At 37.8% G+C, this 72,089-nt stretch overlaps 2 protein-coding genes and 1 pseudogene across 3 annotated transcripts; all 3 read right to left on the bottom strand.

Moving 5' to 3' along the window:
• Positions 1-18,524: 18,524 nt before the first annotated feature.
• Positions 18,525-21,259, bottom strand: LOC110541209 (olfactory receptor 4P4-like; annotated as a pseudogene).
• A 16,589-nt stretch (positions 21,260-37,848) lies between these two features.
• Positions 37,849-45,991, bottom strand: LOC110541211 (olfactory receptor 4C16-like). Of its 2 annotated transcripts, XM_021627999.1 has the most exons (2): positions 45,984-45,991; positions 37,849-38,764 (listed from the first exon to the last, which is right to left on the bottom strand). In XM_021627999.1, exons 1-2 carry the CDS (start codon positions 45,989-45,991, stop codon positions 37,849-37,851), a joined length of 924 nt encoding a protein of 307 aa, XP_021483674.1. The 2 variants fall into 2 exon arrangements, with proteins under 2 accessions (XP_021483674.1, XP_021483673.1); XM_021627998.1 differs by lacking the exon at positions 45,984-45,991 and having other exon boundaries at positions 37,849-38,775.
• Positions 45,992-54,266: 8,275 nt separating this feature from the next.
• LOC110541210 (olfactory receptor 4C15-like) lies at positions 54,267-55,205 on the bottom strand. The gene has a single exon (XM_060372241.1). The coding sequence runs from the start codon at positions 55,200-55,202 to the stop codon at positions 54,267-54,269; it is 936 nt and encodes a 311-aa protein (XP_060228224.1). The 5' UTR covers positions 55,203-55,205.
• Between the last annotated feature and the right edge of the window lie 16,884 nt (positions 55,206-72,089).

Raw genomic sequence — 72,089 nt, 5'->3', positions numbered from 1 at the left:
ATGAGCTACTACACTTCTGTGATTCAGCTTTCTTTCATGTGAAATAGCATTGATAATGCAGTATTAACAGAATAATTAAATAAATTAAAAATTATACTTACATACCCAATGATAGCCCATTGGGGAAACGTAAATTTTTGTTTGTGAGTACATAAAATTGCTGATAGCTTCTTGGTTTGTGTGAGAGGCGGTGTGTACTTTCCCATCTCAGCAATGAGTCCCATCTGGCTTGAACCTGTGCAGGACCTGTTCATAAGGACCCAGTCTCCATGAGTCCATTTGTGTAACCTATATACATATGTGTATACATTCATATTATATATTATGCATTTAAAATACACTAGTATATAGTATAAATATATATGTAGTGAAAAAGTTATTTCATTAAAATATGTTCCTCCAGACTGAGACTAAGATGCAATAAAGAGCTTGTTTCACAAATATGAAGACCTTAATTCAAGCCCTCAATATCATATGTTAAAGAGGGTTGACACAGTGGGCCATATCTGTAATCCAAGAACTGCAAAAATGGAGGACGGAGCCTCCCTGGTGTTGTAGGCATTATGTAAGACTTTTCTTACATAATGATTCTTCCTCCTTCCTCCTGGAGGAAATGCTTCCATTCAGATAATTGCTATACTACAGCTGGCCAGCCAGTCTAGTAGGAAAGGCATATTGGCTAAAATAAGTGAGCAAATTGAGTATTGCTGCTTTGTTATATCTTAATTGATCATGAACGAGAGAGAGACAGAGACAGAGACAAACAGAGGGAGAGGATACTAGGTCTGAATATTGGCCAAGGTGTAATAATCCATAATCCCTGTCCTATGGCCATAAGTACGCCAATTAAGCCAGTCTGAAGAGTTTTCCACAATCTTCCAAAATAACATCTCCAAGTGGGGACTAACTTTTCAAAAACAAGAGCCTATGCAAAACATTGTATACTCAAACTATAGTAAATTATTAACTTTCCTTTTAGAAACCTGAGCCCACACCTGTTTGTTTATATCCCCCATTTTTATTCATTATTAGCCAGATAGAGCCAAGTAATTGTGATAATGATACTTGCTTTTTTGCCCAATGCTGGAATGCTAGTGAATTTAGGTATGCCCTGCTTACTTGCATGCCTCGCTGGGTGCCTGTGCCCGTTGATGCCCCTCACGCTATGACTCTCTTCAGACAGAAAAGGGATCTTGGAATTACAGCCGCCATTGTTACTGCCATCTCATTGGCGGCTGTTGGAGCTACCACTGCGGCATTAGCCATGAGTCATACTATGCAGACTGCTCAGACCCTAAATAATCTTTTAGCCAATGTAGCTCATGCTTTAGATGTACAAAAAGAAATTAATGCTCAACTAAAAGGAAGCTTGATGGTGTTCAGTCAGAAGATTGACCTCGTGCAGGAGCAAATTGATACCCTATGGCAAATCGCTCAACTTGGCTGTCAATGAAAGTATGCTGGACTTTGTGTCACTAGCATACAACATGAGAATTTTCCCTGTGCTGCAAATCTGTCTAAACAATTGTCAAGCTATATTTTAGGTAATTGGACTGGAGAATTCGATACTACGATGGAGCAGCTGAGAGTGGCCATTGTCACAGTAAAGTCTACCAGAGTGGACGCAGGACTAGCCACAGGATTATCATCATGGATTGCTGCAGCCATGAATCATCTGAAGGAATGGACGGGCATGGAAGTGTTAGCAGGCCTTCTGGTGTTGGTCTCCTTGGTTTGCCTGTGGTATATATGCAAGATTAGAGTCTCACAACAGCGTAATGCAGCCATGACAATTCAGGCCTTTACAGCCATTGTAGCAGGACAGTCTCCCCAAGCATGGGAGCTAAAATGTTATGCTCAGGATGCGAGGCTAAGCACTGCACTCAGGGTCAGCCGCTTTCGACCCAGAGAAGAGCATGTCTGATTGCATGCGGGTTGATGCCCTAGGTCCCGCCTCTGAGAAAAAGGTATCAGACAGGTCTGATGCTCTTTGAGTGGATGACACCTAAATGAACATCAGTACAAAGTCCCAATTTATTTCTAATATCAGAGATCAGACCTCTACTCTTGCCAGATGCGTCTAAAACAAAAAGGGGGAACTGTAGAGAGTTGCGTAATGCCGTGCCTTAAAGATGGAGCTGGTTTCAGCCTTCCACCTTCCGGATGGTGAGTGCTCTCTGTCACAAACAACTCCACATTTGGCTAAGGCTGAGGATATGGCTTGTTTCCATGTATGTGGACCTATCTGCATTGCCCACGAGGCACGCTGGGGTTGGCTACCCAGAGGCTATTTTAAACTGTGGGCTGGCTTTCCCCAGGGTCAGATGATTGTTCAAGGTTCCTGAATAAACTGCATTGAAAAAAAAAAAAAAAAAAGAAAGAAAGAAACCTGAGCTATCAAAGCAATTAAAAATTAATTTAAAAGTCAAAGAATATGCTCGAGCTATGAAGATGGTGGTGCCGGGAGGACACTGTGTCTAAGGAACGGGACAGCAGGGTTGGCACAGTGACCAGGAGACTGAACCCAGGGACCTAAAACACCAGTGTTCGTGATTGCCAGGTGAGAGGAAAGCCTAAGGTGTGAAAATTAATTTGGACCGACCAGGGTCACCCAGTCAAAAGGTCCTGGGGACCAACCGCAGGCGCACCCACCGCCCAAGATCAGAGCACACTGCCTCCTGCGGCCCAGCCGCCATCCAGGACCAGGACACACAGCCTCAGGCCCAGAGTGAGGCGCCAAACCTCCGACCCAGAGCAGAGCCCTTAGTTGCCAGCCCAGAGAGGCATGCACAGCCTCTGGCCTAGAAGGGGACACACACTGCCAGCCTAGGCCAGAGCATAGAGCTGGGCTAGAGCGGCTCCCTCAGCCACCATCCCAGACCTGGGTGCACAGCATCCACACCAGAGCGGTGCCACCAGGCGCCAACTCAACCTAGGCACACATTCTCTAGGCCAAGAGTGAAGCACTCAGCCTCTGGCCCAGAGACTTGCTGGGCACTCCTCTCACCTTCCCGGACAGAACTGTGTGCCCCAGGATACCAGACTGAGTTTCCTTGTTGGGAGAAAACCCCACAGCTAGGGAATCAGCAGGTTCTTCAAGAGGGCTACACCTGGAAAACTGTAACAACAGCAGCAGCTCACTAAATTCAGAATGAGAAACCCAGCAGCAGGGCAGCTGTCTTAAGAATTTCTACGGGAGAGAGGAGAGGCCCCCTGACTAATAAAGACCACAGCTACTATTCAGGTCTATACACCTGAGGTGAGCAGTGGCAATTCGTAAGAAACACTGGCCATACAGTGACCATACCCAAAAAGCAGAGGAGGCCTCCTTCAGGAAAAATCATCTTCTGGCCAAAGGGATTCTAACTACCTAAGACTCCAGGAAGCATAGAAACTAACAACCAACACCTAAAATAGCCCAATGGTCAGAGGTCAGTGTAAAAGCTCAACCAACAAAAGACAGAGCAATATGGCATTTCAAGAACCCAGCCATCCAGGGGCAAGCAGCCCTGGACAGCACAGCATAATAGAAAATCAAGAAGATGACCTTACATCTATGCTGATGAAGAGAATAATAAAGGAAACAAATAAAATACCTAAAGAACTAGAGGAAGATAAAACCAAACAGATCATGGCTATCCATAAAGAAATGGAGGAAGTAAAAGACAAGCAGATTGTGGCCATCCATGAAGGAATACGGGAAGATGCAGGCGAACAGTTTGTGGCCTTCAGAGAAGAAATAATTAAATCACTGAAAGAAATAAAAAAAAAAAACAGAGTTGAAGGAATCAAAAGAAAAACAAGAAAATACAATCAGACAGGTGAAGGAAGTAAACAAAACAACCCAATATCTGAAGATAGAACTGGAAAAATTAAGACACAAATGGAGGAAATAATTGAGAGGAAGAATTTAGGGAAGAAAACAGGAACTACAGAGGTAAGCATAACCAACAAACTACAAGAGATGGAAGAAAGAATCTCAGATGTAGAAGATAAAATGGAAGAAATCGATGTATCTCTCAAAGAAAAGGTTAATCCAAAAAATTCCTGACACAGACCGTCCAAGAAATCCAAGACAATATGAAAAAATAAAACTTAAGAATAATAGGAATAGAGGAAAAAGAAGATTCCCTTCTCCAAGGCCCAGAAAATATTTTCAACAAAATCATTGAAGAAAATTTACCCAAGATAAAGGAGAGACCAATAAGACTACAAGAGGCCTACAGAACACCCAACAAATTTGACCAGAAAAGAAAAACCTCCCACCACAAAATAATCAAAACATTAAGTATACAGAACAAAGAAAAAATACTAAAAGCGGCAAGGGAAAAAGGCCAAGTAACATATACTGGCAAACCCATTAGAATCACACCTGACTTTTCAACAGAGACTATGAAAACCAGAAGGGCCTGGACAGATATCATGCAGACCCTAAGAGAACACAGATGTCAGCCCAGGCTACTGTACCCCTCAAAACTCTCAGTCCTCATAGACGGAGAAAACAAGATATTCAATGACAAAAACAAATTTCAACAATACCTACACACAAATCCAGCATTACAGAAGACACTGGAAGGGAAAATACAACCCAAGAAAATTAGCTACTTTCAAGAAAACACAGGAAATAATTAACCTTACTACAGTAAAACAAAAAGCAACCAAGCACACAGCCTTAAGACCACAGCCAACATCAGAATCAAAGGATCTAACAGCCACTTGTCATTAATCTCTCTCAACATCAATGGACTCAACTCTCCAATAAAAAGACACAGACTAACAGAATGGATATGTAAACAAAACCCACCAATCTGTTGCATACAAGAAACACACCTAAGGCACAAAGATAGACATTACCTGAGGGTAAAGGGTTAGAAGACAGCTTTCCAAGCAAATAGACCCAAGAATCAAGCAGGAGTAGCCATTCTAATATCTGATAAAATGGACTTTCAACCAAAATTAATCAAAAGAGATGGGGAAGGACACTTCATAACGATCAAGGAAAATTCCACCAGGAAGATATCACAATCCTGAACATCTGTGCCCCAAATACAAAGGCAAACACATTTTTAAAACAAACACTGATAAAACTTAAACTACACATAGATCCCCACACATTAATAGTGGGAGACTTCAACACCCCACTCTCAACAAAGGACAGGTCAACAAAACAGAAATTAAACAAAGAAACAATGTCTCTAAGAGAGGTCATTAAACAAATGGACCTAACAGACATTTACAGAACCTTACATGCAAACACAAAAGAATTACTTTCTTCTCAGCACCATATAGAACCTTCTCCAAAATAGACCATATAGTTGGTCACAAAGCAAGCCTCAACAGATACAAGAAGATTGAAATAATCCCTTGTATCCTGTCTGATCACCATGGAATAAAGGTGGACCTCAAGAACAGCAATAGCAAAAAAGCCTACACAAACATGGAAACTGAACAACTTGTTAATAAATGAGAGCTGGGTCAGGGAAGAAAAGAAAGAAATTAAAGTCTTCCTAGAACTCAATGAAAATGAGGAAACAACATAACCAAAATTATGGGACACAATGAAAGCAGTACTAAGAGGAAAGTTCATAGCATTAAGTGCCTTCAAGAAGAAATTCGAGACAGCACATTCAAGCAACTTAATGGCTCACTTAAAAATAGAGAAAAAGAAGAACCAGACAAACAAAAAAGGAGTAGATGGCTGGACATAATCAAACTCAGGGCTGAAATCAATCAATTAGAAAAAAAAAAAAAACAATTCAAAGAATCAATGAAACCAAGAGCTGGTTCTTTGAGAAAATCAACAAGATCGACAAACCCTTAGCCAAGCTACCTAAAGGCAGCGAGACACCATCCAAATCAACAAAATCAGAAATGAAAAGGGGGACATAACTACAGACACTGAGGAAATCCAAACAATCATTAGGACTTACTTCAAAAGTCTATATAGCACAAAATTTGAAAATCTAAATAAAATGGACAATTTTCTTGATCGATTTGCCTTATCAAAGCTGAATCAGGACCAGGTAAATCAATTAAATTGTCCTATATCCCCCAAGGAAATAGAAGCAGTCATCAAAAGTCTCCCATCTAAAAAAAAGGCCTGGACCAGATGGTTTCAGCGCAGAATTCTACCAGACCTTCAAAGAAGAGCTAACTCCAATTCTCTTCAAACTATTCCACAAAATAGAAACAGAAGGAATATTACCAAACTCATTCTATGAAGCCACAGTCACCTTGGTACCTAAACCTCACAAAGACTCAACAAAGAAAGAGAATTTCAGGCCAATCTCCCTTATGAACATTGATGTAAAAATACTCAACAAAATACTTGCAAACCGAATACATGAACACATCAAAGATATTATCCACTATGACCAACTAGGCTTTATCCCAGGTATGCAGGGGTGGTTCAATATACGGAAATAATATATGATCCACCATATTAACCAACTAAAAGAAAAAAACCACATGATAATCTCCCTAGATGCTGAAAAACCATTTGACAAAATCCAACATCCATTCATATTTAAAGTATTGGAGAGATCAGGGATACAAGGCACATATCTAAACATAGTAAAGGCAATATACAGCAAGCCTATTGCCAACATCAAACTGAACTGAGAGAAACTTAAAGCAATCCCACTGAAATCAGGGACAAGACAAGGCTGCCCACTCTCTCCATATCTCTTCAACAAAGTGCTGGAAGTCCTTGCTAGAGCAATAAGACAGTTAAAGGAGATCAAGGGGATACAGATTGGAAAGGAAGAAGTCAAAGTATCACTATTTGTAGATGATATGATAGTATAGGTGAGTGACCCCAAAAACTCTACCAGGGAACTCCTACAGCTGATAAATACCTTCAGCAAAGTGGCTGGATACAAAATTAACTCAAAAAAAATCAGTAGCACTCCTGTATACAAAAGAAAAAAGGGCTGAGAAAGAAATTAGGGAAACAACACCCTTCACGATAGCCACAAATGACATTAAGTACCTTGGTGTAACCCTAACCAAGCAGGTTAAGGACTTGTATGAAAAAAAATTTCAAGTCTCTGAAGAAAGAATTAGAAGAAGATATGAGAAGATGGAAAGATCTCCCATGCTCATGGCTTGGCAGAATTAACATAGTAAAAATGGCCATCTTACCAAAAGCAATCTACAGATTTAATGCAATTCCCATCAAATTGCCAACATAATAAAGAATTATAGACCTGGAAAGAAAAATTCTACACTTCGTATGGAATAAAAATTAACCCAGAATTTCTAAAACAATCTTCTACAAGAAAAGATCTTCTGGAGGTATCTCCATCCCTGATCTTAAGCTGCACTATAGAGCAACAGTTATAAAAACTGCATGGTACTGGCACAGAAACAGAATGGTGGATCAATGGTGGAACCAAAGAGAAGACCCAGAAATAAACCCACACACTTATGGACACCTGATTTTTGACAAAGATGCCAAAATCATACAATGGAAAAAAGATAGCATCTTCAACAAATGGTGCTGGTCCAACTGGATGTCTACATGTAGAAAAATGAAAATAGATCCATACTTATCACCCTGCACAAAACTGAAGTCCAAGTGGATCAAACACCTCAACATAAAACCAGGTACATTAAATCGGCTAGAATAAAAAGGGAGGAATACCCTAGAACTCATTGGTACAGGAGAAAACTTCCTGAACAGAACACCAACAGCATAGGCTCTAAGATCAACAATCAATAAATGGGACCTCATGAAACTGAAAACCTTCTGTAAAGCAAAGGACACTGTCATCAAAACAAAGCGACTGCCTACAGATTGGGAAAGAATCTTCACTAACCCTTTATCTGACTGAGGGCTAATATCCAGGTATATAAAGAACTAAAGAAGCTGAAAAAGTGGCAAACCAAGTAATCCAATTAAAAAATGGGGAAAGAGCTAAACAGAGAATTCTCTGTAGAAGAATATTGAATGGCAGAGAAACACTTAAAGAAATGCTCAACATCATTAGCCATTAGGGAAATGCAAATCAAAACAACCCTGAGATTTCACCTTACACCCATGAGAATGGCCAAGATGAAAAGCTCAAGTGACAACACATGTTGGAGAGGTTGTGGAGAAAGGGGAACCCTTCTCCACTGTTGGTGGGAATGTAAACTTGTACAACCACTCTGGAAATCAACTTGGCGCTTTCTCAGACAACTAGGAATAGCGCTTCCTCAAGATCCAGCCATACCACTCCTAGGCATATATCCAAAAGATTCTCAAGTACACAAAAAGGACATTTGCTCAACCATGTTTGTCGCAGCCTTATTTGTATAATTCAGAAGCTGGAAACAGCCCAGATGTCACTCAACTGAAGAATGGATGCAGAAATTGTGGTACATCAACACAATCGAGTATTACTCTGCAATGAAAAATAAGGAAATCATTAAATTTGCAGGTAAATGGTGGGACCTGGAAAAGACTATCCTGAGTGAGCTGTCCCAGAAGCAGAAAGACACACGGTATATACTCACTCATATAGACTTATAGGATAAACCTACTAAAATCTGTATATCTAAAGAAACTAATCAAGAGAGAGGACCCTGAGTAAGGGAAATAGTAGGTTATGGAGAGGACAGGAGCCCCACAAGTTGAGCAACAGAACCAGAAAATTTGAACACAGGGATCTTCCCAGAGACCCATACTCCAACCAAGTACCAGGCATGGAGATAACCTAGAACCCCTGTGCAGATGAAATCCATGGCAGTTTAGTGTCTAAACTGTTTGGCCTGCTCTTTGATCACCTCCCCCTGATGGGAGAGCAGTCTTACCAGGCCACAGAAGATGACAGTGCAGCCACTCCGGATGTGATCTGATAGACTAAGATCAGAAGAAAGGAGAGGAGGACCTCCTCTATCAGTGGACGAGGGTGGGATCAGGAGGGGTGGAGGCAGGGCTTATGGGGGGATACAAAGTGAATAAAGTGTAAAAAAAACATGAAATAAAACATATTTTATATTTGTAAGAAAAATCCATGATGATGGATTGCTGCAGCCATGAATCATCTGAAGGAATGGGCAGGCATGGGAGTGTTAGCAGGCCTTCTGGTGTTGGTCTCCTTGGTTTGCCTGTGATATATATGCAAGATTAGAGTCTCACAACAGCGTAATGCAGCCATGACCATTCATGCCTTTACAGCCATTGAAGCAGGACATTCTCCCCAAGCATGGTTGGCTACCATAAAAAGCTAAAATGTTATGCTCAGGATGCGAGGCTAAGCACTGCACTCAGGGTCAGCCGCTTTCGACCCAGAGAAGAGCATCTCTGATTGCATGCAGGTTGATGCCCCAGGTCCCGGCTCTGAGAAAAAGGTATCAGAGGGGTCTGATGCTCTTTGGGTGGATGACACCTAAATGAACATCAGTACAAAGTCCCAATTTATTTCTAATATCAGAGATCAGACCTCTACTCTTGCCTGATGCGTCTAAAACAAAAAGGGGGAACTGTAGAGAGCTGAGTAATGCCATGCCTTAAAGATGGAGCTGGTTTCCTCCTTCCACCTTCCCGATGGTGAGTGCTCTCTGTCACGAACAACTCCGCATTTGGCTAAGGCTGAGGATCTGGCTTGCTTCCATGTATGTGGACCTATCTGCATTGCCCACGTGGCACGCTGGGGTTGGCTACCCAGAGGCTATTTAAGCTGTGGGCTGGCTTTCCCCAGGGTCAGATGATTGTTCAAGGTTCCTGAATAAACTGCATTGAAAAAAAAAAATCAAAGAATACAAATTATTTTCTATGTAATTGCTTTGAGGTTATTTGCTAATGCTCACACTATTTGCTGTAAGTTTTTGGTTTGTAGTGAGAGTATCTATGCCCTAGACAGACACTCTTGTAGGCTTACATTTTTTCAACAACCTTTATTTAGTGTTCGTAAATGCTTCTACCTCCCTTCCAAGACATCAACCAGAGTTAGGGGAGAAAGAATGTTATTAGGAAAAGGTGGTTGTAGACCTTTTTTAGAGTTCTTCTTGGTGTGAGCCCACTATTACTTGTCAGGATGCCAGCAGTCCAGTCCAAAAGTCAACACCAAATAGCAACACAAATCAGCAAATCCAGCAGATCAGGACAAGTCAGAGAAAGCCGCAAGTCTCCCTTTCTTTTTTTTTTTAATATTTATTTATTTATTATGTATACAGTATTCTAACTTCATGTGTGCCTGCACAACAGAAAAGGGCACTAGCTCTCATTATAGATGGTTGTGAGCCACCATGTGGCTGCTGGGAATTAAACTCAGGACCTCTGGAAGAGCAACCAGTGCTCTTAATCTCTGAGCCATCTCTCCAGCACCTCACCCCCAAATAAAAGCAGCAAGACTCAGTTGGATTGCCCCAAGAAGTTCTCTGGATCATTTCTAAGAAGTGAAGTGTGGGAGAGTGAAGACCAGTTCAGTGATGTCAATCCAAAAGGTGTTGTCTCACTGTCTGTGGGCTTCTATATCTCATCTTCTCAAAGTCCACTCAAGGATGTTTTCAGCTGGCCAAAGTCACACCCCTAGCATGAGACAGCAAAACATCACGTGCCCCCTCACAAGACAACTTCCAGCAAAACAGCACATGACACAACTGAGTTTTTAAAAAACCAGAAACTTCCACTTCAAACTCTTATTTGAGAGCATAAAACTATCTTCCCTGGATTCTATGTAGTATTCTATCCAATTTGTGCTATGGGATTTTCTTTTCACTTATTTATTTGTTTGTTTGTTTACTTGTTTACTTATTTATTTATTCAATAACTTTATAGCCTGATCCTAACCCTCTTTCTTCTCCCCTATGTCCACCCTCACCCCTCACTCTCTCCATTTGCCTCTCACTTTCTCCTCAGAGAACGGGTGGCCCCAAGGTGTACCTACCCTCCCTGGCACCTCAAGTCACAACAGGACTAAGTACATCATCTCCCTCTGAGAACAAACAAGGCAGCCCAGGTAGAGCAAAATGATCCTAAGGCAGAAGATAGAGCCAGAGACAGCCTCTGCTCCCATCGTCAGGGGATCCACATGATGACAAAGCTGCACATTTGGTACATATGTGTAGGAGGTCTAGGCCTAGCCCATGCATGCTTTTTTGTTGGTGGTTCAGTTTCTGTGAGCCCCCATGTGAATAGATTAGTTTACTATGAGGGACTTCTTATGGTGTTCTTTACCCCTATAGCTTTGTCAATTCATCTCCCCAGTCTACCACAAAACTCTCTGACCTCAGCATATTGTTTAGATGCGGATCTCTGCATCTGTTTTCATCAGTTGTTGGATAAAGCCCCTCAGAAGACAGTTAGGCTAAGCTCCTGTCTGCAAGCATAGCAGAGTATCATTAACAGTGTAAGGAAGGGGTTGGCTCTCTCCCAAAGGGTGGGACTTCTAGTTGGGCCAGTCATTGGTTTGCCATTCCCTCAATCTCTGCTCCATCCCTACACTTCTTGTAGGCAAACAAAAATATTTCCAGTCGAAGGTTTTATGGCTTAGTTGCTGTCTGCCTTCCTCTACTGGAAGTTCCACTTGGCTACAGGAGGTGGTAGCTTCAGTCTCCCCTGCTTTTGTAGTATCAGATAGGGTTACCTGTTAGACTCCTATGTCCCAGAGATTCTCCCCAGCATTTCCTGATTTCTCTCCCCGTCCTCCCTCAGTACCCCAACTCACCCCACACTTCCCACACCTGGTCCATACCCCCATTTACCCTTCCCACCCCCCTCTCATCCAGTTCCCTCTCTCCATCTACTTAAATTGTTGTTTTATTTCCTCTTCTGACTGAGATTCAAGCATCCTCTCTTGGATCCTTCTTGGCTTCCTTAGGTCTCTGTATTGTTGCATGGTTATCCTGCACTTTATGGCTAATATCCACTTAGAAGTGAGTATATACCATGAGTACCTTTCTGGGTCTGGGTTACCTCACTCAGGATGAGTTTTTCTAGTTCCATCAATTTGTCTACAAATTTCATGATGTCTTTGTTTTTAACAGCTGAATTGTGCTCCCTTGGATAAATATAACCTGTTTTCTTCATCCATTCTTCAGTTAAGGGACATCTAGGTTGTTTCCAGTTTCTAGCTATTACAAACAAAACTCCTATCAACATAATTGAGCAAGTGTCCTTTTGATATGGTAGAGCATTTTCTGGCTATATACCCAACAGTGGTATAGCTGGATCTTGGGGCAGAACTATTCGCCACTTTCTGAGAAACTGCAAAATTGATTTCCACAGTGGTTGTACAAGTTCGCACTCATACCAGCATTGGAGGAGTGTTCCTCTTACCCCACATCCTCTTCAACATGTGTTGTTCCTTGAGTTTTTCATCTTAGAAATTTTGGCAGATGTAAAAGGGAATCTCAGGGTAATTTTAATTTGCGTTTTCATGATGACTAATGATGTTGAACATTTCTTAATGTGCTTCTTGAACATTAGCGATTCCTCTGTTGATAATTCTCTGTTTAGCCTTGTACCACAGTTTTAATTGGGTGATTTTGTTTGTTGTTTAGCTTCTTGAATTCTTTATATATTTTGATATTATCCCTCTGTCAGATAAAGGGTTGGTAAAGATCTTTTCCCATTCTGTAGGCAGCCATTTTGTCCTGTTGATAGCATCCTTTGTTTTACAGAAGCTTTTCCATTTCATGAAGTCCCATTTATTAATTGTTGATATTAGTGTCTGAGCTCTTGGTGTTCTGCTCAGAAAGTTTTCTCCTATACCAATGAGTTTAAGTCCATTCCCTACTTTCTCTTCTACTAGGTTTAGTGTATCTAGTTTTATGATGAGGTCTTTGATCCACTTGGACTTGAGTTTTGTACAGGGTGATAAGTATGGATCATTTGCATTCTTCTACATGCAGACATACAGTTGGACATTCAAAATCATTTGTTGAAAATGCTTTCTGTTTTTCATTGTATGAGATTAACATTACATTCTATCCATGTGTTCACAAACACACTTCTAGAATAAGGAGAGACCAGAAATTCATCTCTTGAAGGAAGCCATTTTTTTTTTCAATGCAGTTTATTCAGGAACATTGAACAATCCTCAGACCCCGGGGAAAGCCAAAAAGACATTTGAGAAATATTTTTTTGTTAATAATAGTTGCTGAATTTTATTAAAAATATGCTTCATGGTTCTAATTTGTTTCTCATTTCGAAGGTAACGTCATTATTTGACATAAATTATACCAGGTATAGCAAATCAATTATAATATATAGTCATGACTATTGCTCAGATGGCTTAAGTATAAAGTAGAATGTTTGAATGGATTGCAAGGACTAAAAACTAAAGTTATTACCTAGTAGTGAGAATGAATTTTAAAATGGTAATAGAGTCTGACACAGAATAATATAATCCAGAGGGGCAATTTGAGCCTTATATATGAATTATCTTTTGGAAATGAGATAACTAGAGGCTTGGAGAGTTGGCTAATTCTCCGCTGGGATTGGACTCTCAACTCTACATTTTGACTTTTGGTAGTGGTTTTTGTAGTGTTCTCCATGTATTGGAAAAAGAAGCCCTGAAGAGTAGTTAAAAGTGCACACTGCTATTACAGAGATTCTGAACTCAGTACCACCATTCACAGCAGGTGTCTCACTATGTGCCATTCCACCTCTAGGCGATTTGAAATTCTCTTCTGAACTCTGTGTGGACATTTACACAAGCTATACATAGACCCACACATATACACATAATTTTAAAATTAATAAAAATAAATCATTAAAAAATGAAAGGACAAAACTTAAGACAGTGAAAAAGAAGACTGTGGTTAACAGAGATTTGAGATTTTTTTAAATGTGAAATGCTGAATCACAACACACTGTCAGAACTGTGAACTTATTCCTTATGGTACCGTGAGGATTCATGACAGTGCATCAATCAAAAAGCATGAAGCTTTAGAAAACAAATAAGAAGCCTTAATGTTACTAGTAAGTAGTCAGTAAAAGACTCTCCCTATTTTTGCTATACATTTTAGTAAAATTTTATAAATCCCTGATATAAATATATATTTTATTAAGGCATGTATTGATCTTAAACTTCTGACAATTTATTACTGTGTCTTGCTTATCACTGATAAACATTACTGTGATAATCAGCTTTTATGTCTTAGAATACTAAAACTAAATGCTTATTACTATATTAAAGATAATTATTTTATTAATTATAATCAACACATGTTAAATTTGAATATTTATTTTATATATCAAGATATCTATATTGTTGCAGATGGTAACATTGCAAGAAGCTCTGTTCTTAGTGGCCTTGAGCACTGTCACTCAGAAAATCACCACCCATTTGGTATCTGCATTCATTGATGTCCAACTGGGGTACTGGGAAGGCAGACACTTTCCTTAGCATCTCAGCAGCAGTACACACTTAAGATTTTTACTGGTGCATTTAGAAGTCACACACATAAGAAAGAGAGTGAGACAGAGACAGAGAAAGAAGTATAACAATACATTCTCCTGAAATGTATAAAGAGACTCATTTCAATTTTTTTCATCTATTCAGTGTTATAACATAATATCTTAATAAAGGCTTCTGAAAGGGCATTTTATTATTCATTATGAGCTTTATACAATAAAACTTCTGAAACCTAGATGCAAGGAGCAAGGATCAGGTTGAAATCCTGAGTAGAAAGATTGTTAAGAGCTATAAGATTGTGGAGTTTGTTTAAGACTGGGATTCCTAGTAATGTCAGAAGCTACTACCATGAAGTCTCAGCAAAATGACTGCTTTTAGCTGGATAAAGACAACAGCAACAGACATTATAGATGTGCTAACATGGACAGGGGAACCTCCAGAAGGCCTCAATTCTAAATAAAGAACTGCAGAAAACTAAGGAATACTGAATCTTGTCCATGGAAGAGCACACAATTGGTCACCCAATACCAATGGTCATCCCTTAAAACATACATAAAATAACATTATACCCTTCCCGATGGTGAGTGCTCTCTGTCACGAACAATTCCACATTTGGCTAAGGCCGAAGATCTGTCTTGCTTCCATGTATGTGGACCTATCTGCATTGCCCACATGGCACGCTGGGGTTGGCTACCCAGAGGCTATTTAAGCTGTGGGCTGGCTTTCCCCAGGGTCAGATGATTGTTCAAGGTTCCTGAATAAACTGCATTGAAAAAAATAACATTATACAAATTGAGGTTATGTTTATGTATGTAAGAATTATATATATATATATATATTTAGTAATGAGCTGTGAATATTTTGAAAGTTTTAAGGAAGAATGGTAGGAGAAATTAAGTAATTATAATCTCAAAATAAAAGAAACAATATAGAAAAATGTTGAGTAAGATGAATCAGTAACTCTTGAAAGCACATAAAATTATTGGCTACCAACTAAAGTTACTCAATTACAGAGAGATACATGAGAGTTACTTCAGAAGTTTTACCCATACTCATTTCCAAGATTCTAAGCTCTAAGCTCATTCAGCAGCTTGAAGGCAACTAACTAAACAGTCCAGAGAGTGGTCTGTATCATAGAGCATAGGAAACAGATTTTAGAGGAAATAGAAGAGACTACTTGCACCTAAGATTACAAAGCTTATTGAAAGTTTCCATAGAGTTATCAATAGTTAAAAACCAAATGTCCCCAACATCTAAATCTGGGGAATTTTAAATTCATATTCAATGCTCAACCACTGATATTTACAGTCCAGAGCAGTATGCTTCTGGCTTGAGAAGGTATAGAATTTTTTTCTGGATTTAAAAATGCTTAGATCCACAAGCTTCTAATTCTCATGACTGTCAACTAAGGTAGATATCCATCAACATTTGAAGGTCATGTTTCAAACATTAAAGAAAAATTAGCTCCTGACTAATTTGTGACTTAACCTAACTAAAACAAAAGGGCACACCAGCCATCCATTTCTGACAATAGATTTCTGCCTGGCATCTCAGAGGGCTGAGAAGCTCAGTCTTTGCATTCTGTGCTAAAATAGTATCTGTAGACTTTGCACTAGAACCTAGGTCAATGGTGATGGCCTGATGGATAGGGCTGGAGATCCATCCTGGTGATTAAGTAAGACTAAATTAGGCAAGATTAGACCAAAGATAGAAGAATTGTTTTTGGTAGTAAAAAGGCTTAGAAGTACATTCTATGAGCACAAGTACCCAGCCTGACAATTGTCCTTGCTTTATTCTGGAAGCTGGCATAGTTAACTTCCATTACTTCACAAAGCAACTAAAAATTAATATTATAAGGAAGAGCAGTCATTTTAGTTTCAGAGGTTTTACTTTAGTCCATGGTGGTTTGGCTCTCAGTCTTTGAGGCTGTGTTAAGACAGAATATTCCAGTATAGAATGCATAGTAGAGCAAACCTGCCCACTTCATGATAGCCAAGAAGGAAACCGAGAGAAAGGGATGTGGGCATATCAGCATATTTTTCACCAACATACTTAAATGATATATTTCCTCTATTTTGGAATCCCAGTAGTATCAATTGCTGAGGGCCAGTCTGTAACCTATGAGCCTTTGAGGTATATTACAGATCCAAACTCTGAGAGAAGTTGAATTTATAATTTGAGTCTGATAAATAAGGCTCTGGATCCCAGGGCTCAAGTGATGCTCAGAGTCAAGCCACTCTAGCCATATAGTTTGTCAACAGCTTGTGTCCTCTAGGGTTGGAATAATGCTCTGAGATCTTCCCCTGGCAAGGCCCATATCCTCACTTTGTAGGGTCCAGCCTGATGCTGTATAGATCTGAGGGTTTAGTCCACAAGTCCTGAGGCTAAAATCTGAATCATTATGATTTGCACAGTATTGAACATTATGCTATCTCTTGTTTACTTTTATACTTACTTCTCATCATGGGTGGATGCCTCTCCATTCTGGGGTTAGGAAAAAAGTGGTACATAAATGTTGGGTTTATTCTTAACTTTAACAGTACTTATTTTTGTAAGTCTATGCTTAACTCAGAGGCTGCTAACTCACACCAACTTTCTTAGTTCTCATGAACGCAGATTTGTATGTACATAGGTAATCATTCGAACTGATGTAACATGATAGAGGGATAAGTGCTGGAAATTCCTATTTCATCAGTCTGCTAGTGAGTAATAAATAAATGGAGAGGTCACCATTCATAATATGAAAATCCTAATTACAAAACCACATCACTCTCAGGATTCTAAGTATTAAATAGAACAATGGATATAATTATTACATTAATAGCATATTTGCATTGCATTGAATGATTTTATAAACAAAATTGTTTAAAGAGTCAAAATGTACAAATACTGGATTTTTTGAGATTGTGTTATAATTACATTTCTCCCTTTCCCTTCTTCTTTCCAAAGCTCTCATACCTCCTTCCTTGTATTCTTTATTTAAATTCATTACTTCCTTTGACATTATACATACAGAGATAGAAAGAGAGAGAGAGATTGGCAAATATCCATCCTGTTCAGTGAATATACTATTACTTGTATGTATGTTTTTCAGAGTTGCACATTTGCCTCTGGGCAATCAAATGTTATGCTCTCTAGTGGGGATTATAATGTCACTTCACCCACTCTCAAAGGAGGAAGGCAACAAAGTCTTCCTCAGCTATAACATCTACAAACCATATTGCAAACTGGCATTCATGATAGCCCTAACGGTGCAATAATGGCACAAATATATTGGCAGTAACTAACAGCTTTATGATGAAATTAAGCCCTACTTAACAAGAGGGAAATCATACCTAGTACTGGAAACCTAGCTAACTGCTCACTGCTAATAAAATCATGGTTATTGGAAGAGAATCTACAACTGCTAACTTGCTAAACAAGCACAATACCTAACAACAATATAATCATTTGTTCTTATTCCCACAGAGACACATACTCCTCACCACCCAATAAAGAAACCCCTCTTTGCAACAGGCAGAGACCTCTGTAGAAAACAACCAATGAAAATGCAAAGTTGGGTGGCCCAGTCTCAAAGACTATATCTACAAAGCATGCCTACAACTCAGTCTCAGGAAACTTGCAGAGGAGAAGGAGAAAGATTGTGACAGACAGAGGATCAAGGAGTTTGCTATGAGATTGTGTCTACTCATAACAGCAGAAGCTATATCCGCAAAGACTCACCAATATGAGTATGAAACATGAGGTGAGTAAGGATAACAGTAATGGACATAACATTGTTGGGGGTTTTCTCACACATATTTTGTTAACTATAGTAGAAACACCTGAAAGTATATGATTAGGACTTCTCTATCACAGCTAGCTTAGACAAAATCAATTTCCCAAAGTAGAGTAAAATTACTAAATTATACAGCCTTCCTAATTTGCACCAATAATAAAACAATAGCCATTGTGTCTGGGATCATAAAATAAAAAATAAATTCTATTTATGTAAAATAGAAAAGATTTAATTAATTGATTCATCCATGTATACAATCCCCATGGCAAGGGGTCTTATTTCTTTGAGGCATGCAAATTCTGTTGGCTATGCACCATTTTGGTATCTTGCTGTATTGTTCACTTTTACTCTGTAGATAGGACAAAACTGAGAAAAAGACTCCACCACCTTAGGCTTCACTATCCATCAAACAGTTTGTCTTGGCACCACACCTTGTTAATGACATTTTTCATGTCTATATTCCTCAGGTGTAGATGAGAGGGTTGAATAAAGGAGCATTCATAGTGTAGAATACAGCAAATACCTTGTCATCCCAACAGACTTGCCCATTGGAACATAGATAAAGATGAGTGGCAAGAAGAATATGAATACAACTGTGATATGAGAGCCACAGGTAGAAAGGGCTTTGCAGTGGCTCTTGGATGAATGGGTCCTCAAGTTAGACAAAATGATGATATAAGAAATTACCAAGGCTACTGGCATAGAAACAGAGTGGTGGATCAATGGAACAGAACAGAAGACCCAGAAATAAACCCACATACTTATGGACACCTGATTTTTGACAAAGATGCCAAAACCATACAATGGAAAAAAGATAGCATCTTCAACAAATGGTGCTGGTCTAACTGGATGTCTACATGTAGAAAAATGAAAATAGATCCATACTTATCACCCTGCACAAACTGAAGTCCAAGTGGATCAAACACCTCAACATAAAACCAGACATATTAGATTGGCTAGAAAAAAAATGGGGAATACCCTAGAGCTCATTGGAAGAGGAGAAAACTTCCTGAACAGAACACCAACAGCACAGGCTCTAAGAGCTACAATCAATAAATGGGACCTCATGAAATTGAAAAGCTTCTGTAAAGCAAAGGACACAGTCATCAAAACAAAGTGACTGCCTACAGATTGGGAAAGAATCATCACCAACCCTTTATCTGACAGATGACTCATATACAGTATATATAAAGAACTAAAGAAGCTGAAAAGCAGCAAACCAAGTAATCCACTTAAAAAATGGGGAATAGAGCTAAACAGAGAATTCTCTGTAGAGGAATATCAAATGGCAGAGAAGCACTTAAAGAAATGCTCAACCTCATTAGCCATTAGGGAAATGCAAATCAAAACAACCCTGAGATTTCACCTTACACCCATGAGAATGGCCAAGATCAAAAACTCAAGTGACAACACATGCTGGAGAGGTTGTGGAGAAAGGGGAACCCTTCTCCACTGTTGGTGGGAATGTAAACTTGTACAACCACTCTGGAAATCAACTTGGCGCTTTCTCAGACAACTAGGAATAGCGCTTCCTCAAGATCCAGCCATACCACTCCTAGGCATATATCCAAAAGATTCTTAAGTACACAAAAAGGACATTTGCTCAACCATGTTTGTAGCAGCCTTATTTGTAATAGCCAGAAGCTGGAAACAGCCCAGATGCCCCTCAACTGAAGAATGGATGCAGAAACTGTGGTACATCTATACAATGGAATATTACTCAGCAATGAAAAATAAGGAAATCATGAAATTTGCAGGTAAATGGTGGGACCTGGAAAGGATCATCCTGAGTGAGTTGTCCCAGAAGCAAAAAGACACACACGGCATATACTCACTCATATAAACATACAACATAGAATAAACCCACTAAAATCTGTACATCTAAACATACTAAGCAAAAGAGAGGACCCTTACTAAAATGTTCAATCCCCATCCTGAAAGGCAAAGAGGATGGACATCAGAAGAAGAAGAAAACAGGAAACAACCTAGGAACCTGCTACAGAGGGCCTCTGAAAGCCCGAAGAAGAGAACAGGAAACAACCTTGGAACCTGCCACAGAGGGTCTCTGTAAGCCTCTGCCATGCAGACTGTGAAAGCAGATGCTGAGCCTGATGGCCAACTGATGGGCAGAGTGAATAGAATTTTATATAAAAAGTGGGAAATAGTAAGAGCTGGAGAGGACAGGAACTCCACAAGGAGAGCAACAGAACAAGAAAATATGAACACAGGGAACTTCCCAGAGACTCATACTCCAACCAAGGACTATTCATGGAGATAACCTAGAACCCTGACAATGCAGCCACTTCTGATGAGAACTGATAGACTAAGATCAGAAAGAAGGATAGGAGGACCTCCCCTATCAGTGTCCTTGCGGAGCAGCATGCAAGCAGAAAGGGGGGGGAGGGTGGGACCTTGAGGGGAGGGGGGAGGGGCCTAAGGGGGGATACAAAATGAATAAAGTGTAATTAATAAAAGTTAAATTAAAAAAAAAGAAATTACCAAGGCAACAAAGATCAAAATGGACAGCACTCTTTGTAGTGGTAATAATTATAACAATTAGGAGTCTTGTGTCAGTGCAGGCCAGTTTCAGCAAAAGAAATATGTCACAGAAGTAGTGGTCTATTTCATTTTGACCACAAAAGGGAAGTCTGATAATTACCAATATGTGCACAAGTGAATGTATAAAAGCACCAATAACTGAGGCTATCACAAGGGTGTAACACACCTGTCTATTCATGGTGATCATGTAATAAAGGGGTTTGCAAATGGCTACAAATCTATCATAGGCCATCACTACCAAGATAAATATCTCAGTTGCACCAAAGAAGTGGGTATAATACATCTGGGACAGACAGCCATTGTAGGAGATAGTGTTGCATTGTACCAATAAGTCTATAATCAATTTGGGGGCTACTGTAGAAGTGAACCAGACATCCATGAAGGACAGGTAGCTGAGAAAAAAATACATTGGCTGCTCACTAAGATGGCTGCTCCTGATGGTGCAAAGAATGAGCAGGTTTCCACGGAGAATTGCAGTATAGCAAAGCAAGAACAACACAGAACACATTACCTTGACATCTTCATTATGGAAAAGTCCCAATAAGATAAATTCTGTGAGGTTTTCATATCCCATTGCTCCTGTGTGCTTGATTATATAAAGGGAAAGGATACTGTGCCCAAAGCATTGGTCTTTCAAAACTTTTGACTTATTTTCAAAGTCATTTTTTAATCAATAAATGTATTCATTGACTGTTTAAGATAATTCAATTGTAAATTTGTTACTTTAAAAAGAGCAATGCATGGAATACTTGAAAGTACAGTAAGTTCATTCATGAGAACAGATGCACAAAGTGATATTAATAAATTAATTACAGTGCAAATAAAAATTAATTTTAGTTGTTGGAGAAATTCCAAAGCTTTACACTTAGTAGAAACAAGGTAGATATCTGAAAAGTTAAACACATACTCTTAGTTCAAAATCGAGATACAAGGTCACATGTTGGCAGCATGGAATTGTGTTTTGTTAAAAGAAAATGTTATTATAATTCTGAGTCCTTCAAAATTACTAAAATTACTGAATTCTGAAAATGTGTGCTAGCACTCTACACTCTGCTTCAGTGGAATCAATAACATTAATGAACTTCTTCATATCAATCCTAGAAATGTTATTGAAACCTACTATAAAAATAAATACTAAAGGTGATAAAGAACAAATAGCAAAGTTTTGGAGAAGAATGTTCGAGCATAAGAGTGACTTCCAAGATTTCCCCTTATTTTCCAGTCTGTTCTAGAGGCCCGCACTGGTGTCATCAATTACTCATATTCTGGTATTATTTCTTTTTGGACAGATGTTAGCACCTACAGAGACACAGAGCACATCCAGAGGAATGCCTTCACTTCAACTGTTTCAACCATTTTCATCTTTAAATTGAACCACATTGTTTTTTACTTTACCAGATACTCTGCATATGCATGATGATATACCTTAAAATGTCAGTGAAAAATATAAAATATTTTTCTTCTTTTTTTAATATACTTTATGTAAATATAGTAACTGGTCTAAAATGTGTCAAAAGATGTTCCACTCAAGACAACTTTATAGAAGTAAATCAATTAATCAACTTTATTAACAAATGAAAATGTACTTTACTATAAAGAATTAGAGCAGTGAGAGATCAATGCCTTTTGCCCTGTATGGAAGTACAAGTAAATCTTCAGCAAAAGCTCATTTGAAACACACACACACAAAGAAAGATTATGTATAGCATTTTATATACTGATCCGAATTCCACTCATTGATTTCAAGTTAATACATTATTGTCTAACTATTCCCCAAATCTTTGAAAGTGTCAAATGAAAAAAGGTACAGTTGGAAATCTAAAATCCAGTAAATGTCTAATATACACTTAGAAGTGAGTATAGACCATGTGTCTCTTTCTGCTTCTGGGTTACCTCACTCAAGATGATCTTCCCTAATTCCACCCATTTGCCTGCAAATTTCATGATTTCCTTGTCTTTAATATCTGAGTAATATTCCATTGTATAAATGTTACATAATTTCTGTATGCATTCCTCAGTTAAGGGATATCTATGTTTTTTTTTCCAGATTTTGGCTATAATGAATAAAACTGTACACGGTTGAACTAATGTCCTTGTTGTGTGGTTGAGCATCTTCCAGATATATGCCCTGGAGTGGTATAGCTGGATCTTGAGGTAGCACTCTTCCTTATTTTCTGAGAAAGTGCCAGATTGATTTCCAAAGTAGTTGTACTACAATAAATAGTCCTAAAAAAGCAAAACAGCAAAGAAGACCCTAGGGAAGATGCTTAATCCTCACTCAGAAGGGCAAACAAGATAGACATCGGAAGCAGGAGAAGACAGAGAACAAGACAGGAGCTTACCACTGACAGCAGCTGAAAGACTACCCAGCAGGATTTTGAAGCAGACACTGAAACTCATAGCCAAATGTTGGGCAGAGTGCAGGAAATCTTATTGAAGAAGAGGGAGAAAGATCTGGAAGGAACAGGAGTTCCAGAAGGAAACCAACCCAGCCAAAAATTCTGGGTTCTGGCGATCCTGCAGAGATCGATGCACTAACCAAGGACCATGCATGGAGAGGACCTAGACCCCCTGCTCAGCTGTAGCCCATGGCCAGCTCAGTCTCCATGGGTTTGCCCTAGTAAGGGGAGCAGAGACGGTCTCTGGCACGAACTCAGTTGCCTGCTCTTCGATCATCTTCCTCCGGCAGGGTGGCCTTACTAGGCCATAGAGAAAGAGGATCCAGGCATTCCTGATGAGACCTGATAGGCTAGGATCAGACAGTAGGAGAGGAAGACTTGCTCTATCAGTGGACTGAGGAAAGAAGAGGGCGGGACTGGGAGGAGGTGAGGGAGAGGGCAACAGTCAGGATACAAAGTGAATAACTGTAATTTATAATAATAATTATGATAATGGAAATGCAAATTAAACAACAATGTAATATTAATCTGAGTTGTCAGCATTGCACATATATAACTTAAAATCTTTTTTAAGACAAAATTTAATGACAGACTAGGATGTAAGTATTTACCTGAAGAGGATTTTAAATTCAGCAACATGGCTACTCTGGCTAGAATATAGACATGCTCTCAAAACATACCTTTAATTTCAAATAATGAAGGTAAAGTTGGTTTGCAGAAGGAAGCATTGAGTTAGAAGTTCATTCTTGAGTTTAGGGCAGGGCAGCAGAGACAATTTTACCTGGAGAGTTTTTTAGAGACAGGTTTCAGAGACAACCAGCTAGACACAGTGAAGACAGATGAACCAGAGAATGAGAAAGAACCAAAGATTAGAACAGATTGCTAGAGTTACTTTGAGACCAAGCAGGTCATTTCAGTAAAAATCTGAGAGAAGCCAAATTGATTCAGTCAGCTTGGAGGAAGAATTTGAGCCAGAATAGGCTGAGTTGAACCAGCTAGCAAGAGTTCTGAAAGAAATAGAAAGGGTGAGTTTATTCAATAGTGACTCTTGAAAACATTCTAGGGCTGAAAACATTCTAGTCCTACATAATATTAAGCAGAGAATAAAATCTTCCAGAACGAGGCCTAGGAGAGCAGAAGAAGGCAATAAGCATCAGAGACAGCAATTACATCAGTCAAATAAAAGACAATTTATACTTAATAATAATTTACATTTAATAATAATAAAGAACCTTACTAAACATTCAAAAGAATATTCATTGCAGCCTTATAAACACTTTAAATAAGGAAAAATCTCTAAATTCATACTCGTTACAAAGCAGAAATAGAGCATGATACATTTTTACTGTGGAATATAAAGCAGGCACTTCAGTAACTTAACTGTATCTGTAAGGAGAATAATATACTGCAAGCATAAATCATAAAGAGTTTCAACTATGGCCCAAATCTAATAATGAGTATATGAAAAAAATCATACCCAGCTAATTTCTATGAGTACCTAAGTGTGTATAAATGGAGTTTAAAAGGTTTGGAATGACATGGTTACATCTGACACAGAACATCCAAGAAATCTAAGACAACATAAAAAGACAAAACCTAAGAATAATAGGAATAGAGGAAAAAGAAGATTCCCTCCTCCAAGGCCCAGAAAATGTTTTTAACAAAATCATTGAAGAAAATTTCCCCAACTTAAAGTAGAGTCTTTCAGAGGACATCTGTGATAGCCTTTTGTCCTGTTCCCTGTCTTCTCCTGCTTCCGATGTCTATTGCATTTGTCCTTCTGAATGAATATTGAGCACCTTTCCTAGGCTCTTCCTTGTATTTAGCTTCTTTAGGAATATAGATTTTAGTATGTTTACCCTATATTATGTGGTTAATAGCCACAATCAACAAGATAGACAAACACTTTGCCAAACTAATCAAAAGGCAGAGAGAAACTCTCCAAATAAAGTCAGAGTCTGAGGTACAGAGAACCAAGATTTATTCCATTGTTTTCTAGGGACAAGCAACAAAAACACAGTAATATCCTTTCTTGTCATGGTGGGATGTCTCATGTGAGTTTCTTACTCTCTAGAATTGTATCCTGACAACCTCGGTGAAAACCCTGCAGAACTCATTCTCATAATGAACTTCTCATTAGATTCAGTCTTGCACCTACTAGCTAACTCTTATTATTTCCTGATATCTTTGTAAAGTTAGTTTGTACTTTTCTTTTTGTTTTCTTTCTTTATTATTATTAATTACATTTTATTAACTCTGTATCTCAGCTGTATTCCACTCCCTTATTCCCTCCCAATCCCACCCTCCCTCCTTCAGCTTCTCCCTGCCCCTTTCCAAGTCAACAGATTGGGGAGGATCTCCTGCCCTTTCATCTGGCCCTGTTTTACCAGGTATCTTCAGGGCTGGCTGCAAAGTCCTCCTCTGTGGCCTAGCAGGACTGCTCCTCCCTTGGAGGGTGGGGAGGTCAAAGAGCCTGCCATTGAGTTCCTGTCAGAGATAGTCCCTGTTCCCATTACTATGGGAAAACAATTGGTTATTGAGCTACCATGAACTTGGTCAGAGCAAAGTTCTAGGTTATATCCATACATGGTCCTCGGTTGGAGAAATAGTTTCAGAAAAAAAACCCTGTGCCCAGATATATATGGTCCTTGTGTGGCTCCTATCCTTTCCCCGTCATACTAACTCCCCTTCTGCCAAAGGTTTGGTTATGAGTCTTAGTATCTGTTTTGAAACGCTGCTTGGTAGGGTCTTTCAGATGCCTTCTGCGGTAGACTCCTGTCATACATCCAATGCACATCCCATTTGTCTTTCTAAGTGAGGATTGATCATCTTACCCCGTGTCTGCTTTCTTGTTTATCTTCTTTAGGTGTATAGATGTCATTATGTTTATCATATCTTGTAGGTCTATATAAGCAAGTATGTACAATGTTTGTCTTTCTCCTTCTGGGATACTTCACTCAGAATGATCTTTTCTAGGTCCCACCATTTGCCTGCAAATTTCATGATTTCCTCATTTTTGGTTGCTGAGTAGTATTCCATTCTGTAAAAATACCGCAATTTCTGTATCCATTCCTCCGTTGATGGATATCTGGGTTGTTTCCAGGTTCTGGCTATTACAAATAAAGCTGCTACAAACATGGTTGAGCACTTGTTGTGTACTTGAGCAAATTTTGGGTATATACCTAGCAGTGGTATAGCTGGGTCTTGAGTAAGCATCAGACTGACTTCCAAAGTAGTTGTACCACTTTACATTCCCACCAGCAATGGAAGAGGGTTCCCCATTCTCCACAACCTCTCCAGCATGTGTTGTCACTGAGTTTTTCATCTTGGCCATTCTGATGGGTGTAAGGTGAAACCACAGGGTCGTTTTGATTTACATTTCTCTAATTGCTAATGAGGTTGAGCATTTCTTTACGTGTTTCTCTGCCATTCGATAATCCTCTATCAAAAATCTCTGTTTAGCTCTGTTCCCCATTTTTTAATTGGATTACTTTGTTGCTTTTCAGCTTCTTTAGTTCTTTATATATACTGGATATTAGCCCTCTGTCAGATAAAGGGTTAGTGAAGATTCTTTCCTAATCTGTAGGCAGTCGTTTTGTTTTGATGACAGTGTCCTTGGCTTTACAGAAGCTTTTCAGTTTCATGAGGTCCCATTTATTGATTGTTGCTCTTAGAGCCTGTGCTGTTGGTGTTCTGTTCAGGAAGTTGTCTCCTGTGCCAATGAGTTCGAGGCTGTTCCCATTTTTTTTTTCTGACCGATTTAGAGTATCTGGTTTTATGTTTAGGTCTTTGATCCACTTGGACTTTAGTTTTGTGCAGGGTGATAAATATGGATCTATTTTCATTTTTCGGCATGTAGACATCCAGTTGGACCAGCACCATTTGTTGAAGATGCTGTCTTTTTTTTCCATTGAATGGATTTGGTTGCTGGGTTTATTTCTGGGTCTTCTATTCAGTTCCATTGATCCTCCATTCTGTTTCTATGCCAATACCATGCAGTTTTTATTACTATTGCTCTGTAGTACAGCTTGAGATCTGGGATGGAGATACCTACAGATGATCTGTTGTTGTACAGGTATTGTTTTGGAGAATCTGGGTTTTGTTTTTTGTTTCTCCATATGAAGCTGACAATCTTTTTTTCAATGTCTGTAAAGAATTGAGTTGGTATTTTGAAGGGAATTGCATTGAATCTATAGATTGCTTTTGGCAGAATAGCCATTTTCACAATGTTAATCCTACCAATCCGTGAGCATGGGAGATCTTTCCATCATCTGATATCTTCTTCAATTTCTTTTTTCAGAGAGTTGAAGATTTTCTGAAACAGGTCTTTCCCTTAATTGGTTAGTGTCACCCCAAGGTACTTTATGTGGTTAGTGGCTATTGTGAAGGGTGTTGCTTCCCTTATTTCTTTCTCAGACCTTTTGTCTTTGGTATACAGGAGGGCTTCTAATTTTTTTTTTTGAGTTGATTTTGTATTCTGCCACTTTGCTGAAGGTGTTTATCAGTTGAAGGAGTTCTCTGGTTGAATTTTTGGGGCCGCTCATGTATACTATTATATCATCTGCAAATAGTGACACTTTGACCTGTTCCCTTCCGATTTGGATCCCCTTGGTCTCCTTTAGTTGTCTTATGGCTCTGGCTAGGACTTCAAGTACTATGTTGAAGAGGTATGGAGAGAGTGGGCAGCCTTGTCTTCTCCCTAATTTCAGTGGGGTTGATTTAAGTTTCTCTCAAATGAGTTTGATGTTGGCTATAGGCTTGCTGTATATTGTCTTTACTATGTTTAGATATGTGCATTGTATCCCTGATCTCTCCAAGACTTTAAACATGAATGGGTATTGGACTTTGTCAAATGCTTCTTTTGCATCTAAGGAGACGATCATGTGGTTTTTCTCCTTCAGTTTGTTTATGTGGTGGAATACATTGATGGATTTCCGTATGTTGAACCACCCTTGCATGCCTGGGACGAAGCCTATTTGGTCATGGTGGATGATATCTTTGATGTGTTCTTGTATTCAGTTTGCAAGTATTTTATTGAGTATTTTTGCATCAATGTTCATTAGAGAGATAGGCCTGAAGTTCTCTTTTTTTTGGGTCTTTTTGTTGTTTAGGTATCAAGGTGACTGTGGCTTAGTAGAATGAGTTTGGTAATGTTCCTTCTGTTTCTATTTTGTGGATTAGTTTGGAGAGAATTGGAGTTAGAACTTCTTTGAAGGTCTGGTAGAATTCTGCACTGAAACCATCTGGCCCAGGACTTTTTTTGGAAGGGAGACTGTTGGTGACTGCTTCTATTTCCTTGGGGGAAATAGGACTATTCAATCTTTCTACCTGATCTTGACTTAATTTTGGTAAATGGAATCTATCAAGAAAATTGTCCATTTCTTTTAGATTTTTGAACTTTGTGGCATGTAGGCTTTTGTAGTATGACCTAATGATTGTTTGGATTGCCTTAGTGTTTGTAGTTATGTCCCCCTTTCATTTCTGATTTTGCTGATTTGGATATTTTCTCTCTGCCTTTTAGTTAGTTTGGATAAAGGTTTGTCTATCTTGTTGATTCTTTCAAAGAACCAGTTCTTGGTTTCATTGATTCTTTGAATAGTTTTATTTGTTTCTAGTTGATTGACTTTTGCTCTGAGTTTGATTATTTCCAGCTGTCTGCTCCTCTTGGGTGCATTTGCTTCTTTTTTCTCTAGGGCTTTCAGTTGGGCGATTGAGTTGCTTGTATGAGATGTCACAATTTTTTTCTTGAAGGCATTTAGTGGTATAAATTTTCTGCTGAGCACTGCTTTCATTGTATTCCATAAATTAGGGTATGTTGTTCCTTCATTTTCATTGAATTCTAGGAAGTCTTTAATTTTGTTCTTTATTTCTTACTTAACCCAGCTATCATTGAGCAGCAAGATGTTCAGTTTCCATGTGCTTGTAGGCTTTTTTTTTAATTCCAATGTTGTTGATGTTTAGCTTTATTCCATTGTGGTCAGATAGAATACAGGGGGTTATTTCAATCTTCTTGTATCTGTTGAGGCTTGCTTTGTGACCAACTATATGGTCTATTTTGGAGAAGGTTCCATGAGGTGCTGAAAAGAAGGTATACTCTTTTGCATTTGGGTGGAAAGTTCTGTAGATGTCTATTAGGGCCATTTGATTTAGGACCTCTGTAAGTGCCTTTATTTCTTTATTAGGTTTCTGTCTAGTGAAACCTAGTGAAAGTGGAGTGTTGAAGTCTCCACTATCAAGGTGTTGGGATTGACGTGTGATTTAAGTTTTAGTAATGTCTCGTTTATGAATGTAGGCGCTCTTTTATTTGGGGCATAGATGTTCAGAATTGTGATGTCCTCTTGGTGGATTTTTCCTTTGATGAGAATGTAGTGTCCCTCCTCATCTTTTTTGATTAATTTTGGTTGGAAGTCTATTTTATTAAATATTAGGATAGCTACCCCAGGTTGTTTTCTAAGTCTGTTTGCTTGAAAGACATTTTTCCATCCCTTTACTCTGTTTATCTTTGTTGCAGAGGTGTGTTTCTTGTATGCAGCAGAATGTTGAATCCTGTTTTTACACCCATTCTGTTAGTCTGTGTCTTTTAATTGGGGAGTTGTGTCCATTGATGTTGATAGATAATAGTGACCAATAAATGTTAGTTTCTTTTTTATTGGAGTCAGTGGTCTTACTGTGTTTCATTGCTTGTTTTCTTTTCATTTTTGTTGGGATATTATCTGTATGCCATGTTTTCTTGGGTGAAGTTGTTTTTATTGGATTGGAGTTTTCCTTCTAGTATCTTCTGTAGGGCTGGTTTGCTGTGTAGATATTGCGTAAATTTAGTTTTGTCATGGAATATTTTGTTTTCTCCATCTATGTTGATTGAAAGCTTTGCAGGGTATAGTAGTCTGGGTTGACATTTGTGATCTCTTAGTCTCCATGACACTTGCTCAGGCCCTTCTGGCTTTCATAGTTTCTGATGGGATGTCTAGTGTGATTCTGATAGGTTTACCTTCATATGTTACTTGGCCTTTTTCCCTTGCTGCTTTTAATATCTTTTCTTTGTTCTGTAGATTTAGTGTTTTGACTATGATGTGATGTGGTGTGTTTCTTTTCTGGTCTAGTCTATTTGATGTCTGTAGGCCTCTTGTATATTTATGGACATCTCTTTCTTTAAGTTGGGAAAATTTTCTTCTATGATTTTCTTGAAAATATTTTCCAGACCTTGGAGCCTGGAGTCTTCTTTTTCACCAATTCCTATTATTCTTAGATTTCGTCTTTTCATGGCATCCTTGATTTCTTGGATATTTTGTATTTGGGACTTTTCTGATTTTACTTTTTCTTTGAGAGAAGTATCAATTTCTGCAAGTATATCTTCAGCTCCAGAGATTCTCTTCCATCTCTTGTATTCTGTTGGTGATGCTTACTTTTGTGGTTCCTGTTCTTTTCTCCAAGTTCTCCAGCTCAAGGGTTTTTTCAGTTTGTGTTTTCTTTACTGAGTCTAATTCTGTTTTAATGCCTTGCATCATTTCCTTCATCTGTTTGAATGTGGATTCCTGTCTCTCTATGATGGTCTCTATTTTTTTGTTCATTTCCTTTCTATATGCCACTAATTTTATCTCTACCTGTGCCTCTATTTGTTTGGCTATGTTTGCCTGTGTTTCTTTAAGAATTTTGTCAGGTTGAGCGATTTGCCATAGGGTATCAATTTGCTCCTGCACGAGGTCAATCCTCTGATTGAACACCATCAAGCTTCCTTTTAGAGAAGAGCATGTCTGATTGCATGCGGGTTGATGCCCCAGGCCCCGCCTCTGAGAAAAAGGTATCGGACGGGTCTGATGCTCTTTGGGTGGATGACACCTAAATGAACATCTGTACAAAGTCCCAATTTATTTCTAATATCAGAGATCAGACCTCTACTCTTGCCTGATGCGTCTAAAACAAAAAGGGGGAACTGTAGAGAGCTGCGGAATGCTATGCCTTAAAGATGGAGCTGGTTTCCACCTTCCACCTTCCCGATGGTGAGTGCTCTCTGTCATGAACAATTCCACATTTGGCTAAGGCTGAGGGTCTGGCTTGCTTCCATGTATGTGGACCTATCTGCATTGCCCACGTGGCACGCCTGGGTTGGCTACCCAGAGGCTATTTAAGCTGTGGGCTGGCTTTCCCCAGGGTCCGAGGATTGTTCAATGTTCCTGAATAAACTGCATTGAAAAAAAAAAAAAAAGAAAGAAAAAAAAAAGAATTTTGTCTATTTCTTCTTTCTTTACCTCCAATTGACTGGCCAAGTCTTTGAAAGATTTGTTCATTTCCTCTTTAACTGACTGAATTTGCATGGTTATTGTTCTGAGAGAGTTGTTTGTTTCCTCTTTATGAGCCTCAAATAGTTGGGTAAACAGCTTTAAAGTCATTTTCCTGTGCTTCTGATGAATTGGGGTATCAGCCAATTTTGGGGTTGCTGGTGAAGTCATGATGTCCTGATTTATGTTGGAAGTGTTCTTTTGCCTACCCCTGGCCATTGGCTTATCTGAAACCTTTCCTGTTTGTTTTTGGGTTCTGCAGTTCAGACTGGTATTGTCTCTCTCTTGCATCTGGAGAGTTCTTCAGGAAGCTGAGAGAGGTCCCGTTTCCTCAGTGTGTGCTGAGGACTAGCTGTACCTGTGGGAGAAAAGTATGCAGGCACAAATGGGGCAAATGCAGGCATGCACGTGTGTGTGTGTGTGTATGTGTGTAGAAGTGTGTATGGAAGTGTGTCTCGGGGGACAGAATAATATTGAATCCTTGAGTGTGTGGGAGGGGCACTACACTGTATAGGTAGCAGGCGCTAGCGATGGTTGAGGCACAATTTTTGACATTAACTGCCTTAACTCCTCAATTGGACCCACAGAACAGGGGCTTCAATGTCCCAAGTGACTCTCTGTTTCCCAAAGTGTGTATGTTGGTGGGAGCGGTTTGTTTGATGCCTGGCTTCTGTTTTAGAAGGACCCTGAATCTGGGGCTCTGCAGATTCTCAAGGGTGCACTCACTCTCAGGGAGGTCACTTGGCAGGGATTGAGGTATCCAAGCTCTCTGCTCTCTGGTTTGGCCCTGCTTGTTTGATGTGCTCTGCCAGCTCAGTGCTGCTGCCACTGCTAGGTTAGGAGGCCCTGCGGCTGCTGCCGATCTCAAAGTGGTCATATCAGCTGGGATCTGGATAACCAAGCTCTCTGTTCTCTGGTTTGAACTTGGTTGGTCTTAAGCTGGAGGGTTGATGTGCCCCGCCAGCTCAGTGCTGCTCTGCACCCAGGTTAGGAAATCCTGCTGTAGCTGGAGACTACTTTGCCAGTCCAGATGCTTTCTGGGAAGTCCTGGGGGCTCTCCACTGTGCTCTCCAAGCTTGGGAGGCCCAGCGCCTGGTATGCCCAATTTGTATGGTGTTTCTGCTTAGTTTTGGTGAGTATATAGCATATTCTCTGTCACTGTGGGGTTGGGCGGGCCGTATAGTCAGTGATCACCATCCTGTGGAGTATGGTGGCTAGCAGACTCGGGCCCTGGGAGGATGGTGCCATTGCGCGGGTCTGGGACTCTGAGACCGGTACTGCTGGCAGTTGCCACTAAAGGGCTAGGAGCTCCGCCTCCACAGCTGCAGACCCCAGGCAGTTAGGTCTGAGCTGAGAATCTTGCTGAATCTACTGTGCCAAGGAGGAAGGAGGTCTGGGGGAGGGGAGTGCCAGAGATCAAAGGATCATATCTCTCCTTCCCCAAACAAGTCCACCTTTTCAAATCTCTAACACTAGATAGGAGAGAGAGAGAGAGAAAAAAAAAGAATAAAGAGGAAAAGGAAAAGATCCCTGAATAAAGTCAGGGGTTAGAAAATGGGCAATATTATCATTAGACTACTTTCTGTTGATTAGGGGTATCAAAACCCTTGGGGCAAGTTTGATCTTCTCCATAAGGATATCTAAATTTTACTTCTTGTTATTTCTTCTTTGCACACAACTAATAACAAACCATGACCAACAACAACCAACAACCACAATACAAACCACTTCTTGAAGCCCTAGCACTTATATATGCTCTGAAAAGTCTCCATAATTCCAAGCATCATAATTTTAGAAGCTATCTACTGCTGGCAAAATCACGCCCCTGCCAGAGCATGAGGCAAATCATAGTCACCTGCTGTGGACAATCTGAAGCATCACCATACCTCAGGCGTGCTGATTAAAATTAAACATATTCTTATATTATTTCTGTTTTTTTAAGAAACCAAAATTCCACATTTATCACTACAATTTTAACATTAATATTCTTCATTTCAGAATATTAATGAATAATGATAAAATTAATATTCTTCTTTAATGTAAAAATGTTTGCTTTTCCTTTACTAATATTTTCATCAGCATTCAGTTCAAAAGCTAATAAAATAACATATTTTTAATATAAAATTTTATTTCAGCACCTGAAATATTTCTTTGGGTCATCCAGTTTTTGATTAATTTGTCAACATATCCCAATAGCCTACCTTAAAGTGATTATTCTATTGATTCTGACAAATATAAACATTTTTATCTTAAACTACCCTAAGTATTTAAGCCATAAGTACATTTGCTGTACTTAACCTAACACTTTGTAATAAATGAAACACTATCATTAGTATGTCTAAGAGAAAACTTTTTAAAATTATTATGATCTTTTATTTTTATTTTTAATTACAGTTTATTCCCTTTGTATCCCACCAGTAGCTCCCTTCCTCTTTACCTCCCAAGCTCATCCTCCCTCCCTCTTTTTCACCCATACCCCTCCCCCAGTCCACTGATAGGGGAGGTCCTTCTGCCTTTCCATCTGATGCTGTTCTATCAGTTCTCATCAGGAGTGGCTGCACTGTCTTCCTTTGTGGTCTGGTAAGCCTGCACCCCACTGAGGGAGAGGTGATCAAAGAACAGGCCAATCACTTTATGTCAGAGACAGTCCCTATTTTCCTTACTAGGGAATCCACTTGGATACTGAGCTGTCATGGGTAACATCTGTGCAGAGGTTCTAGGTTATCTCTACGAATGGTCCATGGTTTGAGTATCAGTCTCAGAAAACACCCCTGTGTCCAGAATTTTTGGTTCTGTTGCTTTCCTTGTGGAGCTCCTGTTCCCTCCAGATCTTTCTATCTCCCCTTCTTTCCAAATATTCCCTGCACTCTGCCCAAAGTGTGACTATGATTCTCAGCATCTTCTTTGATACTCTGCAGGGTAGAATATTTCAAAGGCCCTCTGTGGTAGGCTCCTGTCCTGTTCCCTGTTTTCTCCCTCTTCAGATGTCCATCCACTTTGCCTTTCTGAATGAGGATTGAGCATCTTACCCAGAGTCCTCCTGCTTGATTAGCTTCTTTAGGTGTACAGATTTTAGTACATTTATCCTATATTATATATCTAATATCCACATATAAGTGAGTATATACCATGTATGTCTTTCTGCTTCTGGGATACCACACTCAGGATGCTCTTTTCTAGGTCCCACCATTTTCATGTAAATTTCATGACTTCCTTGTTTTTAATTGCTGAATAGTATTCCATTGTGTAAACACAATAGTATTCCATTGTGTACCACAATTTCTGTATCCATTCCTCAATGAAATGCAAATCAAGATGACCCTGAGATTTCATCTTACACCCATCAGAGTGGCTAAGATAAAAAATTCAAGTGATAGCACATGCTGGAGAGGATGTGGAGAAAGGGGATCCATCCTCCATTGTTGGTGGGAATATAAACTTGTTAAACCACTTTGGAAATCAATCTGGTGCTTTCTCTAACAATTAGGAATAGTGCTACATCAAGATCCAGCTATACAACTCCTAGGCATATATCCAAAAGATGCTCAAGTTTTCAACAAGGACATTTGCTCAACCATGTTTGTAGCAGCTTTATTTCTAATAGCCAGAAGTTGGAAACAACCCAGATGTCCTCAGCTGAGATATCTTAACAATTAAATTAGAAAATACCAAATCAGAAAAAGGGAATAATGGTTAAAAAAAGAATCATTATGACTGAAACATAAATATTGAGAGAAGAGCATCAGAGATTTTCAAGAGTAAATTTTTTTTTCTCTGAATACTGTTAGTGTTTTATATAAATAAACACATTGTAAGAGTTCTGGGTTAATTTCCAAATAGAAAAGAGATTCCGTCAAGTGCATGCATTTTCCCTTAGAATAGCACCTTTTGTAATTATTTTAAAGTGGAACAATGCTGAATCCAAGAAATAACACAGGTTGATGATATGATCAAAATGTCTTTGTAAAAAGAACTGAAGTATACATGAATAGGGGAACCCTCCTCCACTGCTGGTGGGAATGTAAACTGGTACAACCACTCTGGAAATCAATTTGGCGCTTTCTCAGACAACTAGGAATAGCGCTTCCTCAAGATCCAGCCATACCACTCCTAGGCATATATCCAAAAGAGGCTCAAGTACACAATAAGGACATTTGCTCAACCATGTTTGTAGCAGCTTTATTTGTAATAGCCAGAATCTGGAAACAGTCCAGATGCCCCTCAACTGAAGAATGGATGCAGAAATTGTGGTACATCTACACAATGGAATATTACTCAGCAATGAAAAACAAGGAAATCATGAAATTTGCAGGCAAATGGTGGGAAATGAAAAGGATCATCCTGAGTGAGCTGTCCCAGAAGCAGAAAGACATACACAGTATATACTCACTCATATAGACATATAACATAGGATAGACCTACTAAAATCTGTACTTCTAAAGAAACTAATCAAGAGAGAGAACCCTGACTAAAACCCTCAATCTCCATCCTGAAAGGCAAAGAGGAAGGACATCAGAAGAAGAAGAAGAAAACAGGAAACAAGTTAGGAACTTGCCACAGAGGGCCTCTGAAAATCTCTGCCCTGCAGACTATCAAAGTAGACGCTGAGACTTATAGCCAACTGTTGGACAGAGTGCATGGAATCTTATGTAAGAAGTGGGAAATAGTAAGATCTGGAGAGGACAGGAACTCCACAAGATCAACAGAACCAGAAAATTTGAACACAGGGGTCTTCCCAGAGAGTAATACTTCAACCAAGTACCAGGTATGGAGATAACCTAGAACCCCTGCACAGATGTAGTCCATGGCAATTTAGTGTCTAAGTGGGTCACATAGTAATGGAAAGAGGGACTGCCTCTGACATAATCTGATTGGCCTGCTCTTTGATCACCTCCCCCTGAGGGGAGAGCAGCCATACCAGGCCACAGAAGATGACAATGCAGCCACTCCTGATGAGATTTGATAGACTAAGATCAGAAGGAAGGAGAGGAAGACCTCCCCTAACAGTGGACTTGGGGAGGGACATGCCTGAAGAAGGGGGAGGGAGGGTGGAACCAGGAGAGGATGGAGGGGCTTATGGAGGGATGCAAAGTGAATAAAGTGTAATTTTAAAAAAAGAAGTTAAAAAAATAAATATTCATATATGCATGAAATAACACTTAGTGGAAAAAAAGAAGTCCCAATTTTAAAGGACATCAGAAAGATTTAAATGGAAGAGTTTTGAGGAAGTAAAGGGAAAGGAGAACTACATAATTATATTAAAATCACAAAAATAAAATAATTAAAATAAAAAGTAACTAACTGGGAGACGTAACCTTATTAAGCTTTGAAGAGAAGTTGTGATTGTATAGATAAATAATTATTAGAAAGAAATTTTTAAGTCAACAGGAGGAAGGGCAGAAATTTACAGTCACAGCCACAAGTTGCATTAGGACAGAAATGCTGGAGATCCAGAGACACAGCAGTCATAAAATATGAACAAAACCAAGGGTCTCCATTTCTATTTGTATTTTATGCTTTATCACACTACATAAAATTGATTCAACAAAAGTCTGCTTCACATTGTCTCCATACTATATGAATTTATAATCCTCATGGATTATAAATTAATAAACTGATATATTAAACTAATAGTAAAAACAATTTTAGTATATACTCACTTATAAGTGTATATTAGACATATAACATAGAATAAACATACTAAAATCTGTACTCCTAAGGAAGCTAAACAAGAAGGAGGTCCCTAAGGAAGATGCGCAGCAATCATCATTCAGGTCATCATCCAGGGCAAACAGGATAGAAGTTGGAAGCAGGAGAAAACAGATAACAGGACAGGAGCCTACTACAGAAGGCCTCTGAAAAACTCTACCCAGCAGGGTAAAGAAGCAGATACTGATACTCATAGCCAAGCTTTGGGCAGAGTGCAGGGAATCCTATTGAAGAAGTGGGAATAGAAAGACCTGGAGGGGATAGGAGCTCCACAAGGAGACCGAGAGAGAAAAAACAACCTGGGCCCAGGAGGGCTTGCAGAAACCTATGCTCCAACCAAGGACCATGAATGAAGACAACCTAACACCCCTGCTCAGGTATATAGACAGCTCAGTCTCCAAACGTGTTCTTTAGTAAGGGAACCAGGGGCTTTCTCTGACCTCAACTCAGTGGCCAGGTCTTAGATCACCTCCCGCTGAGGGGAGGGATGCAGCCTTGTCAGGCCACAGAGGAAGACAATGCAACCAGTCCTGATGAGACCTGATAGGCTAGGGTCAGATGGAAAAGGAGGAGGACCTCCCCTATCAATGGACTAAGGGAGGGCTATAGGAAAAGAAAGGGGATGGGTGGGGGACTGGGAGGAGATGGAGAGGGAACTACATCTGGGATACAAAGTGAATAATTGTAATAAATAATAATAAAGAAATAAAAGCAATTTTGTTGACTTTTAATTTAATGCTACTGTGAAAAAAAACTTGGAGAACTCCATTTATTTATTTTCATTCATCTGAGACCAATTTCTTCCTCCATAATTTTTTCATGGCATTTTTCACCTCTGCATTCCTCAGTGTGTAAATTAGAGGATTGAGCAAAGGTGTCCCAATTGAATAAAATATAGCTATCATCTTGTCCATAGGAAATGTGGTTGCAGGACGTGTGTATATAAATATGCAAGGTCCAAAGAACAGGATGACCACAATAATGTGAGAGACGCAGGTGGATAGGGCTTTTCTCCTCCCTTCAGCACTGTGGTTTCTTAGGGAACGAAGAATAATGACATAGGAGACCATCAACATGAGGAAACTCACTGTACAAATAGCTCCACTGTTGGACACAAGAAGCAGGTTGATCATGTATGTGTCTGAACAGGCAAGTTTCAACAGTGGCTGCAAGTCACAAAAGTAGTGATCAATCTCTTTGGGACCACAGAAGGGTAAACTCAAGGCCAGAAATATCTGAACTAAAGAATGTACACAGGATCCCACCCAGGCTATGGCCACCAGCACCCCACAGACCCGTTGGTTCATGATGGTCATATAGTGCAGGGGCTTACAGATGGCCACATAGCGGTCAACAGCCATGAGGATGAGGATAAAGATCTCCAGGCAGCCAAAGAAATGAAATGTAAAGACCTGGAATATACACTCATTGAAAGAAATAGAGGCCTCCTTCAGCAGAGAATCCACTATTGTTCTAGGGGCTATAGTTGTAGAAAAGCAGGTGTCAGACAAGGATAAGTAGAACAGGAAGAAGTACATAGGACTCTCAAGGGCCTGGCTTGTCTTGATGGTAGCAATGATCAGCAAGTTACCCAGTAATGTCCCCATATAAAAAAGTAAAAACACAACAAATAGGATTTTCTTCTTAAAAGGATCCTGTGTCAAACCAAGTAGAATGAACTCAGTCACATTGTTACTCAGCCACATTGTTTCGTTCGATCAGAAGTGGTGAACAGTGAAATACCTTTTCTGAAAAAAAAAAAAAAAAAGACATTTATTTTGTGGGTGATATGTGATGCTATGGAGCATTTTAAGCAAAAGTAAGTAACCCCCATTAATCATATTCTGCCTGTTATTTTTTTAATAAGTGGTTCAGCACTTCTTCCTAAATTTTAGTGACCATTTATATTCATTGTTATGAGTACCAAATATGCTTGGGAATAGATTCCCATAGAACTCTTCAAACACAAATCCCTGTTATCACAATTATGGTTAATTTTACAACTCAATGAACATAAGTTACAATATGTGATCTGTTGTACTTTTATCATTAACTTTAGTTTTTATATTCAATTAACAATAAAGCATCTAGTTCATATTTGATTGTCTTGGGGTTTCATGAAAGAAATAGTGAGTTGCCTATCGCTACCACACCGTAAGGAATAACATATATTTCTGACACATCATTATGTACACTTTTGCAGAAATGTTCATATATATAATATTTGAAAACTCTGCAAAGGTTCTTTCATACAGCTAGTATAAAAATAAGAAAAATAGCTATTTCTAACTTTTAAATAATCTTAAATGTATTGTTATACTTACTACTTGACGTATTCAGTGAATCAGAATAATGGCTTTTAGTAGCTAGAAATATTAATATTACCACTTTTAATTCATGTTTTTTGTAATAGAGCCACATTTTAGGGCAGTAACAGCCCAGTGATTACATCTGAATATGAAAACGGCAGATATAATTGTTCAATTGTTACTGTGTTGATGTAAGTTTTTATTCGCATGTGTTAGAATCCCCAGTAGGTTTTTCCATTAGTTTTTAACCTGTAACCACCATGTTCTTGGAACAGAGTAGTAATACAGAAGCAAAAGGAAGATGTTGTTTTGCAGAAGAGGAAAAGTAAATGATCAGTAATTGGCTCTTTATTCAGTTTGTGTCTACTTCAAAAGTCAATTACTTATTTTTAAATACCACTACTTTAAATAAAAATTAACGTAATACTATAATCATAATTTTACTGTCAAAACAGAGCTTTTTCATGAATTATTTCTTGTCAAAATAGTTAGATGACAATATAGTCAGTAATACCTAAATTGAAGTGAAATCTATTTACATGCCACGTTAAAGGCCTATGTATCCCACTCACATAGTCACAGCATGATGTTGAAAGCTGTTAGCCAAAGTAAGGAATATAGCAGACAAGAGAGACACAAAATTATCCTCATATGCATTTACATTTTTCTTTTAGCAAATTTTCTTCTCAATCATAGGCTTGAGATGTCTTTTGTTTTCTATAAATGAAAATACCCATGGAGAATTCTCAGAATAAAGTTATTCACTGTAGATTTTGCGATCTTTGGCGAGGATCTTAGGCTACAGGAGAACTGAGCTGTTCTGTTAATTATTCAAACAAGGCTATTCTTTCATTTGTAGTTATTCTTTCATTATTATCCTCCATGTTTGTACATGAAAATGGCATATGTTTTATGGGCATAGAAAAATGCATTTACCTCACATCATTTTGGATATTCCTTGGAAATATAATGTTTTAGGTGTTTCTAAGACAAGCTCATTAACCTCAAACACATACTCAGCATTTTTTACATAAAGAATTAAAAGCGCTGGATTTAATAAACTTGGTAAAAGTTATAGTTTTTTTATCAAACATTTAAACATTATTTTATTTTTACCAATAGTTTTTTATTATTATTATTAGTTTCATTTTGTTAATTCTGTATCCCAGCTGTATCCACTCCCTTATTCCCTCCCAATCCCACCCTCCCTCCCTCAGCTCCTCTCTGCCCCTTTCCAAGTCTGCGGATTAGGGAGGATCTCCTTCTCTTTCATCTGACCCTGTTTTATCAGGTATCTTCAGGACTGGCTGCAAAGTCCTCCTCTGTGGCCTAGCAGGACTGCTCCTCCCTTGGGGGATGGGGAGGTCAAAGAGCCTGCCATTGATTTCCTGTCAGAGATAGTCCCTGTTCCCCTTACTATGGGAAAACAATTGGTTATTGAGCTACCATGAACTTGGTCAGAGCAAAGTTTTAGGTTATATCCATACATGGTCCTCGGTTGGAGAAACAGTTTCAGAAAAAAACCCTGTGTCCAGATATATTTGGTCCTTGTGGGGCTCCTATCCTTTCCACATCCTACTAACTCCCCTTCTGCTGAAGGTTTGGTTATGAGTCTTAGTATCTGTTTTGAAACGCTGCTAGGTAGAGACTTTCAGATGCTTTCTGCGGTAGACTCCTGTCATATGTCCAATGCACATCCCATTTGTCTTTCTAAGTGAGGATTGATCATCTTACCCCGTGTCTGCTTTCTTGTTTATCTTCTTTAGGTGTATAGACGTCATTATGTTTATCATATCTTGTAGGTATATATAAACGAGTATATACCATGTGTCACGAGTGCTTAATTATGCCAGAGGACTTTAACCAAGACGCCACAGAGGGCGGCAAGGTATTGATAAGAGCCAACGCCAGAATGATTTTTGAATGCTGCTTTAATCACACTAATCACACAGATATCTAACAGTTGCCTAGCTCATTATATATCCTATGGGGAATGCAACCTGGCCGCAGGTACGGGCTCAGACACTTTTGCCTCCAGCTTTGGCTGTCTTCTAGGTCCTGTAACTTCGCAGTTCCAGCTGGACCTCAGATGCATCTTCTGATGACTTGATAGGCCTTGGAGCTTCTCTGCTCCAGCCAAGCTTCAGATGCAAAGGAGGCTGCGGTTTCTTGGGAGCCGCCTTCCATGGCCGGTCTGATAAGGTGTTTTTTTCAGAACTGATTTGTGAAGGTGGTCTGGGCTTTTCAAGCAGCCATTCAGGAATTGGCTGGTTAGTGGCGGTCTTTCAGCGTACTCACCAAAGAGTCTGGCCTGCTGTACCTGTGTAGGCTTGGGCTGCATTTTTATACACTTTTGGGGGCATAGCTTTAACTTATCATTCTTTCACAGGCACGCACACAAGTCAGCTGCCTTAAGAGCGTTCTTAGTTACTCTTACTATGAATATCTTCTTATCTATCCTTGACAGCTCTGCTGTCTTACAAGCTCTCAATGTCTTAGGGGCGTTGCCCAGTCACTGTCACAAAAAATGTCTCTTAACTTTGCTCCTGACAGCTTTGCTGTCTTACAGACTCATTCCACCATGTTTGTCTTTCTCCTCCTGGGATACTTCACTCAGAATGATCTTTTCTAGATCCCACCATTTGCCTGCAAATTTCATGATTTCCTCATTTTTGATTGCTGAGTCAATAGTTAATCAATAGTTAAAACCATCCTTCTCGCTGGTTTATATAGAGCTCAATTCATAGCTCTCATGACCGTCTTGACATTTTGAGACTCAGTTGTTTTTTTTAAATGCAAGTAAATTTTTAATAAGGATTCTTTTTTTTTTGCAATAAGGAAACTAATCTCTGATTTGTAAAAAGGCTTTTCCTCATAAGTTTTGTTGTAAGTACCTACATTGTTGTACTAATGTAGGTACTTGTTGTATTTCAATTGTCTAAATAGTTCTTTAGTTTCTGTAGGGAATCTTTGCTCACAAGATATCATGTTCAACTATAGTAAACTCAATATCTTGAATATATGAACACCTAAAATTTTAAATTGAACATTATCTCTTCTTAAAATGCAATACTTAGAGCTGGGGTTGTGGTTCAATGCACAAAGTTCTTGCTGCGTATGAGGATCAGACTTCAGATCTCTGCCATGTAAAATACTAAACATGATGGAATGTATTTATAATCCAAGAGCTAGTCATTGGACACAGAGAGAGCTCAGGACTCACAGCCTAGCAATTACAAGAGTACCGAACTTCATAATATTGGAAGCAATTGAAGAAGCCACCCTGATGTCAACTTCTGGCCATTACACATACACATGAGCAAACACATAACCACACACACTTATACCTTAAATTTATTATTTACCTAATTATTTTATTAATTTTTTAATCTTTAAATCATATTCAAATCCTGAGTTTGCTTGGAGTTTCTATCCACTATGAAATTAGTTTGGAAGTGGTAGGGAAGGCAAGAAAATATGATTCTAATTTATTATTTTTTTAAAATCCCAAGATTTAAATAACTTGTGAATTAACAGCAAGGATTGTATCATAATATGTTGTGTTTTAAACAGCACCATGCTGATATTACTGGGACTCTGGCACCCACAAAAGGAACATTTTCAGAATCTGGCATGGCGTTTACCTTGGCATTTTCACATCCTCCCGATACAAATCAACTCTTGTGTGGATATCTGTATATACAAACCTATGTACATTTCCATTCCAGAACTGTTATGTTTTTCAGCAGGCTCTGAAAGGAATCTAGTATGAAAACTCTGTTTCACTGGTCTGAAAACAGAGCAGTGTTGGAGAGATCCAAGGATCTCTTTAAGAGATCAACACAACAGTAAACAGAAAATGAGATGATGCTGCTGTAAGTGATGGAAAAGAGTTGAATGTAAAACAACGCAGAAAGGACTAGAAAAGAAAAAGTTTACCAGAAAGTGTGGCGATTTTTCCCTAGCATGATGCTACATGTGTCATGAGAAGTATCTCTGCCTATCTATCTTCTAGAGAATCCCTACACCCCATGTCCCTATCTTTTCTAATTTGGCTACTCTTTCTATCTATCTTCTAGAGAATCCCTACTCTCCTTTGATTCTCAAGAAGAGGTTACCATTTTCACTGAAGAGAAAAATACTTTTATTTATCCATAGAAAAACAGAGTATTTCTCTGGGAGTTTTAATCCTTCTCATTGCCCCAAATGAAGAGTGATTTTCTTTCTTCCTGGTAAAATGATATGTGGAAATCAACTTGCTTGAGGACTCATTATATGCTCCAGAGCTTAACCTAGTCACTGTACAATATGTTTTTAACTAGCAAAAAATTAATATGTAGTTATTCTTCCTTTTAAATGTTACTAACCAGAGGATATGACTATTGTATGTGGGCAAGAGTAAAGCTAGTCTTTTCAGTTAAAAAAAACCCACAAAAGAGTTAAGGACAGCACAAAGAGAAAACCAAAACCAAAACCAAACAAACAAAAACATAAAATCAATTAACCTGGACTCAGACAGACTTACAGAGACTAAACCCACAATCAAGGAACCTGAATGGGTCTGTCCTAGGCCCTCTGTGTATGTCTTATGGATGTTCTTGTTCTTCTTTTGGAACTCTTAACAGTGGGAGCAGGGACTGTCTATGACCCTTTTGTCTACTTTTGGGACATACTTTTTCTCCTACTAGATTGTCTCATCCATCCTTAATATGACAAAAGATGCTTAGTTTTATTGTAACTTGACATGTCATATTTGGTCAATATCTCTGGGATGCCTATCCTTTCCTGAAGAGAAACAGAGGAAGAATGTATTTGGGGCAGAGACTGGAAGGAGAAGGGAAACTGAGATCTGGATATAATATATGAGAGAATAAATTAAAATTTTAAAACAAAATCATAAAAAAACAAACAAAAATTGACTAGGGACAAACACTGAGTAAAAAGAAAGACTTTTACCTCAAAGTATTTTCAGAATTACCCTTTCTATTCTTAAAACATTTTCTCCTTTAGTATATATTCAAATTTATATACCATTAATTCATGCTATTATTAAATGGATTACATGTTACATATGTTAAGATTAGAGTCTTCTTTTTAATATTTACTGTCACATTCTTGAAATGTAGTTGCTCACTTTCTAAACAAATCTCAGATATGAATGAATTACAGATTATACAAAAAATCATGATAATGAAGAACTGTGGGGAAAGTACAGTATTCTATTTAAGTTTGTCAGTTAGAGATGGAAAAACAGGCTTCCTCCAGAAGACTTAGCAAGGTTCCTAGTCTTTGCTCATCTTCCATTTATAGTAGATCAATCACAAAAATCTCCTCTACATTTCTGACTCTTAGTAATATCAAATCTAATTCCACCACCTCAAAAGTAAAGCATTTGGAAATTATTCTACACTCTCCTGTATCAATAAATTTTAGTCAAGTTCAACTTCTGGAACATATCCTTGTCTTCCCACTATAATGGCTTTTCACAACATGGTGTAAGCTTTTGTCAGCATCAAAGATTTTTTTTTATCCAAATCATTGTATTTCACTCAATTTATTTTCTTCATAACAGTCAGTTTTTAAAAGTGTTGAGTTATATATTTCCATAACCTTGCTCATATGATGTCAAAATATCATATAGGATATTAGGACAATAGATGTACTAAAATACACTAAATTAACTTGTAATAATGATCTGAGATTAAAAAGCAAAAATCTGTCACTTACCAGCAATAGGACTCAGCAAGTTAACACTATTGTCTGTCCATTGCCTTTTGAAGGCAGCTTTTCCATAAAGTACTACGTAAATCAATTTTTTTGCATCCCAAAGGGAATTTTAAACTCATAATGGTATAACATATCAATATTCCAAATGAAATTATTCCCTAAAGTTACCATTATTTTTGCAGATGAGAACTTAATGATATTATAAATTTAACTTTGCATTCTGCTTACCCCACAAGAATATCAAGGTAACCCTTATCTCACTGGAGAACAAGATGAAAACCAAGACATGATGGTTAGAAGTTTCAGAGAGAACACAAAGCAAGAAATACAAGTGGATGATGAAGAACTTAGTAGAAAATAGGAAATAATAATATCATTATTGAAAAAAGAAATGGATAGTGAAAGAATATTACAGCTTCCACCAGTGTCTTAAGCAAGATGTTAGTAGATTAGCCTTTGAGCTCTTATAAGATATTGTGTTATATTTTCTCATTTTACTTATTTTATTGCTTATTTAATGTTTATGCAATATATATTTATCATGTTTTCCCCTACAATCTTTTCCCAGATCCTCCACAACTCCCTACTCACCAAACTTCATGTTCTTTCTCTCTCTTTCAAACAAACACTCAATAAAAATTGTCAAAAAAAAAAGTAAAACAAAAAGTCCTCCAAAATACATAGTTCTTTTCGCATTAGTTCACTACTCCTGGGAATGGGGTTTGCCCAAAGTGTGGTTGCTATTTACAGTGGCCCTGTATTGGGATGAATTTATTATCCCTTTGTAATTGGTATGGATTATATATAGCTTCTTGGTTATGGGTGAAAACCAGTATCCACTTCCTCTTCTCAGTGATGAGACCCCATATGACTTGAACTTGTGCATGTCCTAACCACTCTCATACAGTCTCTATGTGTTCATTTGTGGATCAGCCTATGGTTTCTGAAAGACTCTGTTACCTTGGATTCACCTATCAATTTCACCTACAAATTTTCCACCTCCTCTTCCTTATGGATCTCTGACCTTTGAAAGTAGATGTTTGATGAAAGAATTACATTTGTGACTGAGTGCTCAAAACTTTTCACTCTGCATTTGTTACAGTTGTCACTCATTGTGTTAATTTCCATTCAGAGCAAAATGTAGTTTCTCTAATAAAGGTTGATCAAGGCACTTTCTATGAGTACCATAAAAGTCATAGGAGTCATTTCATTGCTATTCTCCTTTAGCAAAATAACAATTGTATAGGTTTTCCCCATGGTCTATGACCTCAGGTTCTCAGTCATTTTACCAGTGTCAAAAATGGACTCCATTTCATGGAGTGTGACCTCAATATAATTTTTTACTTTTTTTTAAAGTGGTAGAAAGAAGCTTAACAACAAAGAAGACCCTAGGGAAGATGCTCAATCCTCATTCAGAAGGACAAAAGTGATAGACATTGGAAACAGGAGAAGATAGGGAACAGGTCAAGAACCTACCACACACTGTTTCTGAAAGACTCTATTGATTGAGGTATTGAAGCCGAGACTGAGATTCATAGCCAAACTTTGGGCAGAATGCATGGAATTTTATGAAAAAAAAAGGGGGAGATTGAAAGACCTGGAGGGGACAGGATCTCCAAAAGGCGATCCATAGAGCCAAAACAAAACAAAAACAAACAAACAAGCAAACAAACAAACAAACAAACAAAAAAACTGAGCTCTGTGGGACCTGATGAGAATGATAACTCAACCAAGGACAATAAATGAAGAGGACCTAAAACACTGGCTCAGATGTAGCCCGCAGACTCACTTTCCATGTGAGGTCCTGAGAAGGGGAGCAGGGACTTTCTCTGGCATGAACTCAGTGGCAGGCTCTCTGATCAGCTGTGAGGGAGCAATCTTGCCATGCCACAGAGGAAGACAATACAACCAGTCCTGATGAGACCTGATAGGCTAGGCTCAGCAGGAAGGGGAAGAGGTCCTCCCCTATCAGTGGACTAGGGAGGGGCATAGGGGGAGAAGAGGGATGAGGTGGTATTGGGAGGAGATGAGGGAGGGGTCCACAGTGGGCAGACATATTGAATAACTGTATTAAATGATAATAATAAAAATGTAAATGTGGTAGGTTACTCCAATAATATTTGGGCCGTTATTGCACCAGTATTTCTTGCTAAAATCTAAATCAGGAAAAGCTTTAAAATCTGAATCAGGAAAATCTAAATCAGGTAATACAATGAAAGTGTATTTATACTTAAAATTATTCTTCAGAATAAAATGCACAATAAGAAACCATGTAATTTTGTATCTTTTCAATTTAATTTTGTTAGTTTTAGTAACTCACATCATTAAAAATTACTTGAACAAATTTATTGAAAATTTTACTTCATGAAATATTTTCTGAATATTTTATATAACTATTCAAATTATAATTTTAATTTAATAGTTGTTCCATAATGTAGGAATTAACAAGAGAAATTCAAATACAAGGTACTAAAGTTCACAGGCAGAAGCAGATTACACGCTTATGAAGTTACTACTGAGATATTCACTAGTGCTCTGTGGTTTTCTGTTTGCATATGCTTCCCTTACTCTGACTAAAATGAAAACTAGATAATTCTAAAAAGTAATTGCGACTATAAAATGTTTTTCAGTCAGTAATAAATGGTACCTAAGTTAAGTAGTAGTAAGGCAATGAAATCCTGAGATCCAGGTCACTATGTCATACACAAATGAAAATGTTCACTAGAAAGAAAAATGTGTTTAAAATTGTAACTTTCCTGCTGGTAATATGACTTAGCAAGAAAAAGAGCTTGCCACCAAGCTTGACAATCTGTTTGATCCCTGGAACCCAAATGATAGGAAGAAAGAATTGTCTCCTGAAATGTCATTCTTTGACTTACACAACTATGTAATATTTTTACGGCACACTCCCCTTACTCTCTCCAACACACCACACATGAGAGAGGGAGAGAGAGAAAGAGAGAGAGAGAAAGGAGAAAGAAAGGCTATAAGTAAGTGTCATTTTTTCCCTGCTTAGTAACTTTATTAATTATTTGGAAATTACATACAATGCAGCCTGCTTACACTTGCTTTCTATTCCTTCCAGGTCTATCCTCCCACTTTTGCACCTGTCTCTCCTAAAAACCAGGTCTAATTTATGTTGCTTCTATACTAATTGGCACACAGCCAAACACTCAGTGGACATTCTCTTAAAGAAAACTGTGTCCTGTTTCATCCCATGGACCCTTTCCCTTCCAGGAGCTACATTTCAGCCTCTTTATTACAGTTTTTAAGAATGTCTGGACTGCCGCTTCTTTTTGGGGGAAGGGATTGTCACAGAAGCTTTCCATGTCTCTCATTCTTAGTTATGAGTCTGCAGTCATCCTTACCACTGCAAAGGAAGCTTTCTTACCCATAACAGTGCCAGCAGCACAGATTTTGGACTTCAACATGGTTTCCATTGGTAGCACGATCAAGGACATTAACTTGAGCCTCTGGGGGTGGCAGCACAGACCACAGACATCAACATGGCCTCCAGCAGCAGCAGAGACTAAAGACATCAGCTTGGCTGCCTATGACAGCATGGACCATGAAAGTCTTCTGAGAAGAAAATGAACCATTCTGATCTCACATATCTCGTTTTTCTCAGAATCAGGGCAATTTCACAGTTTAAAGTATAACTTTCCAGTCAGTGCTAAATATCTTCACTTGGAGTTTGCCATTTAAAAATATTTTAAATCATGCGACTGGGTGAAATCTCTTAAAGAAAAGAGTTACAGAAAGAGGAAATTAACAGCAGGCTCTCAGCTTTTACCAACATATAAAGGAATTCCCAAAGAAGCACAAGAGTTCTTTAAAGAATCATGATTATAAGTGGCTGGAAAGATTGCTCAGTGGTTGGGAGCACTGGCTGCTTTTCCAGAGGTCCTGCCCTCAATTCCCAGCCTACATATGGCAGCTCACACCTGTCTGGAACTCCAGTTCCAGGGCTTCTGACACCATCATACATATACACATGCACGCAAAACACCAATGAACGTAAAATAATAATCAGTTATTTATTAAAAGTAAAGTTTAAAAAGAATAATAAAAACCAGGCTGGGATAATGTAAATGTTGAATGCCCTCATGACAGAGTATAATCTTCCTCGTGCTGTACCATGGATGGCAGTATCCATAAAGAAACTGTACATAGTTAGAACTTTGTGGACATTTGTAGAGTTCTTTTCTACATAGTGTTTAAACCTTCTTGGACGTATGTCCAGACTAAGGATGGTGATAAGAACTGTCTCAATAGGTCCTAAATGTTCACATCTAACAACACTTTCATTTCAGTTTGAATAACTGAAATCATTTAGTATTGTTTTCACTATTAATTTATTACATTATGATTATTTAAAAACAATTCTATTATCTTTTCAGAAAAAAAATTTGATTACTATGAGCAGCACAGCCATAAGCATTTAAAAATATGTATCTATGAATGCAGTTCATGGACTGCAATACATGACAACACGCAACTGCCTAAGGTGACATCATCCATTCTACATGGAGTCAAGGGAATTTTGTCTGTGGGTCAGAAAGAAAATGGGCTGGAGTATTTGTAAACCAACTGGGTAACTTGAGTCCTATGAGGAAATAAGTGACCTGATGAATGATATTTTGCATTTTTGTTGTTCTAAATAGGTAGACAAATGAATTTAAAACCCATAACAATCTTAAGTTTATATTTTCAGATCTATTTTTAAATTTAAATTGGTCCAGGTCATCAATTTGGAACATTTATTACGCACTAAAATATACTAATATACTAATGTAAAATATAATAATGTCCTTGTAAAACAAAACTAGTTCCTTTGAGACTCAAAGCCTTATTACTATTCATAAAAATATTAACATATGTGATCCAGAAAATTAAATTTGATTTTACGGTTATTATAATTATGTAACTGACACACTAATTTGAAATTTTTCTTTTACTCTTAAAAACATACATTAATTACAGATGACTTGCCATGGCTACCAGAAACATAAAATGAATCTTTTAAAGCATTATAATTCTTTTTTCCTATAATGTCACCTGGGATCATAAAACACATGGATCTTCCTAAGTATTTCTTTAATAAACCTGCACTTGTTAATATCAGACTCTGCTTGCAAAGTCTTTTTTCATTAAGAGAATTTTTTTAAAGTTGTATTAGGAGCTCCCTAATAAAAAGTATTTTAAATGTATATCATAATTTAGAAATCACTAATTTACAGATAACCAGAGATGACTAATACCATTGAGTCATCTCAATGGTATTATTTATCTAGCTTATAAACTATATTCAGGTGTTGCTCGTGATGATGCATTCTTCAACTTTAGAATACAAGCTTATGCTTTGAGTGTGTGCAGCTGCGAAGGTATGGGGAGTCCCCAGAGATGTATGGCAAACTGTGGTCAATATCTTCTTCCAACATCGTCTCTTGGTCTCCAAGGCTGATGCAATGCTTTAATTGTTTGGAACAATTGCTGCCAAAAACATTTCTACACTAACAGGCACTGTTGTTTTTCAACTCCCCAATTATGGATTTTTATAGCCAATAGATTTTGGCAAGAAGCTTCAGAATTGGGCTACTGAAAATGATTCCTGCAAACAGGGCCCAATCCCCCAAATATAATATAAGATTCTCTGAGCTCATTATGTTGGCAGCCTTCTATGGTGTTTATGTCTTCAGTGTCCTGTCTGGTCAAGCTCTGTCATTAATTCTGTTTACCTCTTTTCTTCCCATTCATGAATCAATGCCAACTCTGTTTTTACAATTACTGCTTCTTAAGATGGCTCTTTTCTATTCCTCTCATTCAGGATGCAGCACATTTCCACCTAGTTCAAAACCTATATGTTCTAGGAAGTTCCGACATTTATATTCAAGGCATCTATGAACATCTTGTGATTTGTACACAATGTTTTAAAAACTTGAGTTCATATTGAAGTTCTTTAAATAAAGATTCCCAGACTTTTAGCCTTAGCCAATTACCAATCTTGACTTCAGTATCTGAGAGGTGAAATTGTAATGCCTACATGACTGTTACTTTTTATACCTCTGTTCTTCAACACAACAATTGCCAATGTTATTATTATTTCCAGGCTTCACAATGGTACTATTACTACTAATCATGGAGATTTGATTTGTTCTCAATGTATAAATATGCATTCTCCAATATTAATGAACAACCTGCATGTAACTTGAATGTAGGACTCATTTTTATATTTTGTCACTGTCATTTTATATTAAGCATTAGCCAGAATATATTTTAACAAGAATAGTGATGATACTTGCTTCTCAACATTTAAGCATAGTCATGGATGTGATGTGAAGAATGCATCATCTCGACCAACACATGAATATAGTTTATAAGCTAGATAAATAATATCATTGAGAAATAACTGGCATATAACTATTCATCTCTGATTATCTGAAAATTAATGATTTCTTAATTATGACATACATTGGAAATAATTTTTGTTAAGGAGGTCCTAATACAACCTTTAAAAACTTCTCTTAAAGATAAAAAGGTAATAATCATATTTGTGATTATTATCACAAATGCATGTGCATTTAGATGTCAATCTGACCGTGAATCAAACCAGGGTCAAACCTAAATAGGATCACAAGCAAAATGAAATTGTATGACCTTCTACTCTTCAGTTTTGAGACAATATCATGTTGTTGAAAAACCCTGGAATACTGTTTTATGTTCCTGCCCCAAGCTAATCAATAAAAAGCCCCACTGAGACTAGGATATCATTCTGCTATTGGTCCCTTTTAAAGTTTTGGTCACAAGTATCCTCTCAGATGCCAGTACTAAAGGTTAGTCATCAGCCTCTGACACTAGTGAGAAATGACTGAACTTTTAGAAGATAAGTGTTATGTTGTAAAAGGAAGTTGTTTCCTATATGTGTACCCTTGGAGGAAATGTTGGGTTCTCTCTCTCTTTCTTTCTCCCTCTTTCTGTCACTCTCTCTCTCTGTGTCTTTCCTCACTCCCCCTTCTTTCCTCCTCTCTATTCCTCCAGGTTTCAAGAATTAAATAATCCCATTTAACACTTTCTATTAATGCTTTCAATGTACTTTACTGTTCTGCTACGTGTCCAAAGCAACAAAGCCAAGGAAACAGGAAGTGAAACCTGTAAAACTATGAACTAATGTAATCTTTTCTTACATTGTTGTTTATCTTGGGCATTTTGTCAATGTAATGCAAAATTTCCTGACATATGTAGTTATCCACATATACGTGTGTGCTCAGAAATACAATTCCTTCAGGAATATAAATTTTATAATGTAATAATACTTTGTTTTAATTTTGGTATAGAATGAGAGCCATTAAAGGGGACTATTATTTCTCAAATAGTATTATGTAAAAATGTTTTCAGGGTAGGCCACAGAAAAGAAAAAGAACAAAGATAAGTCTTGATTCATTTTCTGCTTCTACTATATAAACAAATAAAAAAAGAACATCACATGATCATCTCATTAGATAACAACAACAACAAAAATGCCTCTGACAAAATCCAAAACCCTTCATGATAAAAGTCCTAGAGCAATTAGAGATATAAGGGACATACCTAAAAATAATAAAGGCAGTCTCTGAGATTCCATCTTGCACCCACCAGAATGCCTAAGATAAAAAATATTGATCAAGGGCAGAATCTGAGAGGTAAGAGTATAAATTTAGAAAAGGCAGTGCTCAATTTTAAATGCATGTGCATTTAGATATAAATCTGTGTCTATCACTGTAGTCTGGCTTGAATCTTGAATAAGGTTTTGTTTTGTTTCACTTTGTATTTCAAAATGTGAGTCTAAAGAATCATAAAACAATTGAAACCAAATCAGTCTTTTTTTCATTAGTACTCATAAATAAATGAAATTATCAAGAGCAAAAATCATTGTGTGTAGGGAAAAGACCTCACAGATCCAATCCCATGATGAAGAAGAGAGATGATAAAGCATGTAATGAGGAGGCGAGCTCTGTTAGGGCCCTGTGCTTTTGTCACACGTATGGGCATATGTAATGCACAGGCATACTTCAGGGGATTGGAATCTAATCACAAAACCCCAGGAATTCTCCCTTCTACATTTCCCTTCTACATTGTGAAATCTTATGCCACAAAATGCACTCTTTTACTTTGAACTGGCATGAAGCATTAAGGAAAGAATGGAATGGAGTGTTCAGTATTGTTCCTACATTTCATGATTAATTAACATTTTATCACTGTTGATATAACAAGAAAAATTCAGGCTTTACATTTACTTCAAGAGCCACATGGCTAGCTGATACTAATGAAACTCAACTAAGGGGTTAATTTGTACTATGTGGCTAAATTGAAAGTCATTTTACTGATGATTATTTCATTTTTATTATTTTCATTTCCATAGTCAAAGACAACTAAAGTTACCAAGACAACTAAAATGACCCCTACTTTTAAAATTGGCTTTTTGTATTCTGGCTACCTTGTAACTATGGCAATGTGGAAAGCCAGGTCACTCCATTTTTATATGTTGCTAGTAGGAGTTGCTCAAGTGTTATCTTTCTTGATACTCGAATAAAAAGTAATCACTGCTGATTTCCACATGGAATCTTCCCAAGTCCATTCCCATACCAAATCAATATGAAAAAGCATTCAAGTGTCACTAGAAGAACATACACAATTGATTTAATCAGACTATATCTCTCAATAAATTCAATATGTTACTTACACCATATGCCTGATGATAATAAGCTCACACTGCATGATGGCATCACATGACACAGAAACATCTACAACAGAGGTTCTGTGACAGTTCTGCTGTCCATGTGTCCTGAACCCTGTTTATTTCCAGGAGTCACTTAAATTTGTAAAATTTTTGACCTTGTGCATAGGATGAAATAAATGGTAAATAACTAGATACATAAATTCTCTTTCCATTTTTTCTTAAATTACTACAGTATAAGCAAGCATACATTTCAAACCTCTTTAGTAAACACTTGAAAATATTGAGTTGTCAGCTAAAAATTAGTCCTCAAATAACATGAACACATCATTTATGAACCTTTTGAGAAGGTTTGCTAGTGAAAGAGATGACGTATTCAATACTAAGGAAAACCCAGAATGTTTTTATCAAAATTATTTTGGCATCTTTACTGATATCTTTCTATTTCTCACTTTCCATTATAAACCACCATGAATCTCTTCCACACCTTCTTCATGGCGTTTTTTATGTCCTTATTCCTAAAAGTGTAAATAATGGGATTGAGCAAGGGAGTTAGGATGGTGTAAAATATTGCCACCATTTTGTCAAAGGTGAAAGCAAATGGTGGGCGAGCATATATAAATATGCATGGGACAAAGAACAAAATCACAACTGCAATATGGGACCCACAGGTGGAGAGAGCTTTCCATCGCCCTTCAGAACTGTGGGCTTTCAGAGAGCACAGGATGACACCATAGGATACAAGTAAAATAGAGAAGATTATTATGCAGATAGACCCACTGTTGGCAACCACCAAAAGGCCAAAGATATGTGTATCTGTGCAGGCAAGTTCCAGTAATGGGAACAAATCACACATGAAATGATCAATGACATTGGGTCCACAGAAGGGTAATTGCAAAGTGAAAATAATTTGTATGATAGAATGCAAGAATCCTCCTGCCCATGCTATCCCCATCAGTGTGCCACAGACCTTCCAGTTCATGATGGAAGAGTAGTGCAAGGGCTTACAAATTGCTACATAGCGGTCATAGGCCATGGCTGTCAAAACAATCACTTCTACTGCTGCAAGGAAGTGTTCAGCAAAGAGCTGCATCATGCATCCTTCAAAGGAGATAGTTTTCTTCTCATATAGGGAGTCCACAACCATCTTTGGTGTGATGACAGAAGAGAAGAATGCATCCACTAGGGACAAGAAAGCCAAGAAGAAGTACATGGGGCAGGCCACCAATGCTGGGCTACAGACAATAGTCACCACAATTATCATGTTGCCCCCAACGGTTGCAATGTAGACAAACAAAAATACAATAAAAACTATTTTCTGGACTTCAGGGTTCTGTGAAAGTCCAAGGAATATGAACTCTGTTACAAAACTCTGGTTTTGCATAATTTCAAGGAGAATGTAGAAGCAACTGTGCTTGTGTAAATCTATAATTATTTTAAAAATGCTTCAAATAAGTATATATTATCATCAGGAAGTTTGGGTAGTAAACAATTTTTTTTTAGGTGAGAATGGATAAAACAAATGCTTTGCCCAACACATGTTCTTACAATCAACACTAAGTGAATTGTGTGTATGTGTGCAGTTACAAAGAGACAAATAGGTAGACAGATAGATGATAGACAGATAGATAGATGATAGACAGACAGACAGATAGATGATAGACAGATAGATGATAGACAGATAGATGATAGACAGATAGATGATAGACAGACAGATAGATGATAGACAGACAGATAGATGATAGACAGACAGATAGATGATAGACAGACAGATGATAGACAGATAGATGATAGACAGATAGATGATAGACAGATAGACAGATAGATGATAGACAGATAGACAGATAGATGATAGACAGATAGATGATAGACAGACAGATAGATAGATAGATAGATAGATGATAGACAGATAGATGATAGACAGATAGATGATAGACAGACAGATAGATAAATAGATAGATGATAGACAGATAGATGATAGACAGATAGATGATAGACAGACAGATAGATAGATAGATAGATAGATAGATAGATAGATAGAATAGTAAGTCGAGATTATAAATTATAGAGAAGGATTATAGTATGAGTTGGAAGGGGTAGTGATGTAAGGGAGGGAGCAATATAAATAAAGTGTACATGAATAAATTTGTTTTTAACAAAAGAAAAAAGTCATTTTCTGACATTGGTATTCAGAAATCGTGTAGAATTAAAATGCTGGCTATTTATACTCCACAAAACATCCACATATGTTTTGTCCTTGAATTGCTGACTTGTTTTCTCTAGTGGCTTCCTGAAATAGAGTAACAAAAAGCAGGTGAAACCATTTACATATTACACACATAAAGAAAACACTATGTATTAACCCATTTTCTAATCTGCTTGTAACAAAGTAGAGATGAATAGTTTACAATGTCTACTCAGAACACTTACCTACCAACAGAAGAAAGACAAAATATACTGAACAATGCAATTAAAAACCCTCTTCATATTTCAAATTACCTTGAAAATTCTGAGGTTAATTGGAATGTCAGATGAGTTAATTTATTCTTAAAAAGTATAAAGAGCTACAGGAAATGTTTGTCTCTATTTGGAATGTGTATGTTCCAGGTGTCAAGATTTCCTTTTAATTCATCATTTTAAATTGTGACCAGAACACAATACAATGCCTGTTGTCTGTGAGAGAATACAAGTTAAGGTAAGCTTAGAACTTAGCCAACAAGGAGTAGTGAGTTTATTATTTTCTTGGTGAAAATCTTAGTAAGTGGCATTAAATCTAAACTAGCAAAAGATGCTTAATGTGGTTTTTTAACATGAATCTCTGGTTTTAAAGGATAAGTGATTTCTTTAGTATGACCAGAGAAGGAAAGAAATTCACCTTTTCAGACAAGAAGTACACAGTAGTGGTGGACTTTGCATACTCTACCTCCAGATATAAAAGTCAAAACATCTTATTGCTTTGATATCTTGACCAAGCAAACAGAAGAAATGGTTGAGAATTATAAGTCAGTGCTTCAATCAGCCTCATATACAAATTAACAGCAGTTACCTAAAGAAGTGAAATTGTAAGTTGAAAATGTTTTAGAGTCTTAAAACTTTATAATTATCACTTATTTATTCAGTGTTGCTGTTGCTGATACAAATAAAATTTCTCAAGATATACGATTTGAAATTTATAAGTCTTTTCTATAACAATGTTGTTTATAAATAGCTTACCAGCTCAACTGCAAGGTTTCTGAAAAACATGAAATATGAATATGTGAAAATGTGACTCACACTAAAAGGAAGAAAATTTTAAAACAGTCAGCTAACACATTATTGCATGATAATGCCACAATGAAACTCCTTATTGTGTATAAAAATATACATATAAAAATACACACAGTCACACACACACACATATACATATAAAAAAGAACACATCAGACTCTGGCAGACATATGCATTTCCAGCTAATCTGTCTATTACGTTTCATATTACTTCATGTCCTTCAAATCTGATAAACCTCAGGTTTCAGTTCTGCACATGGTTTTAATGTTTAGAGCCATCACTAGTTTTCATGTGAGAGTCACATGTAGATACCAGTGGTGCTCTAAGGAAGCAGATAACAAATGCTGAGATCCAGCTATTGCATTCAGACACAGAAAACACAACTTTAGTTCTAATTCTTGTTTTTGTATGGCCAAGCATGATGAGTGCTTTCCTTCATATTTATGTATATGTATGTAAACTATTTTGTTTCATAACTGCAGTGAAAACAGCATTTTAATATGAACACATTTTAATGTTCTTAACATTTATCAAGTTCAGTACAGTAGCCCAGAGACCCAACCACATTATTACTGTTTAACACAACCTTATTTTGGAAAAAAAAGCAAATTGGGTAGGAGGCTAAAATGAAATCAAACCTAATATTAATATAGAATAATGTAAACATTATATTTTAATAATCCTTATGTTTTGACCTCAGAGCAACACAATTTGAATGCAAATATTCATTAGCTATGACCTACAGAAGTAGTTCTCAACCTGTGGGTTGTGTCCCATTTGGAGGTCGAAAGACCTTTCATAGGTGTCACTTAAGACCATAGAAAAATTCAGGTATTTATTTTAAGATTCAGTAGCAAAATTACAGTTATGAAGTAACAACAAAAACAACCCTAATGAGAGCTCAAAAATGGCGGCGACCAGTGCACACCATTTCTGAAGGGCAGAAAATCCTAAATTTCAAAACTGGTGAGTGGATGGGCTAGTGAAGCCAGAGCATTGACTGTGAGGCTTCCTGAGCTAGAGGGGACAACCCCTGAGCTAGAACAGATTGGATCCAGGTCCCAGCATAGATGTCTGCCAGGTACAACAGCAGAACTATTGACCCTCTGCACTCCCAGCGACACCTTCCCTTGCTCAGCTTGCCCAGGCAGCTGAGCGGCTGCAGGGAGTGCATAACCCAAGGTACGGTGCACCTTCTTACTCTAAAGGTCAAACAGGGAACCCAAATCTGAAAGCAGAAAACTGTGGGCGCTATAAGCTTACCACATACTCCTGTGAGTGAGTTTGCAGGGCCCTCTGTGCTTTGCACACCCACCTGTGAGTGCTTGTGGGCCCCTCTGCTTTTTCCACACTCTCCTGCAAGTGAGTTTCCTGGGGCCCTGAGCTCTTTCCACACAGCCCTGCCAGTGAGTGCTTTCAGGGACTCTGCACTTTGCAGACACCGAAGCTAGTGAGTGCTTCTGCCAGAGAGGGCATACACAGCCCTATATCTGGGCCCCACCACAGTACTAGCCAGACTTGAGATCCCTCCCACCCACACCCTCTCTGTGGGCAACATGGGGACCTCTAGGACAGCATTCTCAGCTTTGAAGCCACTGTTCTGTGTGTCTCCCAGTGGAGTCCAGCCAAACAATTCCTAGAACCAAGACATTGCAGCTCAGACAGATGTGAGCAATTGGAACACAACTGGAGACAGGCCTGTCAGCTACTGAGCCACTCAGGACACCTGTGCATCTGCAAACCACTCCTGCAATGCAACTTGAGCTTGCTTGTGCTTCTCCTTCACACTCCACCCTTCCAGGCAGGCGCACATCTATGGACACTACTGCACTTGCTCCTGTGACTTTCCTCCCTTAGCTGCAACTGAAACACCAATACCCACTCTCAAACTGGTGGACCTCTCTCATCTTCTTGAAGAATACTCCAGACTCCAGAGACAGATGGACTCAGTCTGCATTACAGGCTCCAGGGACAAACAGCAAAGACTACTGACCTTCAGGCGGCTAGAGGCAGGCTTAAAAATACATCCAAAATAATCGGGACGTCATAGCTTCAACAGCAATCACCAAAATCGATGGATATTATAATTCATCAGAAACACAGGAAAATGATTTTATAGCTATGCTTAACAAGTTATTACAAGCACATAAAGAGAAAAATGAACAAAACTCTCAGAGAAATAGCCAGACAAATAGAGTCACATAAAGAGGAAACAATTGAAAAACTAGATGACATCATGGAAAGACAGGAATCCACATGCAACAGATGAAAGAAATGGTGCAAGACATGGAAACAATTAGAGTCAACAAAGAAAACACAGAGAACACCCTGAAGCTGGGGAACTTAGGACACTGTCATCAGAACAAAACGACAGCCTACAGGTTGGGAAAGGATCTTTACCAACCCTATATCTGAAAGAGGGCTAGTATCCAGAATACATAAAGAAATTAAGAAGTTAAACACCAACAAACCTAGTAATCCAACTTAAAAATGGGATACAGAGCTAAACAGAGAATTCTCAATAGAGGAATATCAAATGGCAGAGAAACACTCAACGAAATGGTCAACATCCTTAGTCATCAGGGAAATGCAAATCAAAACAACCCTGAGATTTCACTTCACACCCATCTGAATGGCTAGGATCAAAACTCAAGTGAGAATACATGCTGTAGAGGATGTGGAGAAAAGAGAAACCTCCTCCTTTTCTAGTGGGAATGTCAATTTGTACAACCACTTTGGAAATCAATTGGGTGCTTTCTCAGAAAATTGAGAATAGTGCTACCTCAAGATCCAGCTTTACCACTCCTGGGCATATATCCAAAATATAATCAACTATACAACAAGGATATTTCTTTCAACCATGTTTGTAGCAGCTTTATTTGTAATAGCCAGAAGCTGGAAACAACCTAGATGGCCATCAATGGAGGAATGGATACAGAAATTGTTGTACATTTATACAATGGAATGCCACTCAGCTAATAAAAACAATGAAATTTTCAGGCAAATGGTGGGAACTAGAAAAGATCATCTTGAGTGAAGTAACCCAGAAGCAGAAAGTCACACATGGTATATACTCACTCATAAGTGGATATTAGCAATATAATATAGGACAAACATAGTAAAATCTATACTCCTAAAGAAGCTAAACAAAAAGGAAGAACCTAGGGAAGATGCTCAATAAGATGTCCTTATTCAGAAGGACAAATGTGATTGATACCAGAAGCAGGAGAAGACAGGGAACAGGACAGAAGCCTACCACAGTCTGCCTCTGATGAAGGTTTTGAATGAGACTCATAGCCAAACTTCGGGTAGAGTACAGGTAATATATGAAAGAAGGGGGAGACAGAAAGACCTGGATGGGATAGTAGCACCAAAAGGAGACCAATTGAGCAAATAAAAATGAGCCTTGGGGGCCCTGAAGATACTGATACCCCAACCAAGGACATAGCACAGAGAGAACATAAAACCTAGGCTCATCAGTTCATATCAGAGGCAGTCCCTCTTCCCATTACTATGGAACCCACTTGGACACTGAACTGCCATGGGCTACATCTGTGCAGGAGTTCTAGGTTATCTCCATGCATGGTACTTGGTTGGAGTATGAGTCTCAGGAAAGACCCCTGTGTTCAAATTTTCTGGTTCTGTTCCTCTCCCTGTGGAGCTCCTGTCCTCTCCATATCTTACTATTGCCCACTTCTTTCATAAGATTCTATGCACTCTGCCCAACAGTTGGCTATAAGTCTCAGCATCTGCTTTGATAGTCTGCAGGGCAGAGACTTTCAGAGGCCCTCTGTGGCAAGTTCCTAACTTGTTTCCTGTTTTCTTTTTCTTCTGATGTCCATCTTGTTTGCCTTTCACGATGGGGATTAAGCATTTTAGTCAGAGTCCTCCCTCTTGATTAGTTTCTTTAGATGTACAGATTTTAGTAGGTTTATCCTATATTATATGTCTATATGAGTGAGTGTATACCATGTGTGTCTTTCTGCTTCTGGGACAGCTCACTCAGGATGATCCTTTCCAGTTGCCACCATTTATTTACCTGCAAATTTCATGATTTCCTTATTTTTCATTGCTCACCTCACCTTGAGGGGGAAACAGTCTTACAAGGCCACAGAAGATGACAGTGCAGCCACTCCTGATGAGATCTGATAGACTAAGATCAGAAGGAAGGAGAGTGGGACCTCCCCTATCAGTGGACTTGGGGAGGGGCATGCATGGAGAAGAGGGGAAGAGAAGGTGGGATTAGGAGGAGAGATGGGAGGAGTTTATGGGGGGATACAAAGTGAATAAAGTATAGTTAATAAAAGTTAAAAAAAAAAAACAGGCTCAGGTGTAGCTCATAGACTCAATCTCTAAGTGGGCTCCCTAAGAAGAAGAACAGGGGCTTTCTCTGGCTTGAACTCAGTTACAGACTCTCTGATCACTTGCCCCTCAGGGGGCGGGGTGTGGGTGTGAAACTTTGCCAGGCCACAAAAGAAGACAGTGCAATCATTCCTGGTGAGACCTAATTGGCTAGGGTCAAATAGAAGGGGAGGAAGACCTCACCTATCAGTGGAACTGAGGAGGGGTATAGGTGGAGAAGATGGAGAGAGGGTGGGACTGGGAGGAGCCGATGGAGGCAGACACAACCGGATACAAACTGAATAAATTGTAATAAATGACAATAATAAAAAATTAAAAAAAGAAAAGCCAAAAATATTGCTACGATTATATTTTAAGATAACTTTAAAAGAGCAAGGTAGAGCATAGCTTAAGGGTAATAACACCTTGAAGACAAATTGGGAATGAATTCTTAACTATTGCTAATAAAAGAAAATGGAAAATTAAAAAAAAAAAAACAACTTATTTTTGGGAGTCACCACAACATGAGGAGCTGTCTTAAAGGGTTACAACGTTATGAAGGGTGAGGGCCAGTGACCTACAAGAATGGATTCTCCTCAAGTTGCCTACTGCACAAACATAAAGCCCTCAGAACGCAGACACACAAGCCAGGCATGGTAGGCCACACCTGTACTCCCCATACATGTCAGGTGGTTACAGGCTGAGCCTTGGAGCCTACTTACCAGCCAGGCCTGTGTATAGACAAGCTCCAGGTGAGGAATCCTGTTTCAAACACATATTAAAATGTACAGTAGCTAAGGAGGACACATGATCCCAGGCAGCCCCATATAAGTTCACATGTATGTAGAGATACCAACACATATGAGCACATTAGCAGAAGAATACATAGATAAACACACAGAGGAGGTAGAAAGTTAAAACAAAGAAAAGAAAAATTAAAGTGAATAAAGGAGAAGTAGAGAGAGAAAAAAGAGAAAGTGTGAGAGAGAAGACAGTAGTAGGGGAATAGTTGAGAAACCCTGAGGGATCAGCAGGAGTTAAAGTGGAGTTGGGAGGGTGGTGTGAATATTACCAAAAGACACTGTGTATAAGTATATATAAATTATTATCACATATATTGCTGAAAATAATGTGGTATTGAACTATTAATTAAATAGAAAACAAAACACATAATAGTGGAAACTGATAAGTTTATAATAACTAATACAAAATTTGATATTTAATTAGGAGAAATAAATCTGTTTACTTCATGCTGATGACAAATTCATCATAGTGATGTATGATGATTACTAAATGGATCTAAGTGGGAATGTGCTAGAATGTTCATGTTCTTCCAAAATTAGTAAAAATAAAACATTGAAGAAAAATTTAAAAATGTTCTCATTTTCTATTATCAAAAAGATACCAATAATTAATGAAAAGTATGTCATCATTCTGAGAGAGAGAGCAGAAAGGAGTATATGGGAGGTTTAGTAGAAATGAAAGGGAGTTTGATATGATTCAATTATAATATTCAAAATAAAAGCTATAATTTTTTAAAGATACCCAATAACAATGTTGCCTAATATCCAGGCACCAGTGAACAAACTACACTATTTCAAACCTTTTGTTTCTCTTCATAAACCTTTCTTTATAATTTTTTGTTGTTGTTGTTCAAATTTGGTTTTAATGGCACCAGAGTCAAGCAGAACTGCAGTCAAAATTGCTGCTACATAGAAATATTGTATTAAGTCATCTTACAAAATCTGAATTTATTAGCGGTCCAAGTCTTGCCAATTTTTTACAGTTAAGATAACTTTCAAGACAATTTGGGATCACAAACATAAAAAGCATTACTTTATATTTATTATATCAATGTGTATGTGTTATAAAATGTTCAATTATATGTTAGATAGAGAGAAATATCTTGTTTTCATGCCTTGTTCTTGATTAATTTTATAGCCCCTCTTTATAAATTGACTATTTGCATAAGGAAAATATTATACATGAGATGATCCCTTGAGTTTCTCACATTTAGAGAAAGGACTTAAATATGATCTCCTTTGAAAGCTACATATTGTCAGTGATCCAATTTCATTTTTATTGCTTTATTTGCATTTTCAATATCCTTACAGTATTTGGTTTCTTCATGACCTTTCTGTATTTGCTTAGTTGACTTTAGCCACCCCCATCCTCTAACTCCTCTCCCTGCTTAGACTTTACCATCCCCACTAGTTGCATCCCAAGGTTACATACTTATGTTCTTTTACCCTTGTCATTGACATTCCTAAAGCCCCCTTTTCTTATCACATGGGTCCCTTTACACTTTCTGTACGTAACATATCCTCATTTCCAGAAAAACACACATATGTAAAATTCAAATGCTAAATTTTGTAGAAGGGAACATATGATATTTTGTATTTCCAAGTTATTATTATCACACTTAGTGTTAGAGGAGGACTTTGCAGCCAGTCCTGAAGATACCTGATAAAACAGGGTCAGATGAAAGGGGAGGAGGTCTTCCCCAATCAGTGGACTTGGAAAGAGGCAGGGAGGAGATGAGGGAGGAAAGGTGGGGTTGGGAGGGAATAAGGGAGCGGGATACAGCTGGGATACAGAGTTAATAAAATGTAACCAATAATAAAAAAAATAAAATTTAATGTACAAAAAAGAAAAATATATATATATATATTTGCAAGAGTTGTGAATTGGAGTTGACTTCTTGGTTAGTGACAGAGACTCATATCAGCCGGAAAATTGTTACAGAAAATGTAGTTCACATATCACAATGGATTTTTCTACCCCACAATGAAATTTGAATTAGTAAATTATGAGAAATAATTAATGTTTATAATTCCTAATAATATAATTCTAAACTGTAAATTCAAAGAAACAAGTGAATGTTGATGTCGGTATTACTTAACCAGTGCCTGTATGTGCAAACTGATATCAAAATTTAATCTATCCTAAAATATTCTTGTAAAATTATACTATACTTTAAGTATTACACTGATTATGACATGTGTGTTAATCCAAAAAATTTGTTTTAGAAAATTAATCAGTATGTAATCCAAGTTCATAAACACCTTTGTGTTCAATTATATTAGTAACCTAAGTTTTAAAATTTTATGTTAGGGCTAAGATGAGATGGGGGAACTTCATATCAGAGTGCGATTCTGTGTAACAACTATATTGAAAAATGGAAATATCTTAAGATTTCAATAACAGTTATTTCTAATTAAACATGAATTTTATTACACTACAAATCACTAATATAAGTAAAATACCACAGTGTGAAGATAGAATGATTAAATATTTATTTAATAGCACATGTGAGGAAGTAGAAGAAATCTAATGTAGATATTTTAAATGCAATTTATAACCTACAAAGAAGAATATACTAATAGCAGATACTTTATTTTCAGCATTTGTCTTTTCACTAGTGTCAAAATATTTTTAATAAAAAAATCTAGTTTTGAAATCCACAAAGCCAACTTTCCTTCTCCTAAAAAGTAGGGGTTGGGGCAGGACATTGGGGGGGATATGGGCTGGATTGGGATAAGTAAAATAATATGATCAAAATATATTGATTGAACATCTTTTAAATAAAACTTGTAAATGCACAATCTAATTTTTTAAGTTCAGAAAAGTATTGTGAAGTTTTCAGATCCTTGCTGAGCAGATATGAAAGTCAGGCTATCACTATACAACTTCTCTCATTGATACTGTAAAGTTGTTATAAACTTTCCATAAACAGATATACCATAGGCCCAAACCCTCACCATTATACATTCTTTGAAATTTCTATTTTTTTTATGGAGCAACTTATTATGTCATCTGTCTCAAGAAATATTTCATGATTTTTGTTTCTGTAAGAACCACAATCTTGCTGAACTGGTGGTTCATGCCTTTAATCCCAGCACTTGGGAGACAGAGGCAGGTGGATATCTGTGAGTTCAAGGCCAGACTCCTCTACAAAGCAAGTTCCAGGACAGCCAGAGCTACACAGAGAAACCCCATCTAGAGAAACAAACAAATAAGAACTACAATCTCGAATGTTCTACAGTAGTACCTGCCCATGCTTAGGGATCTTTAAAGAAATGTGGTCCCTGAGTTGTCTCCTGGAGCAGTGACCTCTAGAATTAGGCTTTCCTATGACTTACTGTTCTTGTTAGGCACTGTTTCCTTCCCATTTATTTTAACTTCAAATCTATTTGTAGTAACATTTATTATTCAAATAACAGTGTTTCTTTATTAATGAGGGTTTCTTTATTAATGTTATTTATAACATTCACATTTATCAGAATGATGAGTACGAGTTTGTCAATAGTTCTACAAATTTATTTCAAACAAATATATTGCTATTATAAGAAAAAGAATAACTGATCACCTTGTTTGAAATGGCTTTTATGTTAAACTCTTTAAATTCATCCTATTTTGATTCTAATTCATTGTAGTAAAATATTATTTCCTATGATTGCCAATAATCTGACATCCCTTTATTACTGTCTGGGACATGTGTTCCCTTCAGATTACTAATTGTCACTCGTTCTTTTCACTGTTGCAATTTAGATTTCTTAAATGTCTCAGTTTTATTGCTTTATGATTTATGAAATATTGGGGAAGGTACTGTTCTCAGTCTGCTTTTACCTCATTCCTAAAAGATGTCTGAACATTCTATTTTTTTTCACTTAATGATTTATATTACTTTTAGAAGGAGACCATGTGATGCCTAAAACACTAACTTAGTTCAAAACATCAACCACTTCACATCTTCCTGAACAGTCCTGGGATGAAAACGTGATGATGTTTATGGCAACAGAAATATAGAGGAAAAATTAAGTGGACATAGTTATATAAATAGCTTGAGTCACTCTAATATTTATTGCCCTTCTCTGTGCTGTACAGTAATATGTGATCTTGGAAAGAGTACATTTTATCTTCTCTATCAATAACTAAATAGGGTGGAGCATCACTTCAGTCTCTATGATACTGTGTCAGTATATTTTATACAATCTCAAACCATACTGCACGTATTTAAAAAAAAAACAGTAGATGAGATAATAACATTAGTATACTAGACCAATGAGATTATGTTTGGAATAAAAAAACAAAGTCCTACTTAGAGATGAAATATAAAATGTCCATTTATTGAATTTCTAGTTTGCCTGGTTTTGAGATAAAAGGGGAGTTTTAATTTTGTAACAGTTAAAGAGCTTTTGAGAAGTGTATTCAGAAGAAAGAAAGGGGGAGAAGAAATAAAAAAGAAAGGGAGGGGGAAAGGAGGAATGGAGATAGGAATGGAGGGAAGGAAGGAAGGAATTAAAAAGCAGTTATCACTCTAATTAGCTGTTACATTTTGATACTTACAAAATGTTGTCCTCTAGGCTCCACATATCCATTTTATTCTTATATGTGTCCACTGTGCTTGGTCATACAATCCATTGTAAAGATGAAGAATCTAAGCACAGAATTTATGTAACTCTCTCAAGAACAGTTACAAAATGAAAGGTCCATGACTATATTAAACACAGAATTCTATCCAGAACATCCAAATTTTAAGTCATTTGTCATAGTTTTAAAATAATCTCCCAGAAAGAAATTTTTTAAAAGGTGTCCTATGTTCATATTCTGTGAAAAATCTAAAGATAGCTTTTTCCTCTTTTCTGTAGAGAATTCTGTTTGGTATAACCAAAATACTGTTTGGATCCTTCTCTTCCTTTTCCCTCTAGGAGAGAGAAGGGCATCTGTAGGATACAAGTGGGGCTCCCATCCCTTTTCTAGTGGTGTCTACACCTAGTGCCAGATCAAAGAAAATGAAGGAACCAAACTTTCCTACATGATTCCAGCTAGACTTTAAAGACATTTCTCTGAGAGATAGTGAACCAATGAGATTTATTCTTAGTTCCCCAGGGTTTGTAAAAATTTGACAACACTGGTTTCCAAACATATTTTGGTCTGCCTTTTACTTGTTTGAGTGTTTATAATCCTTTTCTATCTCACAAACAACTTAGAGTAGTTATTAATTTTGTTGTAATTTTTCTTGAGTTTCTATTTAATAATGCTTTAAAATGTCATAAAGTTTAGGAATATTATATTTTACTTGAGGGATGGGATATAGTGGCTCTGAAGAATTCTACATAAAGTCCTGTGTACCTGCAAAACCTAAGAGCTGAGATCTGTGATAAACAGCCCAAACATTCATAAAGAAAATATACAATATTTTGTAATAAATTTCCATGTGAAATATGAATGATTTGGAGAATGTGTAGACTGGGGTTGCTATTTAAAAATATTATAAAATATTTGAGGAGATATAACTTAATCGTAAACCCATTTTTCTCTATAAATCTGATCTTGAGGATTTATAACTTTAAATAGATGAAACAGTTGCTAAAAATTGCAGAATTTTGCTCAATTTTTTTCATCTAAAAGATTATATAGAAGACCTGTTTATTATAAGAAAACAGCACTCGAAGTGGTATTTGAAAGCCTGTGCAGGGCATGCTAATAACATTAACTCTGGGAAGCAAAGATGAGAAAAAACCTTCAAGGTCAATGCCAGTCTGAGTTGAATTGCAGTTCCAGACCAGCAGGGCTACAGAAAGATCTTGTCTCATAACAAAGATGATGGCTTATTTGATAAAGCTTGCAGCCAACCCTGACATCCTGAGACTGAATGTGGAAGGAAAGAACTAACCCCTGTGTGTTTCCTCTGAGATCCATAAACATATTTCACATGTTAATGCATAAAACATGTACTGAATAGATGATATATACATACATACATACATACATACACACATGTGTATTCTCACAACTGATTGGTACAGATAAATTATGATAAGTGATAGATAGATATAAATAATAGCTAGATAAACAGATAGATGATAGGCAGATATAGATAGATAAATAGATGATTGAAGGATAGATGAAAGATAGATGATAAACAGGTAATATATTTTCAAAGCAAAACAAAAATAAGTAACAGAAAAATCTTAATATCCATAGAAATGTAAAGAAGAATGCACCAAATTATTGTTGTTTTATGTAATTTTATACATTTATTTTTATTTAAAATTTTTATTTTTATATTAATTACAGTTTATTTACTTTGTATCCCAGCTGTAGCCCCCTCCCTCATTCCCTCCCAATCCCCCTCCCTCCCTCATCTTCTCCCTGTCCCTCCCTAAGTCCACTGATAGGGGAGGTCTTCCTCCCCTTCCATCTGACCCTAGCTTATCAGGTCTCATTGGGATTGGCTGCAATGTCCTCCTCTGTGGCATGGTAAGGCTGCTTCCACCTTAGGGGAAGATAATCAAAGAGCCAGCCACTGAGTTCATGTCAGAGACAGTCCCTGTTCCCCTTACTAGGAACCCACTTGGCCTAGAGAGATGGCTCAGAGTTTAAGAGCACAGTTTCTTCTTCCAAAGGTCCTGAGTTCAATTCCTAGCAACCATATGGTGGCTCACAACCATCTGTAATGAGATCTGGTGCCCACTTCTGGCCTGCAGGCATACAGTCAGGCAGACTACTATATAAATAATAAATGAATAAATCTTTTTAAAAAATATTTTATACATTTCATCTTACATAGTTTTATTTCTATTCAAGTATCATTTAAGTAATTGTAGGTTTTAAGTGACTCATGGGAAAATTCAAAAATAATAGCACCCAAAAGAATAATCACGTTCATATTCTATAGAAGCAAGATATCAGTATTACATTCATTTACTTGAAATTTTGGATGAATTTGTATTGAATTTGATGAATCACCTGATATGGGTCAGAGTGCGCATCACATTGCTTTTTGTCAAAATGCCTCTTCCCAGTCCGATGCTAACACTTTCTGCAACCTTGAATCTCCATTCAAACTACTTTAGTGTTCGGCAGAGACCAATACTCCAACCAAGGACCATGCATGGAGAGGACCTAAACCCCATGTTCAAAGGAAGCCCATTGCTGCTCAGTTTCCACATTGGTTCCCCAGTACGGGGCACAGGGCCTGTCTATGACATGAACTCAGTGGCCAGTTCTTTGATCACCTCACTGCGGGGGGGGGGGGGGCGCAGCCTTGCCAGGCCACAGAGTAAGATGATGCAGCCAGCCTTGATAAGACCTGATAAGCTAGGGTCAGATGTAAGGGGAGGAGGCTCTCCCCTATTAGGGACTAGGGGAGGGGCATATGGGGAGAAGAGAAAGGATGGGTGGGACTGGGAGGAGATGAGGGAGGGGACTGCAGCGGAAATACAAAGTGAATAAATTGTAATAAATAAATGTATAAATTAAATTTTAAAAATCTTAAAAAAAAGAGAAAAAAAAGCTTAGTTGGAGTATCTGTCTCTGCAGGCTCCCCTGGGCCCCTGTATTTTGGGTCTGTTGTTCGACTTGTGGAGTTCCTGTCCCCTACAGGTTTTTCTATCTCCCTCTTCTTCCATAAAGAACCCGGCTCTCTGCCCAAAATTTGCTGTGAGTCTCAGTATCTCCTTCAATACCCTGGTGGGCACAGTCTTTCAGAGGTGCTCTATGGAAGGCTCCTGTTCTGTTCCATGTCTCCTAATTCTGATGCCTACCCTGTTTGCCCTTCTGAATGAGGATTAAGCCTCTTTCCTTGAATCCTCCTTGTTGATTAGTTTCTTTAGGGCTAGTATGTTTATCTTATATTACATGGCTAATATCTACATATAAGTGAGCATATATAATAGGTGTCTTTCTGCTTCTGGGTTACATCACTCAGGATGATCTTTTCTAGTTCCCATTATTTGCCTGCAAATTTCATGATTTCCTTGTTTTAAATTGCTGACTAGTATCCCATTGTATAAATCTAACATGCTTTCTGTATCCATTCCTCCGTTGAGGGACATTTAGGTTGTTTCCAGATTCTGGTTATTACAAATAGTGCTGCTATGAAAATGGTTGAGCAAATGTCCTTATTGAATGGTGGAGCATCTTTTTGGTAAATGCCTAGGAGTGGTAAAGCTGGATCTTAAAGTAGCACTATTCCTAATTTTCTGAGAAAATGACAGATTGATTTCCAAAGTGGTTGTACAAGATTACATTCCCACCAGCAATGGAGGAGGGTTCCCCTTTCTCCACATCTTCTCCAACATGCATCATCCCTTGAGTTTTTGATCTTAGCCATTCAGATGGGTGTGAGGTGAAATCTTGGGTCATTTTGATTTGCATTTCCTGAATGACTAAGGATGTTGAGGACTTCAAGTGTTTGTCTGCCATTTGATATTCCTCTGTTGGATTACTTCGTTTCTTGGTGTTTAACTTCTTGAGTTCTTTATATATTCTGGATGTCAATTTTTGTACCTGCTGCAGGGCCCAGTAGGCTCTACTGATCATTTCCCAATTTAACATCACATAGGTAGCCAACTTCATCACCACACACACACACACACTTATAGGAAAGGTGACTTTGGTAGGGGAAAAACGGGAATGGGGATGGCATGAGGGAAAGAGAGCATAAATGCATAGTGTACATGTATGAAAGTATTAAAAACCAATAGCACAGACAACAATTACTAATAAAAAAACCAAAATATCTTCTGTGTGCTGTTTTATGAGAATTGGTTTTCCGTGTTCAGATTCTTGTAGTCACCATCACAGAAACAACCTATTAAGCTGTTCCATTTCCATAGGGATTCTGTCACAGCATCCTTTATAGGTGTTGCTTCCCTTTATTTCCTTACACCATGGAAATGAATTTTTCTGATTTCACTCCTACAATAGTGTCATTTCTGTTCTGTTAGTGTATGAAAAGATTCTGACTTTTCTCTCTGTGCCTTTAAGGCTGATGAATTTGTGTTATATCAGTGATTCCTGCTTTTTAATTGGTTGAGTGATACTGACATACATGTTCTACAGTGTTATGTGGGATACTGAATAGTTCCAAAATGAGCATGTATTAAAGACTTAGTTCCTGCATTAATCACAATGGAGGTTATGCTATTGGAAGGCACAGCAAACCTCTGCCGGTGTGGTCTTATGTAGGCTCTTAGGTCATTTATTTTCTCTGCTTACCTAGCAATGATGTCAGTACTTATCTCTTCAAGTTTCCTGTGTAACACCTATGGACCACTTAAGGATACAAAGCAATAAAAAAAAAACCTGAACTTTGACTATCTCCAGGCCCTCTCAAAAAAAAAAAAAAAAAAGCTTTTCACTCTAGCTCATTTCCCTTCTTGGGTGTTTCATTACAGGGACGGAAAACTGTCTGTTGTGCAGTTTATTCATGTATATCTGGATTCAGAAATTATCATAAGCTGCTTAATCATTAGCAGTGCAAGTTATACATAGAAAAAGCTCATTTAGAGAGCAAGAGTGTGCTTAAAATATCTTATTTATTCACAGGGATGTTAGTAAATATTTTTAAAAATATTACAAAGTAAATTTTTATTATTGGAAAATATTTATAAATAATTATTTAAATTGACATAGGTTTTACACAGTAAATTTTGATCAAATTTATTTAAAAATGTGTAGGTATAGGTGCCTTTTCTATATTTTGATTATATAAAGTACTATATACATTTTTTTTTCCTTGACCCTTTCCCTAAGTGTTTTAATCAGATGCTGTAATCAGTATGCTTTTTAATGAACTTTGATCCAGACACCTGGTAACACTGATTCTGACATGCATAGGTGCTGACAACAGCCATCACATGAATTGTAAAGT

The sequence above is a fragment of the Meriones unguiculatus genome, chromosome 18, assembly GCF_030254825.1.
Source record: "Meriones unguiculatus strain TT.TT164.6M chromosome 18, Bangor_MerUng_6.1, whole genome shotgun sequence".
NCBI lineage: Eukaryota > Metazoa > Chordata > Mammalia > Rodentia > Muridae > Meriones > Meriones unguiculatus.
The sequence above is the reverse complement of the archived record's forward strand: the minus strand, read 5'-3'. Positions and strand labels throughout refer to the sequence as shown.

What these genes read in the sequence shown, in the direction of transcription:
- LOC110541211 (XM_021627998.1), bottom strand. Translation starts at nt 38,775, where the DNA reads ATGTGGCTGAGTAACAATGTGACTGAGTTCATTCTACTTGGTTTGACA.
- LOC110541210 (XM_060372241.1), bottom strand. Translation starts at nt 55,202, where the DNA reads ATGCAAAACCAGAGTTTTGTAACAGAGTTCATATTCCTTGGACTTTCA.